The sequence below is a fragment of the Cannabis sativa genome, chromosome 7 (assembly GCF_029168945.1).
Source record: "Cannabis sativa cultivar Pink pepper isolate KNU-18-1 chromosome 7, ASM2916894v1, whole genome shotgun sequence".
In the NCBI taxonomy this organism is placed as follows: domain Eukaryota; kingdom Viridiplantae; phylum Streptophyta; class Magnoliopsida; order Rosales; family Cannabaceae; genus Cannabis; species Cannabis sativa.
The window spans coordinates 47,013,256-47,085,344 of NC_083607.1; the positions used below are offsets into that span (position 1 = coordinate 47,013,256).

General features: G+C 35.0%; 2 protein-coding genes across 6 annotated transcripts in view; both read left to right on the forward strand.

Annotated features, from left to right (window-relative positions):
- Positions 1-3,842, forward strand: part of LOC115697164 (probable LRR receptor-like serine/threonine-protein kinase At1g56140) — a 7,817-nt gene extending 3,975 nt beyond the window's left edge. For all 4 annotated transcript variants that reach the window (XM_030624073.2, XM_061118894.1, XM_061118893.1 and 1 more), the window contains 11 exons: positions 255-317; positions 403-447; positions 585-646; positions 979-1,364; positions 1,453-1,648; positions 1,735-1,875; positions 1,970-2,088; positions 2,221-2,431; positions 2,634-2,865; positions 3,034-3,181; positions 3,323-3,842. In XM_030624073.2, coding sequence (XP_030479933.1) covers positions 255-317; positions 403-447; positions 585-646; positions 979-1,364; positions 1,453-1,648; positions 1,735-1,875; positions 1,970-2,088; positions 2,221-2,431; positions 2,634-2,865; positions 3,034-3,181; positions 3,323-3,637 — 1,918 coding nt within the window. In that variant the 3' untranslated portion in view covers positions 3,638-3,842. The remainder of the gene's footprint in view (positions 1-254; positions 318-402; positions 448-584; positions 647-978; positions 1,365-1,452; positions 1,649-1,734; positions 1,876-1,969; positions 2,089-2,220; positions 2,432-2,633; positions 2,866-3,033; positions 3,182-3,322) is intronic.
- Positions 3,843-48,802: 44,960 nt separating this feature from the next.
- On the forward strand, positions 48,803-59,531 carry LOC115697165 (probable LRR receptor-like serine/threonine-protein kinase At1g56140). 2 transcript variants are annotated; one of them, XM_030624077.2, is made up of 24 exons: positions 48,803-49,053; positions 51,159-51,345; positions 52,579-52,650; positions 52,771-52,842; positions 53,364-53,435; positions 53,942-54,013; positions 54,260-54,331; positions 54,446-54,517; positions 54,647-54,718; positions 54,828-54,899; positions 54,995-55,066; positions 55,153-55,221; positions 55,363-55,428; positions 55,706-55,768; positions 55,894-55,938; positions 56,017-56,078; positions 56,342-56,724; positions 56,839-56,992; positions 57,121-57,276; positions 57,376-57,494; positions 57,580-57,790; positions 58,182-58,413; positions 58,693-58,843; positions 59,017-59,531. In XM_030624077.2, exons 1-24 carry the CDS (start codon positions 48,954-48,956, stop codon positions 59,311-59,313), a joined length of 2,943 nt encoding a protein of 980 aa, XP_030479937.1. In that variant the 5' UTR covers positions 48,803-48,953; the 3' UTR covers positions 59,314-59,531. The 2 variants fall into 2 exon arrangements, with proteins under 2 accessions (XP_030479937.1, XP_030479936.1); XM_030624076.2 differs by having other exon boundaries at positions 48,805-49,053; positions 56,839-57,034.
- The last annotated feature ends 12,558 nt before the right edge of the window (positions 59,532-72,089 follow it).

The following is a 72,089-nucleotide window of genomic DNA, read 5'->3' on the forward strand; positions in this document are numbered from 1 at the left end:
TGGGTCCAATCAAGTGTCAATTGGACATTTCGAAGAGGCTACAAGTGTTATACTTCTGGCACTTAATCTAGAGCAATCATTGTATCTTCCATTTGATTTATTCAAATATGTAGTTGCTAATTAATCAAGGAAAATAAAAGAAATATTTACAGTAGAATTATCTAAAAACTAAGCATTTTTTACTTTTGCCAATTCTGCATTTTTTGAGAATTATTTTTCAACTGATTATTATTTATATACTGCAATGTCTTCAGAGATCTGTCTTACAATTTCTTATCAGGGCGTTTACCGAGATGGTTAGGCTCAATATCACAACTGTATGTCTTCTTATGTTTTTTCTACATTTCTAATGTTTATATTATTAGTTACCGAATAGGATATGATTTAAACAACTTTGTACAGGAACTTGGTGGCTAACAATTTCATATTTGATGATTCAAACAAATCGTGAGTGAACTAACCTACACACGATCTAAAAACTTCTGCAGATTAATCACTTTTTCTATTTTCTGTTTCTTTCTAGTCTTTATTTAAAAGAAATAAATAAATAAGAAGAAGAATTATCTGTTCTTTATTTGTTGCAGAGTTTCCCCTGGGCTGTATTGTCTCCAGAGAAGTTTTCCCTGCAATAGAAATACCCCAATTCGTAAGCCCCTTCATTTGACTCTTCTTGTTCAATATCATATTATGGATACAAGATCTGTTTGTATAGCACTTTTTTTCTCAAAGAGAAGTTGAAAAATTATATGCAATAAAGAAAATTCATTAAAGTTCTGAAGTCTCTAGTGTTATGATTATATGCCTATGAGCATATATAAGAAAAAGATCCTTCCTTTTACATATCAACTAATAAAATAAGAGAACAACAATTTTTACAATTTGAAATAAAGGGTATTATTGCATTAAAGTGTAAGGAGATAATTCCTTTAAAACATTTTGTTAGCATCAGTAATGAAGTTCTTCTATTGAATCACACAGATACAAGCTTTGCAATCAAGTGTGGAGGACCACAGATGTTAGGAAATGATGGCATAGTGTATGAAGCTGAAGAGATAGTTCTTGGCCCTGCAAAGTTTCATGTTAGTGGCAAAGAGAATTGGGGAGTTAGTAAGGTTGGTTTATATGGTGATAAAACAGGTAAACTAGATATTGAAGGAACCCAGGAACAAGTCACATCAACCAATGAGAAGCCAGAGTTCTTCCATACTGCACGAATGTCCCCAGGATCACTAAGATACTATGGTCTCGGTCTTGTGAATGGGCCTTATACTGTCACGTTGCATTTTGCAGAAATTGGTTTTCCTAGTCAAAGCACAAACTTGTGGGCTAGTCTAGCGAAGCGTGTGTTCGATATTTATATTCAGGTTAGTTTCCAAAAGAAGAAGAAGAAATAATATTTTCCATATTTGTGATCAGCTCAAATAATTTAAAAATTCTTCATTTTCTTCTTAGGGACGTCGCTTAGAAAAGGACTTTGACATATCTAAGAAGGCAGGTGGAGTTTTGAAAGCAATTCAAATGAAGTACAATGTCAATGTGACAGAGAACTATATCGAAATTCACTTGTTCTGGGCTGGTAAAGGGACCTGTTGCATACCTAAAGAAGGTTACTATGGTCCATTGATAGCAGCTGTCCATGCTGAGGCAGGTAATGTGTATACCCTTAATCTCAGGTGGTTCAACCTACTTCAGTTCTCCTATTTGATACCCGAAAATGTTTTACATATTGATCAGATTTCAAAGTATCTAAAGGAGAAAACAAGAAGAAGACAGGGATAATCATCGGTACTGTAGTCCCTATTATGGTTGTCGGTCTAGCATTGCTACTATTAGTATTTTACAAGAGGAGAAAATATGATGAAGATGATAATGAAGGTATAAGTATATTGGTAGGATCAGATAGCAAAAGTCAAGTATATTTTATGTGCATATCAGTATTTACATGTCATATTCTTGCACCGATTTGCAGAACTTCTTGGTATAGGCCCCAAACCAGATACTTTTAGCTATGCAGAACTAAGAGCTGCCACAGGAGACTTCAGTTCTGCAAACAAGCTTGGGGAGGGAGGATTTGGTCACGTTTATAAGGTATTATATTTTCTTCTAGTTTTCAAACGATAAATTTTTATATTTAGGTGTGATTGAAGTAATTTTCAATTATTATAGATTATATTTAGTTCAGTTTAACATTTTATCAATAACATTGACATGTCTTTGTAGGGTACACTTTCAGATGGGAAGGAAGTAGCTGTTAAACAACTTTCAGTAGCTTCTAACCATGGAAAAGGTCAATTTATGGCTGAAATTGCCACAATATCAGTTGTACAACATCGAAATCTGGTGAAATTGTATGGATGTTGCATTCAAGGAAATAGACGCATCCTGGTTTATGAGTATCTTCATAACAGAAGTCTCGATCAAGCACTATTTGGTATGTAGCTATTCAGTTATCTTATACTTTACAATTCAATTCTGCAAGAACATATTGTGTATTGCAGTCTTCGTTGAACAATCGTTTCTTGACAGATATTTATTTCTGAGTCAGTAACTAATAATTCTTTATGATGTAGTTATTCTTATAATCATTTCATACCATTGGAAAAAAGAAATCACTAAATTGCTAACCATTGCAGGAAAGAATAATTTGCACTTGGACTGGCCTACACGATTCAATATATGCTTGGGGATAGCAAGGGGACTTGCTTATCTTCATGAAGAATCCAGTCCAAGGATTGTACATCGAGATGTCAAAGCTAGTAATATTTTACTCGACGATGCACTTTGTCCAAAAATATCAGATTTTGGATTGGCAAAGCTCTATGATGATAACAAAACACACATGAGTACGCGAGTTGCAGGGACAATGTAAGCTCTTAAACCAACTGTGGTGGAAATATATACTTTTGACTATTAGTTATGGAACTAATTAGATTATATCAAATTTTAAAACTCATAATCTAGAAAGAAATTGCCTTGAAGATTAGAATTGATGCAGATGACAACATCACTAAGACATGTTTTATGGTGTTGTAGAGGATATTTGGCTCCGGAATATGCAATGCGTGGCCACCTGACAGAAAAGGCAGATATTTTTGGTTTCGGTGTCGTTGCTTTGGAGATTGTTAGCGGCAAACCCAACTTTTATAACGAAGGCAACGAAAGTATTTATCTCCTTGAACGGGTATGAAAATTAAATTGCCATGCATTTTGTTCTTGTTACTCTGTCCAAAATGAGCTACAAGTAATATTAAGAGTTAATCACAGATGTCTTTCTTTAGAATACAATAATAGGAAAAATTTAATCTGTCCAATCTGTTTATAGGTATGGAATTTGCATGAAAATTACCAAAGTTTGGAGTTGGTGGATCCATCACTAGCCGAGTTTGACGAAAAAGAAGCCATTAGAATAATAAGAGTTGCTCTTTTGTGCACTCAAGGATCACCATTAATCCGCCCATCAATGTCTCGTGTCATCGGAATGCTTATAGGAGATAGTGAAATTGAAAATGCTAGATCGAAGCCAAGTTATCTTACTGATATGGATTATAAAGATACAACTACTATGAGTACTATGGGCTTCTCAAGTGAGACCTACACTCCTGGTTCATCAAATGATAATACTTACATTTTTAATTAATCTATGTGATGGATAATTTCAGCTTTGATCCTTATGAAAATGACTATACAGATTTATATAAATACCACGCCATGTTACTTGGAGAACTTTGGTCTTCAAGTATCCAGATTAAAGATCCATCCATTCATTATATCTGTATAGCTTATGTATCAATTTTTGTAAGTTCTTGTATGAAATGTAACAAGTACTTGATGTTAAAAGAAAATATTGTCAAATACTCCAATTCCAATACATCAAGTATGCAAAAGGAAGTAAAAACTATACATTGCTTTTAATAATATAATAAAAGTGGTGTAAAAGTAAATAATATTTTCCATATAATATATATATATATATATATATATATATATTATGGAAGCTACATTGCTTTTAATAATATAATAAAAGTGGTGTAAAAGTAAATAATAGAGTCGCTAATTAATTCTAATTCAAAGATACACGAGGCTATATTTTGTGTTAATTTTAGTAGGGAAATTTACATGGTTTATTAACTTTTTTTATTTTATTTCAAAAATACTGCTACACGTGTATTTTTACTTTTATACTGTGTATTAATTTTTTGTTTTATACGGAAGTATACTGATACTGCCTATGGTACAAAGTTCATTTATACTTTGTGGCTTACATGTGTCTTCACGGGGTTTTGTCACTTCAATTTTTTTAAAAATTTCCTTTAAAAAAGCTTTGATTTGACGAGGGATGTCACTGTTTGATAGTTTTCTTCTTTTTTGGGTTTTAATTTATTTCAAAATTATTTTTAAATGTTAAATAATCATTACTCAAATCTCACTCCCTCATGTTTCCCTGTTCATCATCTTCTTCTAATATCCCTTATTTTTCAGGCGGTTGTACAGTTGTGGATGGTTTATTTTTTTTTTCAAATTTTTTTCAGTTATTCCATCTTCATCTTAATTTTCCCTCTACATTCCCCCCCATTTTCGTTCTTATTCTTCTATAAATATTACTTCCCCTCACTCACAATGGCTGTTATCTGATCATCACCCTCCCTGTTGCTAAAAAGCCCCCAAAACAACCCCTGAAAAATAAATCTCGAGCAACAATGGGTAAGAAGAGTTTGAAAGATAATCCTCCTAGCCCTACTTCTCTAGTTCCTGCTAAAAGGAAACTAGGTGCTGGTACTTCGAAGAACACTAGAGCAAAACGCCATCGACCTGTGGTGGAGAACTCTGACTCTGATTTTGTATTGGAGCCAGAGTTTGTAAAGTCTCCCAAATCTGATAAGGTATTTTTGTATTGATCTTGTGTTGTTTTAGAGTTTTTTTGCAGTTTTATCATATTGTTCATTTCTCTGTATTTTTTTTTTCTTTGTGCATTTTCCTTTTTGTTGTTTCTTCTATTTTATGTTTTTCTGTTTGTTTGATGGTGTGTACTGTTGTTGTTTTGATTTTGTTTTGTTAAATTATAGGGAAAGGGTAAATCCTCAGTGAAGATTGTGCAATCAACAGATGTGGTTGAGGAAATAATTGGCGAAAGGGTTGTTTTTGATTGCGTAGTAGCTGAGGACATTCTTCTGTGTTTCCTTGTCCTTGTACGACTGACCTTTTTCTACTTTTGGGTGATGTTTTTCTATTATTAGCTTCGCGTTGTTGATGTCGATTTCTGGATCTAGTTTTTTACTGTTGTTTTCAAGTTTTTCTACCATTTCTTCAACAACTAGATTCACATAGTCAACTATGTTGAGTTTGTCGTTTTCAAATTCTCTTCTTTCTGACTCTCCTCCTTTTTCTGATTGGTGTTCAAGTGTGTATGATTCTGTTGTTGCTGTGTTGTTTTCAAGCATTGTTGTGTTGTTTTCGAGCATTGCCACGTTCTCTTGATATGGTGTTGTTATGGTTGTGATATTTGGAATTGCTGCAGGTGTTGTGTTATTGTTCTGTTGGTTGACACATAATGGATATGTGGTGAAATCTGTTTCTTTGATCTTCAATTGCAAGTAAAAGTAGAGGCTGACGTCGTTGAATATTTTTATCGGTGGTATTCCTTCTTTCGCTTGGTACTGTATTTGCAGTGTTGTTTGTGTTTTCGTACCCCAATGAAGTAAGTAATATTTGTAATAGCTCTTCATACTTGCAATCTTTTGGTATGAATTCTCCACTAGCCTCATACTTGACATAATTATGTTTTTCTTTCCATTTTCCATTGCTCTTTATCAGAATTGGTATAGATTCCATGAGCTGTCATTGTTCACAAAATTTCATTTACGTGGCCATTGTTCACAACCTTGATTTTGTATTGTACATTTTTAGTCGTCTCTTATGGATGATCTATATGAATATTTTTCTTATAAAATGCCATGTATTATTAAACAATTTCAGATTATACTGTTTTAAGTTTTTTTTTTTTTTTATTTTCAGATCTAAATATGGGTGTGTTTTTTGTAGTTTTTAAAAATACTGTGGGTTTAGGTGTGTTTACCTCTGTTGTTGGGAAAAAAATTTACTGTAAATGTTGTTTTTCGTTCTTAATTTGTCGTTGATTTAGTAATTTTTTCTCTTCACCGGATTTTATGGTTTTTTCCTGGTGTTTCTACGATTCTGGTGTTAATTTGTCAGTCCCCAACCAGGAAGGACGCGTCGTTTTTGCCTTGTTACTGTTCACAGTATAAAAGTAAACATATTGGGTCTGGACAGTATGAAAGAAAAAAAACGGGCCTGGGCAATAAAAAAGCCGTGTGGCAGTATTATTGTAAAGATAAGGAAAAAAGTCAGTATTTTTGTAAGTTTTCCTTTTAGTATGGGTTGATTTTGACTCGATTAAAATCACATTACTGTAGTAATATATATATATATATATATTATATTTTTAAATTGGAGTTTGTTATATTTTAACATTCATCAGTATATATGCATTTAAATTTGATATAATATTTTTCTTCACCAGGAAAAAAAATTTCATAATCAAACTAAGCAAATTGTCCCCAACTACAAAACAATCCCCACAACAGACACAAATACTGCTTCAAACTTACCAGCAACAACACCTACTTCAACTCAATCTGGCAAGCCTCTTCAAAAACCTGCATATTTGCAGGACTACAGCTACACTATGGCCATTCACTCCCCAAGCACTCATCACCCTCTTTCACACTACCTATCATACAACAAACTGTCAGCTTCTTTTTGAGCAGCTGTCCTTGCTACTGCACATTTCATCGAACCAACCACTTTTGCACAAGCATGCAAAACTAAAGTGTGGAACAATGCAATGGACAGTGAGATCGATGCTCTAAAAGCCAATGAAACTTGGATTGTTGTCCCATTGCCCCAAGGATAACATACCATTGGTAACAAATGGGTTTACAAGACTAAATATAACTTGGATGGGTCTGTTGAAAGGTACAAAGTTCGCTTGGTTGTAAAAGGTTACACTCAGCAACAAGGTATCGATTACTTTGACACCTATGCCCTTGTAGCAAAATTCAACACCCTCAAACTCCTATTTGCACTTGCTGCAATCAAAAAATGGCATCTCCACCATATGGATATAATCAATGCTTTCTTACATGGTGACTTAAATGAAAATATCTACATGAAGTTGCCTTAAGACTACACTCCTAAGGGTGTCATACCCCCTAATGATGTATGCAAATTAAAGAAAAGTTTGTACGGATTGAAACAAGCATCCAGACAATGGTATGCAAAACTCAGTAGCACACTTCTTCAACAAGGGTTCAAACAGTCAAAAAATGACAACTCACTCTTCCTCAAACACCAGGCAGGGACATTCATGGCCTTATTAATATATGTCGATGACATAATAGTTGCCACCAACAACACTGTGGCTCTAAAAGATTTTTTTGCAACTATTGATGCTCAATTCAAACTAAAAGACCTTGGAACCCTGCATTTCTTCCTTGGTCTTGAAATTTCACGTTGCAACAAGGGGATCTCAGTCTCTTAAAGACCTTTCACCATACAACTTTTAAAAGATACTGATCACCTTAGTACTAAACCAGTTTCCAGTCCCATGGAACCCAACATCTGTTGGATTTTATGCCCTAAATAAAACTCATTTCAATATAATCAGATTTACTTATTAATATAGATCAGAAATAACATTTAATGTTGCATGGTTCACATGATTTATTTCATGATTATATGTATATAATGTATGAATTCATCTGAAACCCTTTTCACATACTTGATCCTGTTTATTGTGCTGTCAACACATTGGAAAATAAACATGACTATGTGAATAAAGTTTCCTAGATTTATCAGACATAGGGTTTTACTAATATGATAATCTACAACAGAGTTTAGTTGCATTTTGAGAAGTGTTATGTTCTTTCCAGAGCATTGGTTAAAGTAAAGCTCAGGTTGGATGCATGGAGTATGCATCAGAAGGGACCGATATTGAACTTTCACTTAGATTTATTAAACTTACCGTAATATCTATTCAAGTCAATATCGCCTAGTTGATCCTAGATCAAATGATCTTAATCCTGTTATGATTAGGCTCAATCTCAAGAGGCTATTCTGTTGGAAATTATTTTACCAAGATCTTAGATCTACTCACAAGTATGTTGATTAACACCCTAAATATGAACTTTCTAAAACGATGAAATAAACACATATAAAGTTTAGGAAACCTTACTGTTGACTGAGATTTTCGGCAACTATTAAAATATGATTATAGTAGTGAGCTGTAAGAAAGCGAGATGAGGATTTTTACGTGGTTGGGGCGTTAATGAGCCTTAGTCCTCGAGTCTTTGTTATTAATGGATGTATTTAATACAGATTCCACACTTGAGAGAATGTTCTTCTCATAAATACAGAGAATGTTCTTGGTGAGTATTTTCTCTTCTTGCTCTTATGCAACCCAAGATTCTCGACCCCATTAAATGAGCTTTGAGGGGGTATTTATAGTGTTTTGGTGGGGTGATCCCTAGGATTGTTCTTACAAATGTATCTGTAAGTATCCATAAAGTTGGGTATTTCCAATGAATATACCATGGGTGATGCATGGTCAAATCCCTAGGTGCTGTAGGGTTTTTATGAGGAATGTCCTTTTTGCCTTGTGATTGACGTGACTCTTCGCAGAGTAGCCGTCGCTAGACTTAAATGATCATTACTGTAGCGCTGCTGTTTGGGGGTTGTGCCGTCAGACTTTATTGCGTGTTACAGTCCCAACACGCTTCCTCCCATGCGGCATTAAATGCGACTTGATTGCTCAGGAGAGGCCTGACACATCCCGGAGAGGCTTCATGCTATGCGAGCTTCCGGGAGTACCTTGTACTCCGGGTGCCTCCTCCAGGACCTATGCCCAGGGTGCTTCCTTGTGGCGTACAAAGACTTATCAAATATTTACAAGTTATCTGATCCACGTGTCCCTTTTCGACTGGTCCACGTATTTTGGGCGAATTCAGGGGTAACATTTACCCCCCAAGCCTTGTTTACTTGGAAAAATAAACCAAGGCTTGCTCAAGTGCCTCCGGTTGACTCCTCGTTTCCCTGGCTCAAGCCCAGGGCGCGTGGGGGCACATTTAATGATGACATTTAATGCAGCGATTCGCTTTTTGCAGGGATGTCTCCGGCCGCCTCCTCGGTTTCTTGACACGAGCTTGGGGCGCGTGAGGGTGCGTCTAATGATGGCATTAAATGCTGCGATTCGCTTTTTGCAGAGGTCGATTCGTTTCACGCCCTTTGATTGATGCGGCGCATTAATGGTGTCAGTCGGATACTCAAACGTTTCCACCGCCTTTATGGCAGCTTGATCTGATCCGTTGATTTTCGGGAATTCGAATCGTGCATCTCCCCCACCGTACGATTGGTAGGTGGTGACGCCTGTTCCTCATGCACTTTTGCCTATAAAAGCCACCATCTTTCCTTCATTTTGGTTACTTTCCATTCCTTGCCATTTTTGTTCGAATTTCCCAGAGAGAAAATTCTTCAAAACAGCACGAACTGTCTTAGCACTTAGACATTTCTTCCACTTTTCCAGTGTTTGCTTTCACCAGTTCTTCTCAACTTTTACTCGACCACATTCAGGACCCCCAGTTCGACGATTTACTGTAAGTTTCTTGCATCCTTAGATAATAACATGCTTTTACTTGCTTCGTTCGTTTTTCTGGGTTCGTACTTTGAGATTTCTGGGTGTGCGAGTGTTTAAGTTCTTCAAGTGTTCTGTTTTATGTCTACTGCTTTAGTTGTAGGATCGCCATTATCATGCCTTTGTTATAACGTGCATTTTTGTTGAAGAGAGCCATGTGTTCTTCGTTCAACAGTTGCTTAGGGCATAGAATGGTTTTTTTTTTTTTTTATTCTGTAAAACCACTTTCTGCGATTTCACTGCACCCGACACTTGTTCAGGGGATCTTTCTAGGGTTTCCCATGTGACACGTGTCCGGAGGGGGCCTCTTTCCAACGGTTAGGGGACCCCCACTCCCTTTTTCTTGACTTAGGGTTTGGTATGGGACCTAACTGCTGGAATTTTCTTTTTCCCTTTTTGTTTTTCACAGAACACAAAATGTCTGCTTCCGGTTCGAAATCTTCGAAGAAGAGTGGCAAAAGCATGGCCACGTTGGAGGAGGTTTCCCTGGGGCCTGTTGCCCAGGAGGGGTACAAATCCCGAGCGACCGGGTGGGAAGCGGCTGAGCTTCGATCCACCCTAACTTGCCCTCACCAGCTGGAGAATATTATAGAAGTTGCTGGGATCAAACCCTCCACTTCAGGGACCTATCACCGGCCTCCTCGCGACTCGGAGACGCCTAATCACAACTATGACGGCTTCGGGGCTTGGAGTCAGACTCATTTGATGGCCGGTGCCATGCTCCCGCTTCAAGATTATTTTGTTAATTTCCTTGTATTTGTCGGCCTTGCGCCATACTGTTGGAATTTATTTTACCAGGATCTTAGATCTACTCACAAGTATGTTTATTAACATCCTAAATATGAACTTTCTAAAACGATAAATTAAACACATATAAAGTTTAGGAAACCTTACATTGGGTGCAGCGGAATATAATGACTCCTTCCGTTCAGATATCTAGCCCTTGATTCCTTTCTGTAGCAGAGCATTATCAATATCTGAACCTGGATCTCTTTCTCTGAATCTTTGATGCTGAAACTCCTTTGCTGATGATCTTTCTTCACGATCTTCCTCACTATGATTGAGGTATCACTTGATGTGTGTGGGCACTACTCATACACTAAGGATTTCGAAATTATCAAGGAAGAAGAGAGAGAGTGGTCAGCTAAAGATAGGGAGAGAGAAGGCTCAGTTTTTCTGAATAGAAAAAGTCAGAAGAAAAGTGTAATTTTTCTGAAGCCTTCACTATCTATTTATAGCATTCCACTAGGGTTAGATTTGAATTATATGGCATTAAAATAATGAAAAAATCAATTTAAAAAAGCTACAAAGGTGGCTGGCCATACACTTAATGGATTGGGCCTTGGGCTTTGCAATTTTGCAATTTTAACACCTTTTGTATCTGATTTTCTCAAAAATGCCAATTTCCTAATTCAATCATTTAAATGCCAATTCTAACTATTTAATAACTATAAATAATTATTAAATAATATTGTCATTTATCATATTTATTAATTGAACCATACAAAGTATCATAATTAACAAATATGCCCCTATAAACTCTTTATTTACAATTTCGCCCTTACTTAGTGAAAATTTCACAAATAGACATAGTCTAACTTGTGAATTATAATTGATTAATCAAAACCAATTACATGAGTCTTACAAGCAATATTATCTCAACTAGTGGGGGGACCATGGGTCTATATAACCGAGCTTCCAATAAGTAGATCAAGAATTTAGCACTAAAATTCACTAACTTATTAATTCTTCGTTGAATCCACGCATAGAACTTAGAATTGCACTCTCAGTATATAGAATGCTCTATATGTTCCACCATATAGACACATCATTAGTTATCCATTGTTATAATCCTAATGTGATCAATGATCCTCTATATGAATGATCTACACTGTAAAGGGATTAAATTACCGTTACACCCTACAATGTATTTATTCCTTAAAACACTTGACCCCGTATAAATGATATTTCAGCTAATGTGAAATGAGTACTCCACCATTTATGTTCGTTTGGTCAAGCTCGAAGGAGATCATCCTTTGCTTACTATTCGCCAGATAGAAGCTATAGATTCCATGTTTATGCTAGCGCTCCCACTCAATTGCACTACCGTGTTCCCAAAATGTACGTATCACCCTGACCTAAAAGTAGGCTTAACTAACAAATCAAAGAACACGAATAGCCTTTCAAGATTGAGCCTAATCATATCAGGATTAAGATCATTTGATCTAGGATCAACTAGGCGATATTGACTTGAATAGATATTACGGTAAGTTTAATAAATCTAAGTCAAAGTTCAATATCGGTCCCTTCCGATGCATACTCCATGCATCCAACCCGAGCTTTACTTTAACCAATGCTCGGAAAGAACATAGTATTTCTCCAAATACAAGTAAACTCTTGTTGTAGATTATCATATCGCAAAAACCCTGTGTCTGATAAATCTAGGAAACTTTATTCACATAGTCATGTTTACTTTCCAATGAGTTGACGGCACAATAAACAGGATCAAGTATGTGAAAAGGGTTTCAGATGAATTTAGACATTATGTACATATAATCATGAAATAAATCATGTGAACCATGCAACATTAAATGTTATTTCGATCTATATTAATAAGTAAATACGATTATATTGAAATGAGTTTTATGTAGGGCATAAAACCCAACAAACTCCCACTTGCACTAATATAAAACAAAAAGTGCGTTTCAAATAATCTCAACACCTTGATATACAAATCAAGTGTAGTAGTAGTAAACTCCTCGTAATAGGATACCGAAAAGTTGAATTAACCACAACCTTTTCTCCACTATTACTCTTCCTTTAATCACAAAATCATTGATAATGTGAAATTCCTCTCTATATGTCTACTCTCTTGGGATACTGGATTCTATATCTTTGGCAACTACTTTTGGTTAATCCGGAAATTAACACTAGTAGTTTAAGGCAATTTGGAATGGTGCCAAAGATGTATAGAACTTTCCTTAGACTGAATAAGTACCTTTCCCGCAGCTTTAACATTCGCCTCCCTCCGGTAGACCTAGAGACTTCGGATAGGTTTTTACACTTCTCCAAAATCACTATTCCACCCCCGCAGTAACCACCATCTTATCGAAAGATTTACTAGCACAAAGGCAAATTTCGAAATGCGATATGGTGTAGTCTAAGAGTTTTAAACACACCCTTATAGACTAACATATAGTTCCTCTTCTTAATCTTAAAATTTACTTGATTGTCTTCCAATGTTCTTCTCCCGGATTAATCCGATACCTACTCATTACTCCCACTCAACACAGATGTCCGGTCTAAGGCATACAAAAGCATATCTAAGACCTCTCACCGTTGATATAAGAAATTCTTTCATGGCTTTATCTTTTCTGGAATAGTTAAGACTTTTCCTTAGATAAATAAAATCTATACCTAAGAAGTTGTGAAGCTTCTATAGATTGCCATTAGAAAGAAAATGCTTCAGCATTTTACTAAAGTAAGTTGCTTGCATTAGAGTAAGTAATTACCAAGTATACCACAAGCCATAGGTTTAGATAAACTCAAACTCGTAATACTAGGAACGGGAAGTTTTGTTAAGTCCATTGAATAGACTTATAAACGAAAATTTCCTTTTATGTCCTTGTAATAGAAAACTTTAGGTTATTCCATGTGAATGGATTAAACCATAGTTCTATAGGCTTTCTTCTTAGTTTCTTATCTTGACAATCCATTACTTGTTTAAACTCACAATGGATTTTAATCACTAGTGTCTCCCGAGTTCATAAGAAGGTGAGTTCCTAGAAACTCTCCCACTACGACAAGGTACCGCGAATTATGTCGAAGAAAACTAAATGGTATTAACCTCTTTGGTTGTGACAAGACAACGAGGCGGTGGGATCATCATATGTCATATAAGATGATAGAACACTTTTGGAATCAAGAATTAAATATCTCCTTTATTTGCTACTTGTTTTTCAGACTTAGTCATTTTCTTAGAAAAGTAGTATTTGTTTGAACAAACACTTTCTTATCTATTGACAATGGGATGGTCCACCCCTAATCACTTAGAATAGCTAAGAAACCATGGTTAACAGTTCTAGCTTTTCTTAAGATTTTGATTAGGTCATCCATGAATCTAGTAATGATTTACATTAAGTATACAACCATTACATCATTCGAAATTGTATTACCATAGAAGGATTTAGGCAACGACTAGTAACTAATCATCAATATGCAACTCGAAATTTACGGGGAGGTAAGTTTGGATATAATTCAAAAATCAATTTAATGATCTTTGAACCGCATATCTACTAACTATTTCTCCACCCCTATCAGTTCGCAAGATCTTTAACCACTTACCTTAATGGTTTTAACCATTGCTAGAAATTAATGAAATTTTTCAAACATTTCAAATTTCTTTGCATAAGGTATAATCTAGAGTTATCGTTTTAAGAATACAACGAAAAACTCATATCCACCCCTGAATGTACATCCATCTGCGAATGAGATGAACTACTTTCAGTGGATATAGGCATATTAACTCTTTGCAGAGATTGATCTTGTCAAAACCACTATGAACAAGATACAAATGCCACGATTAAAAAAAATGTGGTAGTGTCTATGATGACATAGGTTTAGTTACATCAAAGAGTTCTTAGAATACTTCAAGTGGATCCTGGTCACAGAATACCTAACTCACATTCCATACAGCTTTAATCCATTAATAAAAGATGGATATTAAACACTTGAGAAAGTGTAACCGTATTGTATTCGGAATTAGAAATTTAAGAAAATTTCTATTTGGAATCTAAAATTAAAGTCAAAGACTTAAATTTATACCAAATATAATGAGTAATTCTATCTTGGACCAAAGACTACTAATACAAACTCTAAGTCAGATTTGCCCATACAAGTAGGAAATTTCTAAGATTGAGGATTTATATCAATTGGGAATAGAATTTCGGGATTATAATCATATGCGTCATATAAAATGACATGAAATGATTTATAGACCATTCATCCAATGATATGTTATTGAGCTAATTCGAAATGAATAAGCTAAGAGAAATTAGGATAATTTCGTTTAAAATAAGAATCCAACGATGCTTCGATTAGCGAAAGTCAAAGTAATCTTATTTATATAATCTTCTTGTTTCATATCGTAAAAATACTAGTCTAAGGTGTCATCAATTGATGAACAGCTAGATGTCGCATGTACAATATTTATCTTTCGAAATCTAACACTATTATGTATGTCTAATGGTGAAAATCCACTAGGGATTTATCTCATTAGATAAACAAGCCAAGTTAGACCAACAATGAAGATTCGAAATTAAACTACAACTTAATAACAGAAAATAACATGGTTCAATATAAATTCATACACAATTCGTAAATTATAAACATATAGCAAGTAGGAATGACTAGTGAAAATACTAAAACATACAATCCTAAATAATTTCCAAGGTTTTCAACAACCGATACAAAGGTCCCGTAGGCGAGAGTCAAAGCATCATTTATTGAATAGAGTTGTCAGCTCATCTAAAATAGAAAACATTCTAGCAACCTTTTATTCGATCAAGATTGGAATCCAGCGTTGTCCCGTTTAGGCGAGAGTCAAGGTTATTCTCATTTCATGAGCCTCTACCATTGTTTCATGTTTCATAAGTTTATCTCTAAGTAGTCACCGTAGGGGAGAGTCTAATAGAGACGAAAACTTACAAAACACTTATCAAATGAAATCTTACGGTGTTAAATGCGTTCAACGAATAACCATCCATAGGGGGACGAAGTCTAGCGTCTCGAGGTTATATTGAAAACATTTAACTTTTGTAAGACCAACAATGGAGATCGAATATCTTAATAATAATCAAGCTCATTATTTAAAGTGAGTTGTATTTTCTTTGATTCTCCTTATTTATTCTATTTATTTTAAATATATATTTATTTAATTAAAATTTCCAATTTAGAATGAAAAATTCTAAATATAAATTTTAATTTAATATTTATAAATTTTACTTAGATGGATATGAAAATAACATGAATTATTTCCATCTTAGTAATAATTTCCAATAAATATTTAGAAAAATATTCAATTTAAGTTGTTACAAAATTAATTTAAATTAATTTACAACTCAAATTTAATTTTCTATAAATATATATTGCATTTCGAAAAATTAAAGTATATAAGAATACAATTTTCGAAAAATGCATATTAAAATAAAAAATAAATCCTGGAAAAATTATTCTAATTTAATGTTGGCCCAAAATTAATTAATAAAATTAATTTACAACAAAAAATATAATTTTCCTATTTAATTAAATATATAAGAAAAATTTAAATATTTAAGTATGATGATGAAAATCAACTTAAATATTAATTTTCTATTTAATTAAATACACTAGAAAAATACTTCAAGCAAAAATATCATCTATCTAGATTTTCCTTTGACTAATTAATTCAATTTCTAATAATATACTTTAATTCAATTTATTTTAAATTAATCAATAAATGAAAAAAAAACATTGATTTAAGTTGGTCCAAAATTAATTAAAATAAATAATTAATTTACAACTTAATCTATTTTTCAAGATAAAATTCGAAATTCTAGCATTTAAGAAATGCAATTTCGAAAAAAATTGATTAATAAAATAAAAAAAAATATATTTTGAAAATTATTTAAATTTAGTTGAAAAATTAAATTTCAACTAAAAATAATTTTCTATTTAATTAAATGTCATGAAAAAGAAATATTTAAGTATGATGATAAAAATCAACTTAGATATTTAATTTTCAAATTAATTAAATGTATTAAATTCAAGAAATAAATAATTAAGTGTAGAGAAGACTTAATTATTAATCTCTAGTTTAATACTAGGAAAAATATACTTAAAGTAAATTGTACCAAAATTAATTAATAAATAATTAATTTCACAATGTATAATATTTCCTATTTAATATTAGAAATAATAAGTAGTCTAGAAATAACTATCTAGAAAATATCTTATTTGACTAAGTATCTTTTCCACAAAATTTGAAAAAATATCTAATTTAAGTTGACTAGAAAAAAATCTAGAACTTAAATATTTTTCAAATTTAAATTTAATTAAATATCAAAAATTAAGTTGTAACCACTTAATTTGAAAATATTCCATTTTAAGTTAATATTCGAAAAGATATTAACTTAAAAAATATCTAAAGAATCTTAATAACCAATGCCTAAAATTCCTCAACTTAATTTTGAAATTTTGAATTCAAAAGATATTCAGATTTAAGTTGGTTAGTTGAAGATAACTAAATATCAACTTAAATAGGAATATTTAATGAAAAATTTAAATTAAGTTCCAAAGAATCTAGATGGTTATAATTCTATATTTAATTAAATACAAGAAAATACATATAGTTTAGCTTAGAATAAAAAATAATTCTTTAAACTATATTTTTCTTAAATTAATTTCAAAATAAATGAAATTAATTATGTTGCTAATCAATTTTAATTAGGTTAAACTAGTGTAATTAACCTAGTACAGTCATTCAAATCAGGCAAATGGGCCTTCACAATTGGGGTGGTTTGTGTGAGGGGGTGCTGGGTTCAGTATGTCGTACCCACTTCTATGGCTCCCAACTCTCACACAAGGCCCAAAAGAGAGGAATTTAACCTTAATAAGAACAACTGTTATTAATTGAATAAGCCCAAAACTAAATGGGCCTAAATAAAATCTATCAATGACTATGACATTTTATTTAGCAACATTAACCTATATGCATCTATAATAAAATTAAACACATAGGCTCACACAGGCACACTTTGGATGGGTCCTATCATGTTGCTAGGTCATACACAGATGAAGAAGATTGTAAATATACCTGTTACAAATTATTATCTTGACCAAGTGGAGCCATCGGATCATTAGATGCGGCAAAAAGTAACCATGGCTATTTGCAATCAAGTAATAATAGGTTTTAAAAACTTACACATAAGCTAAAACACATACTCCTGCAACAAGGTTAGTTGGATAGTTGGATGTAGGATTTATTTAATTTTAAATTAAATATTTAATTTCGAAAATAATTAATTAAATAAAAAAAATAATTTTTCGAAAAATTTAAAAAAAAATTTGAAAAATTCGAAATTTTTTAAAAAATTTAAATTTAAAATTAAACCTACAATTTTTGAAAAATTAGGTTTCAACCAACCTAAATATCATTTCAAAAAAAAATTTGCTAACTACTTTTAAATTTTAAATGTTATTTTATAAATAAAAATTAAATAAAAAATTAGAAAAGATAAATAAATATCTTTTTCAAATTTTAAATGTAATTTAAATAAATAAAATAACAAAATTTAAAAAAATTAGCAAAATATCTTATATCATTTAAAAATTACATGATTATAAATATCTTATTTTAAATTTAAATATGGTCAAAATATCTAAAAAGATTTAATTAAAAAATCTTAAAAGATAAGATATTTTTAAAATATCTTAAAAGATATTATAAATATCTTAAAATATCTGACCTTAAATTTAAAAAAAATATAATCAAATTTAAAAATAAGATAGATTTTTAAGCAAAAAGATAAATACTAATTCTATTCAAATTCAAATTACACTAATATCTTGAATTAAATTAAAAAAAATTTAAATTAATTCAAAATGATAATTAGAATTGAATTAGGAATAGTAATAGTATATATACAAAACCATACAAAAAATTGGAAGTTAATTCCATGAAAAAGTATGAAAAATTGAAGAAAATTGAAAAAATTCGAAACTGTACGGACAGTTCTGCGATCGCAGGAAACTATCAAGACAAAATTTCCGATTTTGTCAAATCTTCAAAAAATCATAACTAATTCAAATAAAATCCAAATTGAGTTCTGTAAAAGGCTAACTTGCTTAATTTTTTCCATACTATCCAATAAAAATAATGCCAGAACCGAAATAACAATTATTTTTCACGAAAATTTCACAATCATCAATCAATCATCAAATAACACTCAATACAACATGATACCATCCAAAGAACATACAAACAATCGTTTTAAAGTCCAAATTACATGTAAGTAAATCAATTACCATGGCTGCGAGGCCAGTTGTTGGAATTTATTTTACCAGGATCTTAGATCTACTCACAAGTATGTTTATTAACATCCTAAATATGAACTTTCTAAAACGATAAATTAAACACATATAAAGTTTAGGAAACCTTACATTGGGTGCAGCGGAATATAATGACTCCTTCCGTTCAGATATCTAGCCCTTGATTCCTTTCTGTAGCGAGCATTATCAATATCCGAACCCGGATCTCTTTCTACGAATCTTTGATGCCGAAACTCCTTTCCGATGATCTTTCTTCACGCTCTTCCTCACTATGATTGAGGTATCACTTGATGTGTGTGGGCACTACTCATACACTAAGGATTTCGAAATTATCAAGGAAGAAGAGAGAGAGTGGTCAGCTAAAGATAGGGAGAGAGAAGGCTCAGTTTTCTGAATAGAAAAAGTCAGAAGAAAAGTGTAATTTTTCTGAAGCCTTCACTATCTATTTATAGCATTCCACTAGGGTTAGATTTGAATTATATGGCATTAAAATAATGAAAAAATCAATTTAAAAAAGCTACAAAGGTGGCTGGCCATACACTTAATGGATTGGGCCTTGGGCTTTGCAATTTTGCAATTTTAACACCTTTTGTATCTGATTTTCTCAAAAATGCCAATTTCCTAATTCAATCATTTAAATGCCAATTCTAACTATTTAATAACTATAAATAATTATTAAATAATATTGTCATTTATCATATTTATTAATTGAACCATACAAAGTATCATAATTAACAAATATGCCCCTATAAACTCTTTCTTTACAATTTCGCCCTTACTTAGTGAAAATTTCACAAATAGACATAGTCTAACTTGTGAATTATAATTGATTAATCAAAACCAATTACATGAGTCTTACAAGCAATATTATCTCAACTAGTGGGGGGACCATGGGTCTATATAACCGAGCTTCCAATAAGTAGATCAAGAATTTAGCACTAAAATTCACTAACTTATTAATTCTTCGTTGAATCCACGCATAGAACTTAGAATTGCACTCTCAGTATATAGAATGCTCTATATGTTCCACCATATAGACACATCATTAGTTATCCATTGTTATAATCCTAATGTGATCAATGATCCTCTATATGAATGATCTACACTGTAAAGGGATTAAATTACCGTTACACCCTACAATGTATTTATTCCTTAAAACACTTGACCCCGTATAAATGATATTTCAGCTAATGTGAAATGAGTACTCCACCATTTATGTTCGTTTGGTCAAGCTCGAAGGAGATCATCCTTTGCTTACTATTCGCCAGATAGAAGCTATAGATTCCATGTTTATGCTAGCGCTCCCACTCAATTGCACTACCGTGTTCCCAAAATGTACGTATCACCCTGACCTAAAAGTAGGCTTAACTAACAAATCAAAGAACACGAATAGCCTTTCAAGATTGAGCCTAATCATATCAGGATTAAGATCATTTGATCTAGGATCAACTAGGCGATATTGACTTGAATAGATATTACGGTAAGTTTAATAAATCTAAGTCAAAGTTCAATATCGGTCCCTTCCGATGCATACTCCATGCATCCAACCTGAGCTTTACTTTAACCAATGCTCTGGAAAGAACATAGTATTTCTCCAAATAAAAGTAAACTCTTGTTGTAGATTATCATATCAGTAAAACCCTGTGTCTGATAAATCTAGGAAACTTTATTCACATAGTCATGTTTACTTTCCAATGAGTTGACGGCACAATAAACAGGATCAAGTATGTGAAAAGGGTTTCAGATGAATTTAGACATTATGTACATATAATCATGAAATAAATCATGTGAACCATGCAACATTAAATGTTATTTCTGATCTATATTAATAAGTAAATCTGATTATATTGAAATGAGTTTTATTTAGGGCATAAAACCCAACACATACCAACTCATTCCTCAAGCTTACCGCCTGCTTTCAGGCTTATTTATTTTTTATACCGCCCGCGGATGGGGATCTCCCAGCCCGGCGGAAATTTTATATTTTTATGAACTTGTATCCGTCCCCAAGAAAGGGGACAAACTTAAGGACGGTTTTTATGGGTTCCGGATCCATCCTGCTAACGAAGGGGTGGTTCCGTATAATAGGCAGACTCACGTTAAGGAGTATCGCCATCGCTTTTTCTTTTCCTCTGGGTTCAGGGCCGTGGACCACCCGGAGCTCCTCACGGAGTGGGTGCGGATCCCACCTTACCAGCGGACGCCCCCTACTCAGACTTTCCTCCGAAGGGCCCAAGCCTTTGCCTCCTACGACCGCGCCGATCTCGATGTCGGGGGCTTAGTCACCACGGAGAATTGTAGGAAGGCCAAACTTATCCTTCCTCACCAATCCGTGGAGGACTCCAACCTTTCGCGGGTCATTTGTCCCAACGTGAGGGCGCCGGTTGCGGAGAAGGCCTTCCGGGATGAGCTCATTGCCACGGCAGAGAAAAAATACCAAGATTATCTCTACCGGAAGGCCCAGGAGAAAGCATACTCTCAGGCCCAGGCTGCCTCTGGGAGAGGACTTCGCGTGGGGAGTCCGGTGGTGAGAAGGAGTCAAGCAATTGCTGGGAAGTCCGAGGCTAAATTTTTTGACAAGATTCTTCAAGAAGAGATTGGGGATCGTCCTGCCAGGAGGCCCCTTCGTATTGAAGATTCTTCCGAGAAGCAAACTTCCCGGCCACAGCCTTCGGTCCCCGAACCAAACTCGGGGGCTCCTGGTGCTAGCACCTCTGGTGCCGGCGGTAAGTCTCCCTTGATAATTTGTTATGTTCCTTCCGTTGATGAATACACCAGTCGTAGGCCGGTAGGGTTCTACGAGCGTCTTCGTAGATTTAGGATGCCATCGACCCGGTGGGGGGATCGTTTGAAGGAATTTTATTTTTCGAACTTAGGAGATTACCTAGGTCGGTCCCGGATGGGCTCTGGCCCTCCGGAACCTATTCCCTTAGGTCCTTCAGCTTACATAACGTCCAGCTGGTTCCGGCCCTCGGACAGTTATCTCGGAGATGACGCTGCCAGCATTAAAGTTCAGGACTTTGCTAGGGCCGAATTAGGAAGTTCGGGTAGGAGTAGCTTATTTGTTGTATCTTGTATAAGTGGTTCCTCACGGACTTCTAACACTTGCTTATTTTGTGAATCAGGTATCTCCATGGATGCCATTCTGGATCAGCTTGCCGGAGTTCATACTCCCGTGGCTCCTCTGGCCTTTACCTCTTCTCCCCCTGCCCCTTCCTTGAAGGTTTCTTCCAGCGCCCCCCCCCCCCCCGACACTATTGACTTAGTGGATGACGAGGAGGTGCTTCCGGGAGAAGGCCAAGGGAAGGGATGGGACTTCTCGGAGGAAGCCGCTGAGGGTGCGGGAGAGCCCCGAGCCCTTCCGGAGGAAGCTGAGGAGGGCGAAGAGGAGCCTGAGGTGGCTCTGATTCGTAAGCGCAAGGGCAAGATGATTGCCCAGGATGAGCCCAAGAAGCCTCGGAGGGCCGATACTCCTGCTCATGGTCTGGACGGCGGGGTCTCCCCCATGGAGGAAAATCCTGCTCCTCCCAACATCGTGCTTACCCCGATTCCGGGGGACGAGGTGAGGCAGGAGCTTCGAATAGCCAAGCATAACTATGCTATGGACGAGTACTCCCGGGGGTACGCCGAAGTGGAAGCCCTTAGGAGGATTCTGCGGGCGGAGGTTGAGGCGAGCATCAACCACCCGGATTACCAGGATCCGTGGGACCTTAATCTGGACCCCTTATCGGATTGGTTCCGTCGCTTCCTAGGGCCCACCTTGGCTCCTTTTGCCGCGGAGATGACCGGCGAGTTCGCTTCTCAGCTCACCCGATGCGCGCCTAAGCGATTCGCCACTTGCGCTTCCCTGAACTCCATCTTCCAGGTCCAGGACCTCAGTCATTCTCTCACGGTGGTAAGTACTTCGCAATTTTTGCTTTTCCTTTTATTGTTTGTATTTTATTTTTTCCTTTGAGAAACTTCTCCTTCTTATCCTTGCATTATGGTTCAGCTTGCTGCTGAGGCTGGCCGCCTCTCCAAGAACATCATAAACCATGGCTTCGTTCTGTCCGACTTTGGGGACATGAACGATGTCAGGAAGGTCCTTCAGGACCTCACAGCGGAGAGGCAGATCTACCAGGAGGCTGCCGAGCGCCAGGAGGCGGCGGCCAAGGCCAAGGAAGAGGAGGCCAGACGGAGGGAGGCTCAGGCGGAGGCCATGATCCGGGATGAGGCCCAGCGGAGGGACAGGATGGAGGCCCAACACCAAGAGGAACTAAGGGCTCAAACCGAGGCTGCTGACAAGGCCAGGCGAGACCTCCGGGAGGCCAGGGAGGCTTTGGATGAAATGGTCGCCAAGGTGAGATCTTTAGAGGAAACTCACCAGGCGAACATTGAGTCCAAGGCTGCTCTAGCTGCGGAGTTGAAGGAGCTTAGGGATTTCAAAGAACAATCCATCAGGAAGGCCAAGAGGGCCGAGCTCCTCTCTCCCGTTTCCTGCGCCCGGTGTCTGAAGCGCTTCGACGATGGTGTCTACATGGCTTGGTCCACCAATGATCAAAATATCAAGCTTACTTTTTATCCCAAACCCGAGGAAATGATTGCCAAATTTCGGGAAAAGAAGAAAAAGCTTGATGCCGTGCTAGAGGCACGTATTGGACCTCGCCTTCCTCCGCGGGCTGACTGAGCTGCCGTACAACTGACCCAGTATGACCAAGATTCCACCCGTTTCTTTTATAACTCTTTTCTTTTTTTATTTTTTGTACATATTTGCTGCTGCCTTAGAACAATATATATATAGGTAGCAGCTTTTATTTGAAGGGGAGACAATTATATTTTTAAGGCCTGTCCCCGGGCCCTTTATATGTATATGACCTGCCCTTTGGGCTAGGATATTTTTTATGCGATCTTTTTTGTCACACTTATGTTTTTTTTAACCTGTCCTTTGGATCAGGATTTTTATACTTATGCTTTTTATTTTTGTGCATACTTTCTGACCTGCCCTTTGGGTCAGGATATTTTACTTAGTTTGTTTTTCTGTTCATCCGTGCGGTATACCCTAGTACCCCCCTGAGTGGCCTAGAAACTTCGTTTTTAAGGCACTCAGTTTTATTTAATATAGAGGAGGTATACATTTGGACGGTACAAACCCTTTGAACAAAGTCTAAGTTTTATTTCGCTACTGGTAATATTTCCTGAGGTGATCGGCGTTCCAGGCTCTTGGGACGGTGGTTTCGTCCATTCTTTTCAGTTTATAAGTGCCGGAACCGATCTCGTCCTCGATCTCATATGGTCCTTCCCAATTTGGTCCAAGTACCCCCACTCCGGGTTCTTGGGTGGCTGGGAAAACCCTTCTTAGGACCATATCCCCAATAGCGAATTTTCTGTTTTTAACCTTGGAGTTAAAATACTTGGTCACCTTCTTTTGATAAGCAGCCATCCGTATTTGAGACTCATCCCGGAGTTCCTCGACTTGATCCAAAGCTTCTTGGAGCAGTGCCTGATTAGTGACAGGATCGTAAGTCGTCCTCATGTGGGATGGGAATAATGTTTCTACTGGGACCATTGCTTCACAACCGTACGCCATTGAGAAGGGCGAGTGGCCGGTTGTGGTTCTGGGGGTCGTCCGGTAGGCCCATAATACCCTTGGCAATTCTTCAGGCCAGTTATTTTTACAGGCCAGCAGCTTCTTTTTCAAGGTGACCTTTAGGATTTTATTGACCGCTTCCGCCTGACCGTTTGTTTGAGGCCTGGCTACCGCGGAGAAGCTTTTCACTACTCCGTGGTGGTTGCAGAAGTCGGTAAATTCCTCGCAATCAAATTGCTTTCCATTGTCTGAGACTATTTTGTGAGGCAAGCCGTATCGACACACTATGTTTTTGATAACAAAGTCCAACGCCTTCTTAGCAGTTATTGTCTTCATAGGCTCAGCCTCTGTCCATTTGGTGAAGTAGTCTACTGCTACTATTGCATACTTTACCCCTCCTTTCCCCGTAGGTAGAGACCCGATGAGATCTATTCCCCAGACCGCGAAGGGCCAGGGGCTGGTCATCAGGGTGATCTCGTTTGGAGGAGCTCTCGGTATGTTCGCGTACCTTTGGCACGAGTCACACTTTTGGACATAGTCTATACAATCTTTTTTCATTGTTGGCCAGAAGTACCCTTGCCTCAATATTTTCTTTGAGAGGTTGGGTCCTCCCGTATGATCTCCACAGAACCCTTCATGGACCTCTAGCATGATTTGTCTAGCTTCAGGGTCCGATACACACCTTAAATAAGGCATCCTGAGTCCTCTCCGGTAGAGAATTTGGTCCATCATTACATAACGATGAGCCTGATACTGAATCTTTCGAGACAGTGCCCTCTCTTAGGGCAACTCACCTTTGGTTATGTATTTTATGATGGGGACCATCCAGCTGGGTTCTTGCCCAACCGTTAGTGTGGTCTCTTTTATTTTGATGCTTGGCTCTGCCAAGCGTTCCACTGGTACTAACCCCAGCTCTTCAATTTCGCTGTCCGAGGCTAACTTAGCCAGACAGTCCGCGTGAGCGTTCTTTTCTCGGGGGATTCTTTCTATTTTATAGTCCGTGAATACGTGGAGCAGTTCTCGGACTATTGTTACGTACGCGGCCATCCTCTCGCCGCGAGTTTGGTATTCTCCGGATACCTGGTTTATGACCAGTTGAGAGTCACTGTAGACTTCCACTCTTTTGGCTCCTACAGCTTTTGCCAATTTCAGTCCTGCTATCAAGGCTTCGTATTCAGCTTCATTGTTTGAAGCTGTGAAGTTAAATCGGAGTGCTGCCTGGAGCCGCAGTCCAGTTGGTGATATCATAGCCACTCCGGCTCCCGAACCGTTCTCATTAGAAGCTCCGTCTACAAACACCCTCCAGGTGGGGATTGGTGGTACCAGTGTATTAGCTGTTGCCTCGGCTTCATTGCATTCGGTAATGAAGTCTGCCAAGGCTTGGCCTTTTATGGAAATCCGGGGTACGTAGTGTAAGTCGAATTGACTTAGCTCCATTGCCCACTTGAGGAGTCTTCCGGATGCTTCAGGCTTCTGGAGAACTTGCCGGAGCGGGTGATTGGTCAAGATTTTGATCGGATGGGCTTGGAAGTATGGCCTTAGCTTCCTTGATGCCATCAGGAGGCAGAATACTAATTTTTCAATGACCAGGTACCTTGTCTCGGCCCCTATCATGCGCTTACTGACATAGTACACGGGGTGCTGAATTTTTTCTTCCTCCCGGACTAGGGCAGCGCTAGCCGCGTGCTCAGAGACGGCCAAGTAAAGGAACAAGTCTTCTCCAAGGACGGGTTTTGATAGGATAGGAGGTTTGGCCATTTGGTCTTTTAACCTCTTGAATGCCTCCTCGCATTCGTCCGACCATTCGAACTTTTGGCATTTCTTCAGTACGTTAAAGAAGGGTATGCACTTGTCCGTGGATCGTGAGATAAAGCGGCTCAGTGCGGCTACCTTTCCGGTCAAGCTCTGCACGTCTTTATGCTTCTTGGGGGATGGCATGTCCAGGAGAGCTTGGATTTTCTCCGGGTTTGCTTCGATCCCCCTTTGGCTGACTATGAAGCCCAGGAATTTTCCTGACTTGACCCCAAAGGTGCACTTTTTCGGGTTGAGCTTCATACCGTATCTCCGGACGACTTCGAAACATTCTTCTAAGTTGCTTGCATGGCTGTTGCATGCTTTGGATTTGACGAGCATGTCGTCTACATATACCTCCATGTTTCGTCCCAGGAGGTTTTTAAACATCCGGTTAACCATTCTTTGATAGGTTGCTCCGGCGTTTTTCAGTCCGAAAGGCATGACTAGGTAGCAGTATACCCCCTTATCGGTCCTGAAGCTAGTGCACTCCTGGTCTGCCGTATGCATTTTTATTTGGTTGTACCCGGCATAGGCATCCATGAAAGACAGCAGTTTAAATCCGGACGTGGCGTCTACCATCTGGTCGATCCTGGGTAGCGGGAAGCAGTCCTTTGGGCAGGCTTTGTTTAGATCTGTGAAATCTATACAAACTCGCCAAGTCCCGTTCGGCTTGGGCACCAGGACCGGGTTGGCCAGCCATTCCGGATAGTACACGTCGCGGACCATGCCACTGGACAAAAGTTTGTCCACCTCTTTCTCTAAGGCCTCGGCTTTCACCGAGTCGAGCGGGCGTCTCTTTTGCTGTACAGAGGGCATGTCCGGGTTGACATTGAGTACATGGGTGATTACATGAGGGCTTATGCCGGTCATGTCTTCTTGGCGCCATGCAAAGATGTCGATGGCGCCCTTCAGTGTTTTTATTATTTTGTCTTTTTCCTCCGGATCCAGGCTCTTCCCTATCCGGAGTACTTTAGTGGAGTCGTCGTCGCACACTGGTATTTCTTCGACGTCCTCCATTGGTTCCACGACCCTTTCGGATCCTATGTGAGGATCCAACTCATCCTCTTCAGCCTTTTCTATCTCAGGAGGCCCCTGGACCATGAGTACAGGTAGGTGGGTGGCAACATTGTAACACTGCCTGGCTTCTCCTTGATTTCCCCTCACAGTTCCGACTCCGGCCTCCTGGGTAGGGAATTTTAGGCACAAGTGTCGGATTGAAGTAATTGCACCAAAGTCCACTAGGGCCGGCCGGCCAAGGATCGCGTTGTAAGCTGTCGGGCAGTCTACCACCACGAAGGTGCAATATTTAAATGTGCTTTGGGGGGTATCCGGGCATAGGGTAACCGGGAGCCTTACTTTTCCCATCGGGATAAGCGTCGTCCCGTTAAACCCCGTGAGCTGTGACCCACTAGGCGAGAGGTCCCGGTCGGTCAATCCTATCGCAGTGAAGGCTTCTTTGAAGAGCAGGTTCACGGAACTCCCATTGTCAATTAAGACCCTAGCCACTACTTTATTTGCGATGGGGGTCTCTATGACCAGCGGGTCGTGGTGAGGAAAACGCACCGTCTTGGCGTCTTCTTCCGTGAACGTTATGGGTTGGTCCATTAGCCGAGGCCTTTGAGCTGGGAGTTGAGTAACCTCCCACACCTCATCGTGTTTCGCGGCCTCGGCATATCGTTTTCGCTCCTTGCGAGTGTTTCCTCCGATATGGGGACCTCCAGAGATCATGGCTACCCGCCCATTAGGCCGGGGCGGTAGCCCGGGAATATGCTGGGTGTCACCTGCGGGAGCAGCTGGAGGCAATACTCCTGCTGTACCCCCTGGTGTTCCCGGAGGCATACCCCCGGCCACCTGCCCTGGATTGAGGTGGGGCAACCTATTTTTGATCCACTCATAGAGGTGGCCCAAGCGGATTAGATTTTCAATCTCGTCTTTGAGATTCTTACATTCATTGGTGCTATGACCAATGTCGTTGTGGTACTCGCATCTTTTACTCGGATCTCTCCGGGAGCTGTCTTTGTACAACGGCTGTGGTCTCCGGTATTGCGTATTTTGCCTAGTGGCAAAGTACACACTTTCCTGGGACTCCGTGAGCTCTGTGTACTGAGTATATTGGGGTGTGTACCCCTTCTTCTGGCGCTTCTCTCCCGTTCGGGTGCTACCCTTGGAGGATCTTTTGCTCCTCGACCCCTGGGTAGGGCCTGTTGTTGCTATATTTTTAAACACTACGCAAGTATACGCAATCAAGTAGTAAATCTCACACAGGTGAGGTCGATCCCACAGGGAATTGGATTAAGTACTACTAAATTATACTTATGATTCTATTCGGTAAATCAAAAGCAATTATGATTTAAAAACAGTAAAATATGAAAGAAATTCAGAAAACTTAATAACACAATTTAAAGTTAAGCAAGATGAGACAATAGGGAGGAGAATCCTGTTGTTGTTTACCCAAATCGTTAATGATTAATTACTATCCTATTCTTGAAGTGAATGACAGATTATGAAACAACCTAGCTCCTTTCAGATCTTCTAGATTCTAAATCACATGTTATCTAATTAATTCCTTAATTAAACTAACATGAAATCAGCATTAAGTAATAATCTACTCGTCACATAAGTCATGCGAATACTTTCGTTTCACATAGAACATCGATTATCTTAATTTTAGCATTCTCAATTCTCACTTTTCAGATTTTGAATTGAGATCATAAAGCATGCACAAGGTGATCAATCTTAAACATGAAATTAAGAACAAATTAAGATAATTTCACACACAAGAATGGAGGAATGGCAATTAAACATTAACTAGGCAAACATTAAACAACAATCATCATCCTCCCTAAATGGGAAATTTAGTTCAGAAATAAATCCATAACCATTCCTAAAGCAATATTCAACATAAATAAATTAAAGAGGAATAGAGAAAGAAACTGTTGGTGGATGAATCTGGATCTTCACTTTGATTTCCTTTGCTCTTCTTGCCTCTTTCTGCTGTGTTTTAGGGTTCCAAATCGCCTCCCTGACTTTCAATCGCAGTTTTCTATTTATAATTGAAATTTAGGGTTCGATGGACGAAAATGCCCCTGGTCCCAACGGGATCTCGCCGCGGCCAAGCTTCCTCTCGCCGCGGCGAGAAATTGCCAAATTTAGGCTCTCTCTGTATCTCGTAACTCGCCGCGGCGAGCCTCTTCATCGCCGCGGCGACTGATGCTTCTGAATTCTCGAGATCTAGCCGCGGCCAAGTTGTGTTTAGCCGCGGCCAGATATGCACAAAAACTCAAAAATTGAGTTTTCTTCGGCTCAGCACGTCTTTTAATGAATTTCTGCACTCGAGACCTCTTTTATTCCAAAGAACCTGAAAACATAGAAAACAAGCGTAATTCCGTCCCAACACAGCTAGAAATGCACATAAATTGGATCCAAAACATAGGCTAAAAATAGCCTAACAAACTCCCCCAAACTGAATCTTTACTCGCCCCCGAGTAAAGCTAAAACTCAACTAAACTAAAGAAAAAAAAAACAATGCAATAGATAACTAAACCTTCCAATGATTGAACTACCACTACCACCTGCACAACTTCAAGCAAATCAATAACCAGAATTTCAACTCAATAACTCTAAGAACTAACTTGGATGCACAATTCAGAAGTAAGCAATTCATACAGACACAAAACATCGCTTTTGACATTCATATCACAACCATTCTACACTTTCCGACATTCCGCTAACCCATGTTCAATAAGTTTGGATGACATACCTCTCTCCACTAATGTTGACAATTTTTGCTCAGAATCAAAAGGTCTTTTTCGGTTATAATAGCATGGCTTAGGCAAAACGGGTAGATGAGAAGTCATTTAGGTTACATTATACCATAAGCACAATTATACCAAACAAGTACCCACACTTATCCATTCTTTCATCCCAAAGAAGATAGTAAGAGATTGCATATTTTTTCCTATGTGCCTACCTCATTGTCACATTTGATTCTCAAGAAGAAATTATCACATGTCATTTTTCTCTTTTTTTTCTTCTTTCTCTTTTTTTCAATAGAGGCACAACACGTGACAACTATTTAATTTTTTTTTTTAATCTCTTACTGCAAAAATTATTCCCCCACTTACAATAATTTATCCCCCCCAAACTTGCTTAAAAGCTTATGGCATAATAAGGTATGTTGAGGGTAAAAGTAGTTAAAGATAACGAATTCAGCTTAGTTAAGTGGTGAATTTTTTTTTTAGAATAGGCTAAGGCTCAACTTTGGGTATACTAAGGATAAATTTTTTTTTAGGTAGGCTTGGAAGGCTCAGTCGATCCAAAGAAAATTTGCCTAAATCACTTTCCAAACAGAAAAAAAAAATCAAGGATTTCGCTTCAAGAGAGTATGTCAAACAAATTCTATTTCATGTACAATCAATCATTCCACAAACCAAATAGAACAGAAATGATATGCGAGAATAACAAATGTTTTAAGTCTAAATGAACAACCTTCTAATACACATCTAATTCAATTCAAAAAGTTATGACTCAAGCACACAGTTAAGATTTCAATCCATTGCACAAGTGAATAACAGTAAGTCAATCAATATTCCAGCTCAGTTATCAACACATGACACTAACAAAAACAAAAACTAAACTAAAAAAAACGAAAACATAAACTGAAAAACTGAAAAAAAAATTAAATCTCTCCCCCCAAACTAAAGATGCACATTGTCCCCAATGTGACATTAAAGAAAAAGGAAAGGAAACTTACCTGAGTGTCACATCAATAAGCGGTTGACGCCCGTAATAAGCGTCATGCAAGACAACTTGAAAATTGTTGTTGTACTTGCCTTCAAGCTTGGCAAGTGATGAGTTTGAACCAAAATCAGCACCAACAACATAAGACTTTGGATGATGAGCTTGGGGAGAAGCCTTTCGTAGCTCGTAGAGGATATGATATGATGTAGATGAAATATATGGATTCATTGGTGGTTTATCAGTCAATATCATTGATGAAGTCGAAACAATGATGCCATGTTCTTCTTCATCCTCCAATGTCACAGTTTCTACACTTTCATCTAACAACCCTTCTTCTTGTTGCTCACTCTCCACTTGGCTATCCATACCCTCACTTGTGATTTCATATTCAATGATTTCCTCTTCACAAGGATCTTGATCTTCAATTGTAGGCTCATTATCCTCCTTGTATTCAAATAATGACCCTTCTTCATTGTACCAACAACTCTCATAACTTTCATCATTGGAGTTATTACATTCTGAATCATGAGTCATTGAATTATCACATAAGGATCTCACCATGTCAGTTAAGCGGTTAATCTCTCCTGGAAGTGATTGTAGAAGTGATAGAAGTTGCTCCTCTTTTTCAGTTTGTTGGGATGAATTCGGGCAATAAGGTGGATATTGGTGACTCGAACCCTGAAGTGATGGATCCCAATGCCAGTCGTAATCAAAATCTGCCATATCATTCAACAGATTTATTACGTCATAACCTCTCATTAATAGAGGCGCTCCAGTGACCTCTGCTCCATAATCAACCCAGTTTCTTGTTTCATCATTAAGTCCGTTATAAAAGAGCCACGTAAAACATCCACTTGAGAAAGTGGGATAACATCTCTCTCCAAGCTCTTTAAATCTCCTCCAAGCAGAATAGAATGGTTCATTGTGTTGTTGGGCAAAATCCTCAAGATATAGCATCTGGATTTATCTTGCAGGTCAAACTCATAAGTAAAACATTAGTAAAATTAAAAGAAAAATAAAACTAAATTAGTACTAAAAAGAATAAACATTTAAAACAACAAAATTAATACTAAAATCAAAAAGAAAAACTAAATTAGAACAAAATTTAATTTTTAATAATATTACAAAATTTAATCTAAAAAAAACAGATTAGAAATAAGCAAAAAAAATTAACCAAAGTAGAAGTTAGTATAATTTTATGTAATATCAATCTTTATACAATTCCCCGGCAACGGCGCCAAAAACTTGTTGCTATATTTTTAAACACTACGCAAGTATACGCAATCAAGTAGTAAATCTCACACAGGTGAGGTCGATCCCACAGGGAATTGGATTAAGTACTACTAAATTATACTTATGATTCTATTCGGTAAATCAAAAGCAATTATGATTTAAAAACAGTAAAATATGAAAGAAATTCAGAAAACTTAATAACACAATTTAAAGTTAAGCAAGATGAGACAATAGGGAGGAGAATCCTGTTGTTGTTTACCCAAATCGTTAATGATTAATTACTATCCTATTCTTGAAGTGAATGACAGATTATGAAACAACCTAGCTCCTTTCAGATCTTCTAGATTCTAAATCACATGTTATCTAATTAATTCCTTAATTAAACTAACATGAAATCAGCATTAAGTAATAATCTACTCGTCACATAAGTCATGCGAATACTTTCGTTTCACATAGAACATCGATTATCTTAATTTTAGCATTCTCAATTCTCACTTTTCAGATTTTGAATTGAGATCATAAAGCATGCACAAGGTGATCAATCTTAAACATGAAATTAAGAACAAATTAAGATAATTTCACACACAAGAATGGAGGAATGGCAATTAAACATTAACTAGGCAAACATTAAACAACAATCATCATCCTCCCTAAATGGGAAATTTAGTTCAGAAATAAATCCATAACCATTCCTAAAGCAATATTCAACATAAATAAATTAAAGAGGAATAGAGAAAGAAACTGTTGGTGGATGAATCTGGATCTTCACTTTGATTTCCTTTGCTCTTCTTGCCTCTTTCTGCTGTGTTTTAGGGTTCCAAATCGCCTCCCTGACTTTCAATCGCAGTTTTCTATTTATAATTGAAATTTAGGGTTCGATGGACGAAAATGCCCCTGGTCCCAACGGGATCTCGCCGCGGCCAAGCTTCCTCTCGCCGCGGCGAGAAATTGCCAAATTTAGGCTCTCTCTGTATCTCGTAACTCGCCGCGGCGAGCCTCTTCATCGCCGCGGCGACTGATGCTTCTGAATTCTCGAGATCTAGCCGCGGCCAAGTTGTGTTTAGCCGCGGCCAGATATGCACAAAAACTCAAAAATTGAGTTTTCTTCGGCTCAGCACGTCTTTTAATGAATTTCTGCACTCGAGACCTCTTTTATTCCAAAGAACCTGAAAACATAGAAAACAAGCGTAATTCCGTCCCAACACAGCTAGAAATGCACATAAATTGGATCCAAAACATAGGCTAAAAATAGCCTAACACCTGTTAAGCTAGCAGTCGGGGCAGCCTGTGAAGGAGCTCGTCCAATCACTCCGAACGGGTTGCCGTAATGGGAAGATGACGATGCCAAAGCTTGGCCCTGGCTGTACCCGGGAGTAGCAGAGAACTGTATGCCACTCACTTGTGGAGTCGCGGTCGGGGCAGTACCCGAGGGCGACACTCCTGGCATGTATCCTGCTATCCCGGTGGGGTAATAGCCTCCGTAAGCCACGATCTGGGCTTCTTCGAGGTTAATATATTTTTGGACCCTCTTTTGGAAGTCCTGGAGGCTAGCAGCGCCTTCTTGCTGCAACTCATTCCAGAAGGGAGTCCCAGTGCGGATTCCTGCTTGGAGAAGTGCAAGCTGTTGTCCGTCATCAACCTTCTTGGTCTTCGAGGCTTCCTCTCGGAACCTCTTGATGTAATTCTTCAAGGTCTCGGTGGGCAGTTGCTTGATGTTGGTCAAGGCACTAACCTCCAAGTTAACCTTTCTGGCGGCGACAAACTGTCTCCGGAAGTTGGTTTGGAGTTTGTTCCAACAACCCACGGATCTTGGTTCCAGCTTTTTGAACCATTCCTCCGCTGATCCGCTCAGAGTGAGGGGGAAGCACAGGCATTTGGCGTCATTACTGACCCGCATGACTGTCATGACACGGTTGAACCGTGACAGGTGGTCACTGGGATCGGAGTTCCCGGTATATGCCGCCATTTCGGGCATCTTGAAGTTTTTAGGGAGCTCCGCCTCCAGGATATGCTTGGCACATGGCTCCCGATCCTCGCTGTCCGAGTCGGAGTCGTCTCCCTTCTGCCTCCGGGAGACTCGAGCAATGTCTTTTCGAAGTATGGCGAGTTCCGCCATAATCCCTTCGTTTAACGTACCCGAGGAAACCACGGGCCTGTATCTTTTTTGGTCAAGGTGATCCCGGAGGTCACCTTGATTCCCATTGATTTGATTTCTCAGATCAATGGGAGGACATCTCTGTCCTCTTCTTCCTCTAACCCCTGGTTCCTGGTGCACAGAAACGCTTTTCCGGTCCCCTCGATCCTGAGGGCCAAGACTCCCTCTTTGGGGCTTGCCCCTCTGCGGACCTTTCCCTTTAGGGAAATCTGAGCGGACCCTTCGCGGATCCTGCACCTTTTTCTTTCGCCCAGGGGTAGAAGTAGGGTTTTTTGTTTGATTTTCCTCAGCAGGGTGCCTTATAGGGCTAGGTTCCCTAGGTTTTTGCTGCTGGGAATTAGGCGAAGACGTCGCTGGCTCTCCGTCGAGCCCAGCGGCCATTGCCTTGGGGTGCACGTGAATACCAGCTGCCTCCATGGCTTTCTGCATGGCTAGCATCACTTCCTGCATTTTTTGGTTTTGCGCTTTCTGAGCTTCGATCTCGGCTTCATGATCGATAGCTTTTTGTCTGAGGAGCACCAGCTCTGAGTAACTTCCTCCGTCGTAGGCATACTCGTCGAGGTTTTCCTCGTAGTTCTCGTCGGGGACTATTTCTTCTTCTTCTTCCTCGGACTCCTCTGCCGCTCTTGAGGCCACATCTTCCTCATTTGGATCTTGAGCATCTTCCAGAGGGCGAGGATGACGTGTACTTCTTGTCTCCACCATTCTTGTGAAGTCAAATGCTTGTTACGTAGCAGCTTTCCTCAGCTCTCAATGAAAGCACCAAAATGTTGACCGAGATTTTCGGCAACTATTAAAATATGATTATAGTAGTGAGCTGTAAGAAAGCGAGATGAGGATTTTTACGTGGTTGGGGCGTTAATGAGCCTTAGTCCTCGAGTCTTTGTTATTAATGGATGTATTTAATACAGATTCCACACTTGAGAGAATGTTCTTCTCATAAATACAGAGAATGTTCTTGGTGAGTATTTTCTCTTCTTGCTCTTATGCAACCCAAGATTCTCGACCCCATTAAATGAGCTTTGAGGGGGTATTTATAGTGTTTTGGTGGGGTGATCCCTAGGAATGTTCTTACAAATGTATCTGTAAGTATCCATAAAGTTGGGTATTTCCAATGAATATACCATGGGTGATGCATGGTCAAATCCCTAGGTGCTGTAGGGTTTTTATGAGGAATGTCCTTTTTGCCTTGTGATTGACGTGACTCTTCGCAGAGTAGCCGTCGCTAGACTTAAATGATCATTATTGTAGCGCTGCTGTTTCGGGGTTGTGCCGTCAGACTTTATTGCGTGTTACAGTCCCAACACGCTTCCTCCCATGCGGCATTAAATGCGACTTGATTGCTCAGGAGAGGCCTGACACATCCCGGAGAGGCTTCATGCTATGCGAGCTTCCGGGAGTACCTTGTACTCCGGGTGCCTCCTCCAGGACCTATGCCCAGGGTGCTTCCTTGTGGCGTACAAAGACTTATCAAATATTTACAAGTTATCTGATCCACGTGTCCCTTTTCGACTGGTCCACGTATTTTGGGCGAATTCAGGGGCAACACTTACATTGGGTGCAGCGGAATAATATGACTCCTTCCGTTCAGATATCTAGCCCTTGATTCCTTTCTGTAGCAGAGCATTATCAATATCTGAACCTGGATCTCTTTCTCTGATTCTTTAGTGCTGAAACTCCTTCTTGCTGAAAGTCTTTCTTCACGATCTTCCTCACTATGGTTGAGGTATCACTTGCTGTGTGTGGGCACTATTCATACACTAAGAATTTCGAAATTTAAGAGGGAAGAAAGAGAGAGGGAGTGGTCGGCCAGATAGGGAGAGAGAAGGCTCAAGTTTTAAAGAATCAGAAGTGTCAGAAGAAAAGTGTAATTTTCCTGAAGCCTTCACTATCTATTTATAGCATTCCACTAGGGTTAGGTTTGAATTATTTGGCATTAAAATAATGAAAATATCAGTTTAAATTGCCTACAAAAGTGGCCGGCCATGCTTAGTGGATTTGGGCCTCACTTTTTGCAATTTTGCAGTTTTACCTTGTCTGCATATGATTTTCTCAAAAATGCCAATTTTCTAATTCAACCATTTAAATGCCAATTCTAACTATTTAATAACTATAAATAATTATTAAATAATATTGTCATTTATCATATTTATTAATTGAACCATACAAAGTATCATAATTAACAAATATGCCCCTAAAACTCTTTCTTTACAATTTCGCCCTTACTTAGTGAAAATTTCACAAATAGACATAGTCTAAATTGAGAATTATAATTGATTAATCAAAACCAATTATATGAGTCTTACAAGCAATATTATCTCAACTAGTGCGGGGACCATGGGTCTATATAACCGAGCTTCCAATAAGTAGATCAAGAATTTATCACTAAAATTCACTAACTTATTAATTCTTCGTTGAATCCACGCATAGAACTTAGAATTGCACTCTCAGTATATAGAATGCTCTATATGTTCCACCATATAGATGCATCATTAGTTATCCATTGTTATAATCCTAATTTGATCAATGATCCTCTATATGAATGATCTACACTGTAAAGGGATTAGATTACCGTTACACCCTACAATGTATTTTATCCTTAAAACACTTGACCCCGTATAAATGATATTTCAGCTTATGTGAAATGAGTACTCCACCATTTATGTTCGTTTGGTCAAGCTCGAAGGAGATCATCCTTTGCTTACTATTCGCCAGATAGAAGCTATAGATTCCATGTTTATGCTAGCGCTCCCACTCAATTGCACTACCGTGTTCCCAAAATGTACGTATCACCCTGACCTAAAGTAGGCTTAACTAACAAATCAAAGAACACGAATAGCCTTTCAAGATTGAGCCTAATCATAACAGTATTAAGAATATTTGATCTAGGATCAACTAGGCGATATTGACTTGAATAGATATTACGGTAAGTTTAATAAATCTAAGTCAAAGTTCAATATCGGTCCCTTCCGATGCATACTCCATGCATCCAACCTGAGCTTTACTTTAACCAATGCTCTGGAAAGAACATAGCATTTCTCCAAATGCAAGTAAACTCTGTTGTAGATTATCATATTAGTAAAACCCTATGTCTGATAAATCTAGGAAACTTTATTCACATAGTCATGTTTACTTTCCAATGTGTTGACGGCACAATAAACAGGATCAAGTATGTGAAAAGGGTTTCAGATGAATTCATACATTATATACATATAATCATGAAATAAATCATGTGAACCATGCAACATTAAATGTTATTTCTGATCTATATTAATAAGTAAATCTGATTATATTGAAATGAGTTTTATTTAGGGCATAAAACCCAACAAACTCCCACTTGCACTAATATAAAACAAAAAGTGCGTTTCAAATAATCTCAACACCTCAATATACAAATAAAGTGTAGTAGTAGTAAACTCCTCGTAATAGGATCTGAAAGGTTGAATTAACCACAACCTTTTCTCCACCATTACTCTTCCTTAATCATAAAATTATTGATAATGTGAAATTCCTCTCTATATGTCTACTCTCTTGGGATACTGGATTCTATACATACCTTTGGCAACTACTTTTGGTTAATCAAGAAATTAACACTAGTAGTTTAGGCAATTTGGAATGGTGCCAAAAATGTATAGAACTTTCCTTAGACTGAATAAGTACCTTTCCTGTAACTTTAACATTCAGTCCCTTCCTGGTAGACCTAGAGACTTCAGATAGATTTTTACACTTCTCCAAAATCACTATTCCACCCCCAGAGTAACCACCATCTTATCAGAAAGATTTTCTAGCACAAAGGCAAATTTCGAAATCTGATGTGGTGTAGTCTAAGAGTTTTAAACACACCCTTATAGACTAACATATAGTTCATCTTCTTAATCTTAGGATTTACTTGATTGTCTTCCAATGTTCTTCTCCTGGATTAATCTGATACCTACTCATTACTCTCACTCAACAGCAGGTGTCTGGTCTAAGGCATACAAAAGCATATCTAAGACCTCTCACTGTTGATTTAAGAAATTCTTTCATGGTTTTATCTTTTCTGGAATAGTTGAGACTTTTCCTTAGATAAATAAAATCTATGCCTAAGAAGTTGTGAAGCTTCTATAGATTGCCATTAGAAAGAAAATGCTTCAGCATCTTACTAAAGTAAGTTGCTTGCATTAGAGTAAGTAATTACCAGGTATACCACAAGCCATAGGTTTAGATAAACTCAAACCTATAATACTAGGAACATGAAGTTTGTTAAGTCCATAGAATAGACTTATTAACTAAAATTTCCTTTTATGTCCTTGTAATAGAAAACTTTAGGCTATTCCATGTTAATGGATTAAACCATAGTTCTATTGGCTTTTCTTCTTAGTTTCTTATCTTGACAATCCATTACTTGTTTAAACTCACAATAGATTTTAAATCACTAGTGTCTCCCAAGTCATAAGAAGGTGAGTTCCTAGAAACTCTCCCACTACGACAAGGTACCGTGAATTATGTCTAAGAAAACTAAACGGTATTGGTCTCTTCGGTTGTGACAAGACAACAGAGGCAGTGGGATCATCATATGTCAAATAAGATGATAGAACACTTTTGGAATCAAGAAATAAATATCTCCTTTATTTGCTACTTTATTTTCAGACTTAGTCATTGTCTTAGAAAAGTAGTATTTGTTTGAACAAACACTTTCTTATCTATTGACTATGGAATAGTCCACCCCTAATCACTTAGAATAGCTAACAAACCATGGTTAACAGTTCTAGCTTTTCTTAAGATTTTGATTAGGTCATCCATGAATCTAGTAATGATTTACATTAAGTATACAACCATTACATCATTCTGAAATAGTATTACCATAGAAGGAATTAGGCAACGACTAGTAACTAATCATCAACATGCAACTCGAAATTTCTGGGGAGGTAAGTTTGGATATAATTCAAAAATCAATTTAATGATCTTTGAACTGCATATCTACTAACTATTTCTCCACCCCTATCAGTTCGCAAGATCTTTAACCACTTACCTTAATGGTTTTAACCATTGCTAGAAATTAATGAAATTTTTCAAACATTTCAAATTTCTTGCTAAAAGATATAATCTAGAATTATCGTTTTAAGAATACAACGAAAAACTCATATCCACCCCTGAATGTACATCCATCTGCGAATGAGATGAAATACTTTCAGTGGATATAGGCATATTAATTCTTTGCAGAGATTGATCTTGTCAAATCCACTATGAACAAGATACAAATGCCATAGATTAAAAAAATGGTAGTGTCTTTTGATGACATAGGTGTAGTTACATCAAAGAGTTCTTAGAATACTGCAAGTGGATCCTGGTCACAGAATACCTAAGTCATATTCCATACAGTTTTAATCCATTAATAGAAGATGGATATTAAACACTTGAGAAAGTCTAACTGTATTGTATTATGGAATTAGAAATATAAGAAAATTTCTATTTGGAATCTAAAATTAAAGTCAAAGACTTAAATTTATACCAAATATAATGACTAATTCTATCTTGGACCACCACTACTAATTTAATTCTAAGTTTGATTTGCCCATACAAGCAGGAGATTTCTAAAATTGAGGAGTTATATCAATTGGGAATAGAATTTCGGGATTATAATCATATGCGTCATTTAATTTCTTAAGAGAAAATATAGAATGACATGAAATGATTTATAGACCATTCATCCAATGATATGTTATTGAGCTAATTCGAAATGAATAAGCTAAGAGGAATTAGGATGATTTCGTTTAAAATAAGAATCCAACGATGCTTCGATTAGCGAAAGTCAAAGTAATCTTATTAATACAATCTTCTTGTTTCATATCGTAAAAATACTAGTCTAAGGTGTCATCAATTGATGAACAGCTAGATGTCGCATATACACTATTTATCTTTCGAGATACTAACACTATTATGTATGTCTAATGGTGAAAATCCACTAGGGATTTATCTCATTAGAAAAACAAACATGTTAGACCAACAATGAAGATTCGAAATTAAACTACAATTTAATAACAGAAAATAACATGGTTCAATATAAATTCATACACAATTCAGAAATTATTAAACATATAGCAAGTAGGAATGACAAGTGAAAATACTAAAACATACAATCCTAAATAATTTCCAAGGTTTCCAATAAACTGATACAGTGTCCCGGTAGGCGAGAGTCAAAGTCTCATTCATTGAATAGAGTTGTCAGCTCATCTAAAATAGAAACCATTTTAGCAACCTTTTATTCGATCAAAATAAGAATCCAACGTTGTCCCGGTAGGCGAGAGTCAAGGTTATTCTCATTTTATGAGCTTTCACCATTGTTTCATGTTTTATAAGTTTATCTCTAAGTAGTCACCGTAGGGGAGAGTCTAATAGAGACGAAAACTTACAAAACACTTATCAAAGGAGATCTTACGGTGTTAAATGCGTTCAACGAATAACCATCCATAGGGGGACGAAGTCTAGCATCTTGAGGTTATATTGAAAACATTTAACTATTGTAAGACCAACAATGGACATCGAATATCATAATAATAATAAAGCTCATTATTTAAAGTGAGTTGTATTTTCTTTGATTCTCTTTATTTAATCTATTTATTTTAAATATATATTTATTTAATTAAAATTTTCAATTTAGAATGAAAAATTCTAAATATAAATTTTAATTTAATATTTATAAATTTTACTTATATGGATATGAAAAGAATATGAATTATTTCCATCTTAGTAATAATTTCCAATAAATATTTAGAAAAATATTCAATTTAAGTTGTTACAAAATTAATTTAAATTAATTTACAACTCTAATTTAATTTTCTATAAATATATATTGCATTTCTAAAAATTAAAGTATTTAAAAATACAATTTTCGAAAGTGCATATTAAAATAAAAAATAAATCCTGGAAAAATTATTCTAATTTAATGTTGGCCCAAAATTAATTAATAAAATTAATTTACAATAAAAAATATAATTTTCCTATTTAATTAAATATGTATAAGAAAAATTTCAAATATTTAAGTATAATGATGAAAATCAACTTAAATATTAATTTTCTATTTAATTAAATACACTAGAAAAATACTCCAAGCAAAAATATCACCTATCTAGATTTTCCTTTGACTAATTAATTAAATTTTTAATAAAATATATTTTACTTCATTTATTTTAATTTAATCAATAAATGAAAAAATCATTGATTTAAGTTGGTCCAAAATTAAAATAAATAATTTACAACTTTAATCTATTTTTCAAATAAAATTCGAAATTCCAGCATTTAAGAAATGCAATTTCGAAATTTGATTAATAAAATAAAGAAAAAATATATTTTGAAAATTATTTAAATTTAGTTGAAAAAATAAATTTCAACTAAAAATAATTTTCTATTTAATTAAGTGTCATGAAAAAGAAATATTTAAGTATGATGATGAAAATCAACTTAGATATTTAATTTTCAAATTAATTAAATGTATTAAATTCAAGAAATAAATAATTAAGTGTAGAGAAGGCTTAATTATTAATCTCTAATTTAATACTAGGAAAAATATACTTAAAATAAATTGTACCAAAATTAATTATATAAATAATTAATTTCACAATGTATAATATTTTCCTATTTAATATTAGAAATAATAAGTAGTCTAGAAATAACTATCTAGAAAATATTTTATTGGACTAAGTATCTTTTCCACAAAATTTAAAAAAATATCTAATTTAAGTTGTATTAGAAAAAAAATCTAGAACTTAAATATTTTCAAATTTAAATTAAATATCAAAAATAAAGTTGTAACCACTTAATTTGAAAATATTCCATTTTAAGTTAATATTCGTAAAGATATTAACTTAAAAAATATCTAAAATATTCCATTTTAAGTTAATATTCGAAAAGATATTAACTTAAAAAATATCTAAAGAATCTTAATAACCAATGCCTAAAATTCCTCAACTTAATTTTGAAATTTTAAATCCAAAAGATATTCAAAATTTTTGGTTAGTTGTAGATAACTAAATATCAACCTAAATAGGAATATTTAATGAAAAATTTAAATTAAGCTTCAGAAAGAATCTAGATGGTTATAATTCTATATTTAATTAAATATAAGAAAATACATATAGTTTAGCTTAGAATAAAAAATTCTTTAAACTATAATTTTCTTAAATTAATTTCAAAATAAATGAAATTAATTATGTTGCTAATCAATTTTATTAGGTTAAACTAGTTTAATTAACCTAGTACAGTCATTCAAATCAGGCAAATGAGTCTTCACAATTGGGGTGGTTCATGTGAGGGGGTGCTGGGTTCAGTATGTCGTACCCACTACTATGGCTCCCAACTCTCACACAAGGCCCAAAAGAGAAGAATTTAACCTTAAAATGAACAACTGTTATTAATTGAATAGGCCCAAAAACTAAATGGGCCTAAATAAAATCTATCAAGAACTATGATAATTTATTTAGCAACAACAACCTATATGCATCTATAATGAAATTAAACACATAGGCTCACACAGGCACACTTTGGATGGATCCTATCATGTTGCTAGGTCATACACAGATGAAAGAAGATTGTAAATATACCTGTTACAAATTATTTACTTGACCAAGGGAGCCATCAGATCATTAGATCTGGCAAAAAGTAACCATGACTATTTGCAATCAAGTAATAATAGGTTTTGAAAACTTACACACAAGCTAAAACACATACTCCTACAACAAGGTTAGTTGGATAGTTGGATGTAGGATTTATTTAATTTTAAATTAAATAATTAATTAAATAAAAATTATATTTTCGAAAATTTCAATAAAAAATTTGAAAAAATCGAAATTTAAAAAAAAAAAAATTTAAAATTAAACCTACAATTTTGAAAAATTAGGTTTCAACCAACCTAAATATCATTTCAAAATTTGTTAACTACTTTTAAAATTTAAATGTTATTTTATAAATAAAAATTAAATAAAAAATTAAAAAAAGATAAATGAATATCTTTTTCAGATTTTAAATGTAATTTAAATAAATAAAATAACAAAATTTAAAAAGTTAGCAAAATATCTAAATTCTATTTAAAATTACATGATTATAGATATCTTATTTTAAAATTTAAATAAGGTCAAATCATTTAAAAAAAAGATTTAATTTAAAAATTTAAAATCTAACCTTAAATTTAAAAATAAGATAAGATATAATCAAATTTAAAAATAAGATAGATACTAACTATTTTTAAATTCAAATTACACTAATATCATGAATTAAATTTAAAAAATATTAAATTAATTCATTATGATAATTAGAGTTGAATTAGGAATAGTAATAGTATAAATACAGAACTACACAAAAAATCGGAAGTTAATTCCATGAAAAAGCATGAAAAAACGAAGAAAAACGAAAAAATTGCAAGCTGTACGGACGGGATGCTGTGCATACCCGTCCGCGCGCGCATGGGGAGTGCATGGGCCTGAAATCTCGGGGCTGGTGGGTTCTGGCAGGATTTCCGCGCGCGCACGAGAGTTTCAGCTCAACCCCGATTTTTTTCGAAACTTCAAAAAATCATAACTAATTCAAATTAAATCGAAATTGAGTTCTGTAAAAAAGTAACTTGCTTAATTTTTTCCATACTATCCATTAAAAATAATTCCAGAAACAGATATTCAATTATTTTTCACAAAAATTCACAAACACCAATCAATCATCAAATAACACTCAATACAACATGATACCATCCAAAAACAAACAAACAATCGTTTTAAAGTCCAAATTTCTTGCAAGTAAATCACTTACCATGGTTCTGAGGCCAGTTGTTGGAAATTATTTTACCAGGATCTTAGATCTACTCACAAGTATGTTGATTAACACCCTAAATATGAACTTTCTAAAACGATGAAATAAACACATATAAAGTTTAGGAAACCTTACATTGGGTGCAGCGGAATAATATGACTCCTTCCGTTCAGATATCTAGCCCTTGATTCCTTTCTGTAGCAGAGCATTATCAATATCTGAACCTGGATCTCTTTCTCTGATTCTTTAGTGCTGAAACTCCTTCTTGCTGAAAGTCTTTCTTCACGATCTTCCTCACTATGGTTGAGGTATCACTTGCTGTGTGTGGGCACTATTCATACACTAAGAATTTCAAAATTTAAGAGGGAAGAAAGAGAGAGGGAGTGGTCGGCCAGATAGGGAGAGAGAAGGCTCAGGTTTTTCTGAATCAGAAGTGTCAGAAGAAAAGTGTAATTTTCCTGAAGCCTTCACTATCTATTTATAGCATTCCACTAGGGTTAGGTTTGAATTATTTGGCATTAAAATAATGAAAATATCAGTTTAAATTGCCTAAAAAAGTTGCCGGCCATGCTTAGTGAATTTGGGCCTCACTTTTTGCAATTTTGCAGTTTTACCTTTTCTGCATCTGATTTTCTCAAAAACACCAATTTTCTAATTCAACCATTTAAATGCCAATTCTAACTATTTAATAACTATAAATAATTATTAAATAATATTGTCATTTATCATATTTATTAATTGAACCATACAAAGTATCATAATTAACAAATATGCCCCTAAAACTCTTTCTTTACAATTTCGCCCTTACTTAGTGAAAATTTCACAAATAGACATAGTCTAAATTGAGAATTATAATTGATTAATCAAAACCAATTATATGAGTCTTACAAGCAATATTATCTCAACTAGTGCGGGGACCATGGGTCTATATAACCGAGCTTCCAATAAGTAGATCAAGAATTTATCACTAAAATTCACTAACTGATTAATTCTTCGTTGAATCCACGCATAGAACTTAGAATTGCACTCTCAGTATATAGAATGCTCTATATGTTCCACCATATAGATGCATCATTAGTTATCCATTGTTATAATCCTAATTTGATCAATGCAAGTAGGTATTGTGAAGAAAGTGATACCTCATTAGTTAGTTATCACTAAAATTCTTAGTGTTAGAGTAGTGCCCACACACAGCAAGTGATACCTCAACCATAGTGAGGAAGATCGTGAAGAAAGACTTTCAGCAAGAAGGAGTTTCAGCACCAAAGAATTAGAGAAAGAGATCCAGGTTCAGATATTGATAATGCTCTGCTACAGAAAAGAATCAAGGGCTAGATATCTGAACGGAAGGAGTCATATTATTCCGCTGCACCCAATGTAAGGTTTCCTAAACTTTATATGTGTTTATTTTATCGTTTTAGAAAGTTCATATTTAGGGTGTTAATCAACATACTTGTGAGTAGATCTAAGATCCTGGTAAAATTATTTCCAACAACATCAAGCTTAATAATGATACAAGAAAACAGCTTCAAAACCCCACTCAATACAGGAGTCTCATCGGGAAACTCATCTATTTAACCATCACCAGACTTGACATCTCATTTGCAGTCAACAATTTGAGCCAATATCTACACACACCTCGAGAACCCCACCTCCATGCAGTTAACAGAATCCTCCAGTACTTGAAAGGCACCCCTAGCCCGGGTTTATTCTTCCATGCCTCTGCACCAGTACCACTTCATCTCCAAGCCTTTGCAGACGTAGATTGGGGAGCCTATTTGGACACTTGGTGCTCCATCTCAGGATATTGCATCTTCCTTGGCAATTCTCTGATCTCTTGGAAATCAAAGAAGCAACACACTGTCTCACTTTCATCAGCTGAAGCCGAATACAGAGCAATGGCTAATGCCACTTGCGAACTAACATGGCTACACTCCATCATGCACGACTTCAACATCAACATAAAACTCCCTTCAACACTCTTCTGTGACAATAGTGCAACTCTTCATATTTTTGAAAATCTAGTTTATTACGAACATACCAAGCACGTGGAAATAAATTTTCATCTCATTCGTGAAAAGATCCACAATGGCAAGATCAAGACCAATCATGTCTTCTCCAAATCTAACATAGCTGACATCTTTACAAAATCTCTTTTCCCAGCACATTTTCATAATTTAGTCTCCAAGATGAGTGTCAAAAATTTTTACACTTCATCTTGAGGGGGCTATTAAAACAGTTAAAGGCTGTTAATTAATTCAGTTAGACAGTTAGGTTATTTTCTAGTCTTTCCTCGTGTACTCTATGTATATATAGTCCTATGCCATTGTATCCAATTCATTTAATCAATAATATTGTTACTCTGTTTTTCATTTCAATTTTTCTAATACACAATTCAGTATATGCTTTACAACCTTTGTACACAATCCATAATAGCTCGAGCATGCTTGGTGATTTTTTTTCACATTTACAATTTAAATTCTAGCATGATAATCAGCGATAGGTATTCTTACACCTTGGATAAGTGTTATGTCCTTTTCAGGACATTGGCAAAGTTTACCAGTATCGGATGTATGGAGTATACATCGTAAGGAACCGATATTGAACTTTGATTAGATATGTTAAAATTTACCGTAATATCTTTTCAATTAAATATCACCTAGTTGATCCTAGATCAAATGATCTTAATCCTGATATGGTTAGGTTCGATCTCAAGAGTATTATTCATGTTCTTTGATGTGTTAGTTAAGCCTACTTTTGGGTCTGGGTGATACGTACATTTTGGGAACATGATAGTATAATTGAGTGGGAGCGCTAAACATAGATATGGAATCTATAACTTCTATAGGTATTTAGAAGTGAAACGATGATTTCCTTCGAGCTTGGCTAAACAGAGATAAATGGTTGAGTACTCATTTCACTTCGCTGAAATATCATTTATACGGAGCTAAGTGTTTTAAGGATAAAATACATTGAAGGGTGTAACCATAATTTAATCCATATACAATGTAGATCATCTATTAGAGGATCATTGATCAAATTAGGATTATAACAATGGATAATTTATAGCGTATCTATATCGTGGAACATATAGAGCGTTTTATATGACTGAGAGTGCAATTCTAAGTTCTATGCGTAGATTCAACAAGGAATTAATAAGTTAGTGGATTTACTTGGTAAATTCTTGATCTGCTTATTGGAAGCTCGGTTATATAGGCTCATGGTCCCCATACTAGTTGAGACCATACTGCTTGTAAGACTCAGTTAATTGATTTTTTATTAATCAATTATAATTCTAAAGTTAGACTATGTCTAGTTCATGAATTTTCACTAAGCAAGGGCAAAATTGTGAAGAAAAGAGATTCTAGGTTTTATTTGTTAATTAAGAGACTTTATATGTCTAATTAATAAATATATTAAATGACAATATTATTTAATAATTAACTTTTAGTTATTAAATAATTAGAATTGGCATTTAAGTGGTTAAATTGGAAAATTTACGTTTTTGAGAAAATGGGATGGAAAAATGACAAAATGGCAAAATTATAAAGTGGGCCCAATAACTATCCTATGGCCGGCCACACTAGTAGAATTTTACTATTTATTTTTCTATTATTTTAATGCCAAATAAATCTAACCTAAACCTATGTGGTTACCTATAAATAGATAGTGATGGCTCACACTTAATAGTTTTGATGAAATTTCACTTTCAGAAAATTTTTCCTGAGCTTCTCTCTATTAGACCGAACCACTTCCCTTCTCTTTTCTTCTTCAATAATTTCGAACCTTGAGTGAATGAGTGAGTGCCCACACACATCAAGTGGTATCTCAATCATAGTGTGGAAGATTGTGAAGAATCCAATCAACAAGAAGGAGAATCAACATCAAGGAATGAGTGAAAGAGATCCAGGTTCAGATCTTGGTGATGCTCTGCTACAGAAAGGAATCAAGGGCTAAAGATCTGAACGGAAGGAGTCATTATATTCCGCTGCACCCAATGTAAGGTTTCCTAAACTTTATATGTGTTTATTTCATTGTTTTAGAATTCATATTAGGATGTTAATGAAACATACTTGTTAGTAAATTTAGATCCTGGTAAAATAATTTCCAACAAGAGCATCGTCAATGGAGGTGTAAATAAGTGGTGAAAAAATAAAATATAGCTCATTTAACAAAAAGTATGTTCTAATGGTGTGCAAAAAGATGATGTAAATTTGGCACATAGTAAATTTTGTGTCAAATTTGGCACAATATTTACTATGATGTAAAATTTACACCACAATAAATACACTATTTTTTCATTTACATTTATGTCATTTCTATTATTTTATTAGTACTATCACATTAAATTATGAAATATTTATATATTTTTTTATTATTTTACATATTAAAATAATAATAAAATTAATTATAAAGTTATTAAATTTTTTTTTTTAATAAAATATTAATTAGATATTAAGTTTTACATCAAAATTTTGCAATTGTACATTGGAGTATAAAATTAAAATTTAATGTAATTTACTGTAAAACTACTTTTTTTTGTGTGTGTTAAATATAACACAATTTTTATATCTATTGGTCTAACACTATAACATCCAACAGAATGCCAAACAACAACATTAATTCCTTTTAGTAATTCTCCTTGTTATAATTTTTATAAAATTTGGATAACCAATCGAGGTGTCACTTCTAGGCACGTGCGAATGCAAAATAGCATTGCTCTAGAATAAAAGAAAAGAAAAGAAGATAGCACTTCATTTTTATGAATGGACAACAGTCGCAATATATATAAGAAAGTTCTACAACTTCGTTTTGGTCGAAGTTAGAACTATCTCTGAAGTTTTAAACTACACCGTAATAGATCTTCTTCCTCTTTCATACATGTATAGCTGAAGATGAGGGGTACAAACTATGGTTGGTTAATCATCATCTTCTTCTTCTCATTATCACCTCAGAACTCCATAGCTCAAAACGCCACTACTGACCCTTCTGAAGGTGAGTTTCATTCATCTTTCCCAAAATCAGCATATTTCAAATCTGGGTTTGTATTTAATTCTCTTAATTTCTGTGCAAGTTATAAACCCATTACCAATGTTTTTAAGAAATTAGGTGAGAGAGTTTATCTTCGAGAACCCACTTTGCACAAATTTGTTTTGGTTTACTTCATTTGAAGTTGGATTCTGGGTCTGGGTCCTTAAAAATTAAATCTATTCTTGGACAAGTAAACAACTTTTTGTTTTAATTGATTATTTGTTTTGAATGTGTGTGGTAAGAATTAGAACTAGCTTTGTCGGATAGAAAGAGATGTATTAGATTATACGCATTGTTGAAGAGAAAGTGAAAGGTGAAAACATAAAATTAATATTTAATGTCTCAACCATGATTTATTTATTATAATAGTTCGTGCTCTGTATCTAATGTTAAGTCAAGAGAGAAAAAAAGTCGTAACAGTTAATAGTGATGGCCCCTACATTAATGTATGTAGGGTCCTCCACCCCAAATATTTAATTTTTCTTTGAAAGGACCTCACCAGATTTCCGAGTCCATAGTTCGTTTGGAAAGGAAATATAAAATTAACTGTTTTATGAGCATTCCTATTGGGCATGGTGCCTTTTAGCCATTCTCATATAAATATATTAAGCATATAGACCATGGTATATCCCGCATGCGCCCCAATAGCCGCCACCACATGGGCTGCTTAAGTTCTATTGTGTTATTTATTTAATTTTTGAGCATTGCTATTAGACACCAGTGGTGTCTAGCACTTTCTTAACATGGCGCGTTGCGATTGGCTAGCGATAATACTTAAAAGCTATTATATTAAATTATATGGGACCTGATACTTAATATTGACACATAAGAGGGCGCTAGGCACCACTAATGCCTTTTAGCATTTCTCTTAATTTTTTTTATGAAAAACAGGAAAAAAAAATGAGAATGGAAGTGTGAAAATAGGGAATTTTCAAACAGAAAAGTGAGACTTAGAAGATCTCACTATCATTAGTATGTCAAAGTTCAATGATAGATCATAGATGTATTTTATTTAGTGCAAATAGTTAAAATATGAATTTTATACCTAACTATGTCAAAGTTCAATGGTAGATCATAGATGTATTTTATTTAGTGCAAATAGTATATAACCAACTATGATTATAAAAATAATAAAAAAAAAACTATGATCATCTTTTTAATCCTTTTTTTCTTTTTGAAGAGTCCAATTATCTGTATACAGGATTAATTATTAATGTATAAGTTGGAACTTTGAAGTTGAAGTTAGAACGAGTTGAGATTGGACATATTTAGTCAGAATTAGCTGTCACAAAAGTTCTATTGCATATCAATTAGGTTGAATCTTGAATGCACGTGGGATTCAATGCTTTATTCAGTCCTATGTGTAATAAGAGGGCAATAGTAACATTGTTTGAAGATGTTAAAAATTTACAACATGCTAATGTAATTTACAACATGCTAATGTATAGCACTTTTAAAACTACAATAATTATGATTTGACACATTATTATTTGATATAAATCTTAATTTTTAGCTACAATAACTTTTTAACTTCAATTTTTTATTAAAAAAAAAAAATAAATAGCATCAATGCTACAATATAACATCTATGTAAATTTTTAAAGTGATATTCTTTTCTCTCTAATAGTATAGTATTTTAATATTTTGCCACATAATATATCCACCTCACCAAACATCTTATGATTAGAGATGCTCTAATGAGCCATCTGATCTGCAGAATTGTCTGAGCTACGGAAAGAATGAGTTTTTTTTTAGAAAAATATATATACCACAATATTATATACACTAACATGACAATGTGTAAAATAGCGTGTCGAAATTAGATAAATGTGATTGTTTTAAAATACTATCACTTCACTATGTATCATATTATTTCTCGGGTAAATTATGGGTTAACCTAGCTACAGATTTTTACTTTACTTTTATGCTGTTTCTTTCTTGTTACAAAATGAGCAAACACCAACTTAACTTGAGTGTTGGTTATAAAATTTGCTGTTTTGAATCTATATATAAATATATTAAGCATATAGACCCTGGTATATTCTAATTGAGTATATTAATTAATACAGTGATAGCCCTAAACACAATATTCCAAAAATGGAATGTAAAAGCAAACCCCATGTGGAACATGAGTGGGGAGCCATGCACTGGATCTGCTATCAATAACACAATAGATGTTGAGCAGGAAGGCAACAACCCCAGCATCAAATGCAACTGTACTTACAACAATAACACCACTTGCCACATTACCCACTTGTATGTCACTTTTATATATCCCTTTCTTCTTATTTATCATTTTTGTTTTAACATTAAATCATCTTCCAATTATATTAAAAGGTAAATAGCGGCATAAGTACCTAAAGTTTTATGTTTGTAAGCGGCATAAACCCAATATTTATTTTTAGCGGCATAAGTATCCAATGTTTGTAAAACTGTAATTTTCTTCTAATTTCGTCAGTACAGACTCTGTTTTGAATTTATTAAAAGAACATTTGGAAGTAACTGATACTACATATTTCTATCTAGACCCAATGATTAAGAATTTAAGCAACCTGTTTAAGATAATAACAGAGTCTGTACTGACAAAATTAAAAAAAAAATTACAATTTTACAAACATTGTGTACTTATGCCGCTAAAAATAAACATTAGGTTTATGCCGCTTACAAACATAAAACTTTGGGTACTTAGGCCACTATTTACCCTATATTAAAAGAAAAAGATGAGTGCATAATAATGAAACTTCATGAAAATATGATTATAATCATGTGGCACTAACTGTATTAATGGCACGTTTACTATACAGTAATCAGAATCGGAATAAATTAATGGAGAAATGTAACAGAATAAATGAAAAATAATCGAAATCAATATTTGTAATATGTTGTTCACTAAAATTTTTTAGAAATGGAATATTTGTGATTTATCTTGTTTACTTTATTAGGAAACGTAATCGGAATACTTAAATTGACTAAATTGCCCTTTTGAGTTAAACTATATGATATGGTAGTTATTTTGCAAGACATATTTTAAAGGACAAAATTGTCATTATATATTTAATATTAAAAAATAAAATAAAAATAATAAAAATCCATTACCCTTAATGGCATTCCTTACAAAATTGGTGGGGGAAGTTCCCCCTTTCTTTTCTCCCTTATTTAATCAACTTCTCCCTTTCCTAATTTTAATAATGCAAGTAAACAAATGTAAGAGAATGATTACCTTACTATTGATTCCCATTACTTATTAGTAAACATGCCATAAGAGTTCTAGGTACTCTTTTATGTTATCTAATTCAATTGAAATATTGTAAAGTTTTTGCTCAATTTTTCATAGGAAAAATAAAAAGCAAATACATAATAATATATGCATAAGGCTAAAGAGTAAACATTAATGCTTGACCATACTTAGTTTTTGTGGAAAAAAAAAAAACACATAGGAAAATGCATTGAAATTATTGTACATTCTAACTAATTATAATGTTTCTCCAGGAGAGTGCAATCTTTGGACGCACATGGAGTGATTCCTGAGGAAATCACAGCACTGCCATATCTATTGTATTTGTATGATTCAAATTTCAAGAACAATACTTCTATGTTATGATTATTAGTAGTAGTTTCAGTTGGTCAATGCTAACAGATAGCTTCATGAGTTGTTACTAATAATATTATACATGTTTGCAGCAAGATTGACTTAAATTACTTCAGTGGAACTCTGCCAACATTTCTGGGAAATTTATCTGCACTACAAATATTGTAAGTTCATATTGGAAACGATTTAAGGGACTTTAACTTATGATTCACTTTTATTTTGGTTTTCATACACTCCTATGTTAAATTTTGATTCAAACATGCTGATACCATAACTTAAGCCAAGATAAATTGGAGGAGGGCTTCCATTTTCTTTCTTTTTTCTTGTTTTGCTGCAAGTAAAACCATTTAGTGTAAGTTCCTCTTAACATAATGAAAAAGGAAAAAGTCTATAGTTTTAGACAAGCTGCTAAAATGTCTTTTTTTCTGGTTTTGTGAACTTATCCTTTGGGCACTTCTCCTATTTCAAAATGTCATACGCTCTCATTTAAACAACTGAAGAAATATACACATTATGTTGTCTTTATACAACTTAAAAATTATAAGCATATTTTTCACCAATGGGGTTAGACACTTAGTTTGCTTTTAAAAATATGTCAAAGAGCTTCACCCTTCTAAAGATAATAAGGTTTAGGGAGATGACTATTATCAAAATACTGACATATTTGTTTTTGGTTAAATTTCAGGTCTGTCTCCCACAATGCATTCAGTGGGCCAATTCCAAAGGAGCTTGGGAACCTCAAGGATTTATTTATGATGTAAGAATTGAACTATTCTGTTCTATATTTAAGTCCAAGTCTCTGTTGGAAATTATCAGTTCAATACTGTTTTGAGTTTGATAATGCTGTGGTTTGTGAAGAAATTTTTTGTTATATAATAGATGAAACAAAACAGTGTCATTAGAGGGGATAACTTAGTCTATGGTGTAATCTTTGTTTATGATTTAAAAGAGGCTAATGTGCTGAAGCTTGCATTTAAATTTCAGTGATACCAAAATTATTTGAACTAATTTCTATTTACTATGTGGAGTTCTATGTTCAACTGGAAAACATTATACTTGAAAAAGTTCATGGTTCAGTGATACTGATTTGGTAAAGTTTAGGGAGAGAACGATGTAGTTAGTTTAAAAACCAAGATGAACTTGTGTGAGGCCAAAACTTTAAGATATTTTATGTCTGACTTATTCGATTTGACAAGCTAATTTTTTTATCAGCATAATTGGTTATTTTGAGATTCTTATATGCTTTTCCAATGTGAACTGTAGTGCCTTGGGATCAAACAATTTCTCCGGAACACTGCCCCCAGAACTTGGTAACTTGCCCAACCTTCAGCTAGTGTAAGTCTCTTTTAGTAAGAAAAATTCTAAACCAGTTTATGGGTCTTTTTCTAACTTATTGTAGCTATGATCAAGAATTTAACTGTCTCACTAGTTTCTGCCAATGCTTGTCCTTGTTTAGTATTATTCTTCATGTTGTAAACCAAACATGATAATGTACTATAAGTTAGACCGCATTTATGAATTATAAGTCAAGATTGAAAGCATATGATATGAAAATGACAGAGCAGCTCTGATTTTCTGCAGTTACATAGACAGTTGTGGGCTCAGTGGTGAAATTCCTTCCACATTTGCTAAGCTTCAAAACATGAGAGTCTTGTAAGTATGAGATCTTGCAAATTATGTTTTTTAAGTAATTTTAGTCTCTTTTTTTCTTCGTATAGTTTACTCTTTCTGGCCTAAACTTACCATAAGTCGGTTGTTGAATGTCAGGTACGCAACAGATAGTCCTTTCTCAGGGAAGATACCAGAATTCATTGGAAGCTGGAAAAATCTTACTGAATTGTAAGTATTGAAAGTTTGCAAACTAATAATTTTCCATCAATTATGACCAGCATTATTCTTTCTGCTGACCTTATTGCAGTGTCTCTTGTGTAAACTTATAATGTTAAATCTCTGAGATGATTTTTGTAGGAGATTGGTAGGCAACTCTTTCGAAGGTCCAATACCAGCCAGTTTTTCTGAGTTGACCTCATTGCAGTCTCTGTGAGTATTATATATATATATAAATATTATATAATTTAAACTCTATATTTCTCTCTATCCTTACAGAGAAAAAATAAGTAGCTTAGTTATGTTTGTGTATGTAATGTAGGCGAATCAGTGATATATACAGTGGCAGTTCTTCTCTTGATTTTGTCAGAAATTTGACAAACTTGAATGAGTTGTAAGAGCGAAAACTCAATTCAGTTATACTTGTTGACCCTGACTTTAGTATGTAACTAACTTATTTATATAATGTTTTCTCTCTCTTTTTAACAGAATTCTCAGAAATGCTTTAATCAGTGGAAAAATTCCATCTTATATTGAAGGATTTCAGAGCCTAAAAACATTGTATGTTTCGATACCAAAGCAATCTGATCAACTGAAGTAGCTTTCACAATCATTATTTCTGACTTTTATTCATTAATCTTTTGTAGGGATCTGAGTTTCAACAACTTAACAGGCGAGATCCCAAGTTCATTGTTCACTATGAATATAACATCATTGTAATAAAGAAGCAGTGATTATCTATTTTTCTCAAGTTTATTTCCTTAAGCTTGATTTGTAAACTTCAAATAGAAAACCTTCAATACTAACTCTGACTGGTATCTATTCTTTTTATTTGTGGTGCTTCTCTTATTGGACAGATTTTTGGGAAACAACAGTCTGTCTGGAATCCTTCCAAGCCAATTGAATGACAATATTCAGAATATGTAAGTTCTTATAACATATGATTGTGTTATGTTGACTATGTATACAAATATCTCAAGGAAGTATAGTCATTATACAAAATTTAAAGGACTTCACAGGTGACAGAAACAGTTCAAGGATAGCCTGCTGAATGAATCTTAAAAATAATGCAATGAAATACTACTGTGTATTGCTGCCATTTTACTTTTCTTTTTTCTTTTCCTGAATTTAACATGCTGTTGATTTTTCATGTATATTACTTTCTCTGATCTATTCTAATATGTACAATAATCTGTGCAGAGATGCATCTTATAATCACCTATCAGGTAGTTTGCCACCATGGGTAATCACCATGTCCCAATTGTATGTCTCTTTATTTTCCTTCTTCAACTTTGTAATTGTTGTTCATGTAGTGCTGCTTTATCAAGTGTGGGTGTGGGTGAGCATATTATATTGCTACAGAATGTGATTATAGTAAATTTCTGCAGGAACTTAGTGGCCAACGATTTTGTATTCGACAGCTCAAATAAATCGTAAGTATGGTATTAACTGTATTTCTGTAGTTTCACAAACTTAGACACTTCTTTCTACTGATTTTTTTTTCTTTTAAGAGTTCTTGCTGGATTGGAATGCCTTCAGAGAGACTTTCCATGTAATAGAAATGCTGCACCTTGTAAGTGTCTTTCATTCAACTTATTTGCTCATTTATAGGGCACTGATATAGGCACTTCTCTTCAATCTGCCTTCATCATGAGCTTTAAATAATAGTCCATATGTTTCCCTGTGTTATCTCTGTGCAATGGAATGAAAGATCACAAGTTGAATGATTCAAGGTTGAATTAAAATACATAATGTGTTCTTAACTCACCCCAATAGATCAGAAAACCATTTTTTACTGTATGAATCATTGCCGTTTGAACCTATTGAATTTCACAGATACAAACTTCTCACTTAAATGTGGGGGACCAGAGGTGAGAGGAAATACAGGCATAGTTTATGAAGCTGAAAGATTATATCTTGGGCCAGCAAAATTTTATGTAATAGATGAGAGGTGGGCAGTTAGCAAGGTAGGCTTGTTTGCTGACAAACGAGGTAAACTAGACATTGAAGGTAACCTGGCACAAGTCACCGGCTCCACTGAGAACCCGGAGCTTTTCCATACTGCAAGAATGTCCCCAGGATCGCTAAGATACTATGGTCTTGGTCTTCAGAATGGACCTTACACTGTAACTTTGCATTTTGCTGAAATCGGTTTTCCAAATCGAAACTCTCAAAAGTGGGCAGGACTAGCACGGCGCATGTTTGATATTTATATTCAGGTAATACTTAGTGCAGTGTTAGAGAGGACACAATTTATTGCATCATGTGAAGATCAATCTCCGAGCAATATGCAGTCAATGCTTTAACTACAGATCTCATCATTTTCATTTCAGGGAAGTCTTAGACATAAGGACTTTGACATAGCAAAGGAAGCAGGTGGGGTAGAGAAAGCATTAGTTAAGAAATTCAAAGTTACTGTGTCAGAAAACTATCTTGAAATCCATTTGTTTTGGGCTGGAAAGGGTACATGTTGCATACCTAAACAAGGTTATTATGGTCCTTTGATAGCAGCTATTCATGCTACTTCAGGTTCTTAACATCAAATGACATCAAATATTTTAATATGATTTTTCTACTTATATTTTCTATTGACAAATTCCAACTATTTTTATCAGATTTCACACCTTCTGGGATGAGAAAATCTAGCCAAAGAGGCAAGAATAAGACAGTGTTGATCCTTGCAATTACCATCCCTGCCGTGGTAGTTTTCATTTTATTACTATTTGGAGTAGTTTACATTAGGAGAAAATCAAACAATGGTGATGACACAGGTAATTATTAACTGAATAGGAACATACCTTATAGTCTAGTCTAGTCTTGTTAATAGCCATATCAGTCTTTGATATCATATTCTTGTTTCAAATCTACAGCTGTTCTTGGTTCAAGCCATCATCTCAATACTTATAGCTACGCTGAACTAAGAGCTGCCACAGATGACTTCAATTTTTCGAATAAGCTAGGTGAAGGAGGATTTGGCCATGTTCACAAGGTAAACTGGATTCTTTTAGTTCAAACGATATTTTTCTATGGATTTTAGTTACCAATCATTGAATTATTTTGTGAATACTTTTCAGGGAACGCTTCCAGATGGGAAGGTAGTCGCTGTTAAGCAACTTTCTGTAGAATCTCACCATGGAAAGAGTCAATTTCTTGCAGAAATTGCAACCATTTCTGTTGTGCAACATCGCAATCTCGTAAAACTTCTTGGATGCTGTATGGAAGGAGACAAACGATTGCTGGTTTATGAGTATCTCAAAAACAGAAGCCTTGATCTAGCATTATTTGGTAAGAAGCCATTGGGTATCGGTAATGCTAAAGTGTTTCATTTTGTTTCTTCTGCAACAAAGTTAAACTCGTAAGAAAAACTAGATTTTTTGTTTTTTTTCATTTGTTTGACATTTGAGATTGCAAATTCAAAGCTTCTTGTCTAATATGGTTTTCTTGTAGACAAACACAATTTACAGCCTGAAAAAGCAATACTTGAATTGAAGTTGAATAATTGAATTCTCCAAAGCACACTTAGCCTTATAGGAATAAACTTTCCTTTACATGTTTTTCCCCTTCCTTTTTCAACTTAAAATGCATTGACTTGTTCCTGTGCTGCAAGTTTTTTTAAAGTGAAATAGAGAATGTTTTGAAGTTAATCATATGAAAATTTGTCTACATACTATTGCAGAAAAGAAAGAGTTCCACCTTGACTGGCCTACTCGCTTCAATATATGCTTGGGAACAGCAAGAGGACTTGCTTATCTTCATGAAGAATCCATGCCAAGAATTGTACATCGAGACGTCAAAGCTAGTAATATTTTGCTCGATGCAGCTCTTTGTCCTAAAATATCAGACTTTGGACTGGCAAAGCTATACGATGACAATAAAACACATGTTAGCACTAGAGTTGCAGGAACAATGTAAGATCTTTTAACACCATACCATTTCAAGTTTTTATATTTCTTACTTATCCTTTTAATGAACCCTACAATCATTAGACGCAGAAAATCTTAGTGAATTTCTTGGTAAGTTCCCACAAGGAATAAAATCCCAGAGAGCAAACTATGATACCTAATTCTCATGACTTAACACAAAACTGTTATAAAATATAGTCAGGCAAAGGAATAGAACTGCATATACATTGAACTAGTAATTTCAATATATGACATCTTACTTAATCTTATTCAATGATCTTGTAGAGGATATTTAGCACCAGAATATGCTTTGCGTGGGCACCTGACAGAAAAGGCTGATGTTTTTGCTTTTGGTGTTCTTGCTTTGGAGATCCTTAGTGGGAGACCAAACTTCTGCAATGGCCTGGAAAATGAGAAGATTTATCTCCTTGAATGGGTAGAGAAATTTTCCTTGCATAAGTTTCTTCCACTCTAACAAATTGGCATCACATAGTGAAAAATTAGAGAATGAATTTTTTTCAAAACTTGTTATTACATCATAGTTATGGTTGGTTCCCATATGTTACAATCTATGTGATCAAAGTTACAAGTCTTGATTAATATGTACAGGCATGGAACTTATACGAAATGAACCAATCTTTGGAGCTTGTGGATCCAACATTAACCGAATTCGATGAAAATGAAGCCACAAGATTGGTAAGAGTGGCTCTTTTGTGTACTCAAGCGTCATTGTGGTTGCGGCCACCAATGTCACGTGTCATTGGAATGCTTCTTGGAGATATGGAAATTGAGGCTATAACATCAAAACCAAGTTATCTTACAGATTTTGATTTTAAAGATACTAGCACTAGTGTCTTTTCAAGCGATGTTGATACTTCACGTGATTATTCATCCAAGTCTATGTGAGAACCAGCATGGTTTTGCTCCATCAAAATTGGGATATTATTCATGACTTTTCATGTGGTCATATTTTTTCTAATTCACATGGTTTCTTGGATATGTATAGATGTTTATTTTTAGGCTTTCATCGTATTTGTGGTAGTGATTATTATGCCTTGTAAAGTTGACCATTTGTAAAAAGGTTGTTTGGTTCTGGGTATACCCCAAGGTTTTTTTTTCATCAAGTTTGTCTTCAAGTCCTTGCCTATTGATTTTTAACCTGAATGGTCGTGCTATGGCACACTAACTACAAATCTGTGAGTTTCTTCTGAATAATAATAAAAAAAAAAAAATCAAAGACCAAAGAAGCTGAAATGTTCCTTCTGATAATCAAAATTGCAAAGTGTGTATTGAAAAACAAACATTTTCTTAACTTTTTAATTTTCTTTCTACTCTCTCATATGATGGCCCACCAAAGTAAGTTCGGATCTTCCACAGGAGCAAAGGTAAATTCCAAAGGGAAATTTAATTTTTCATGCTTACATGTGCTTAAATTTTTTCTCTAAACTCATAATAATTAATATTTGTAACATATGACAACTTTTATATTATCCCTAAAATATACATCTCAATTCTCCATTTACATCACCCCCCTCTCTCTTCTTCTCTCTTTTTCTCTTACTGGGGAGCTCCCCTACCACCACAAAGCAACACAAATGTTTCTTCTCTTCACTCATTCTCTTCTTTTCACTACACTACAACTAAAAGCTACAATATTTTCTCTCATTGGACGGAGCATCATATACGAAACATCAATGGGTAATTCTTTTTTTAAGAAATCTTTTTTGTTGTTGATGTATTTAGTTTAGAATGTTGTTTGGATGCTTGATCTGTGAGTTGTTGTTGTTATTTTGCTGTTTTGTGTGTTGAAATGCTTGCGGTATGTGAATACTGCATTTTTCTTGGAGTCTGCAATTTTTTTCATCTGGTCTGATGGAGTCCGATGTGGGCCCGATGGTGGTTCGATACATAACGTAAGTATCAAGATAGGGATGGAAGCCCAATTATGGCCAAATGGGGTGGTTCGATGGGTGGTTTGGGACATTATTTTATATGGGGTCCAATATGAGCCCGATGGGCCTGATGGGTGGTCCGATGGGTGTCCAATATGGGTTTGGGACATTATTTTTATATGAGGTCTGATATGAGCCCGATGGGCTCAATGGGTGTCCAATGTGGGTTTGGGACATTATTTTTATGGTGGGTCCGATATGAGCCCGATGGGTAGTCCGATAGCTGTCCAATATAAGTTTGGGGACATTATTTTTGATGGGGTCCGATATGGGCCCGATTGGGTTCGATGGTTTACAGTTTTACTGCATCTTCAAGAATTTGGATCACTTTTCGGTGAGATTTTTGTTCAAAATTGTAATTGTATTTTTTTTTAATGTAAGTGACAGGTTCAACTGTTAATGCATTTGTTGTGTATAATGGTGTTTGGGAGTTTGAGGGTAGAGATTGGGTTTATAACTGGGCCGAAAATTTAACATTTGACATTGATATGAATGTAAGCTACTCAGGTTTGGTTGATCTTTTGTATGAAGAACTGGATGTTGACAAAGTGCAGTATGACTTGAAATTGGAAGTAAATTACAAGTACATGAAAGACTTAATGTATCGCCCTAAAGTTATTAGAAATGATATGCGTGCAAGGTTCTATTTGTCTACACTTGCGAAGAAGCCAGATGAATTTATTCCCTTGTTTGTGACTTTGTTAAAGAAAAATATTTGTGTTGATCCTAGTCCCACACCAAGTTCTGTTAAGGACACTCATAGCGAGGTTGGGAGTTTTTTTCCAAAAACAAATCTAGAGGTGTTGGTTGTCGATGTGTTACCTGAATTAAACACTATGATGCCGAGTGTTGATATTGCAGCATAAATGTCCATCATTGATGGTTTTTTTTTTATGGTCCAGACCCTGAATGCTATGTTGAGGGCAATGATGATGTAAGAGACAACCAAGATATAGAGGTCCTTGCTGATGTAGCTTTGAACTTGACTCCACTATCGTACCAAAGACCACTCAGGCCACCGACACGGAAAAAAATGCCCCGTAGAAAAAATTGCTAAACACCTAGTACTAATAGTAGTCGTCCAGGCGAAACCAGTAATGCTAAAGGAACCATTGACTGTACAGGTCCTAATAATGCTAGAGAGACTAATGATGCTAGTGGTCCTAGTGATGCTCGAGGGACCAATGTAACCGGATTTAGCGATCCATTTTCTTCTTCGACAAGTTACGATACATTTAGATTGTACATATTATTGTAGTAATTACTCTTTAGATTGTACATATTATTTACATAAAAACCTTATAGTTATCACACATTTATCACCACAGGTATGTGTGAACTCAAAATAAGTATAACATCTTGTAGGTTGATCAATACTTACATGAAAAACACACACATAAACATCTAACATTCCTCATGAGCAATCTACACAAGAGAGGTTGTTTTGGCGACATCATATTTCAATCAATCCATTTAGAATGAGAGACAAACTTTAGACTTTGGTCTTAATTTTAATTAAACTAAATATACTCTACAAAATACATATAAATTTATGTGTATATATAATTCATTATATATTATGGATTCTATACATATGCACATATATATATATTTTGTAAATCACATATAATGCAATTTCTCTCATCTAAAAGCCTCAATATATAAATTTCAACAAGAAAAAAATAGTTATTTAATAATATCTATATAGGATTCAAACCAAAATTAACCACTTTTAATCAAATAGAATAAGAAGAATGGTCTGAGGGACCCTGCGCTGAGCAAAAGTGGTATGAACTGTTTACTATGACTGATCTATGAATTTTCATCGGCCTGATGGTCGTAGGCGCACAACAAAATGATGTAAAAAAATTGTATCTTTGACTAGCAATTTAGGGGTAACACAAGAAGAAGCTTGGGAAGAGAATGAAAAGGTAGTGATGTCACTTTGTGGGAAGAATCATATTGAAGAAAGATGTTAACGATAGGCTTTTTTCTACAATCTTTAGCCGAATGTGGAAAGGAATATCAGATTGGAATGTTAAGATTTTTGACGAGGAAGGACACAACTCTTATGTGGGGATCTCATTCAAATCAAAAGTTTATGCCAATTGTTTTAGGGAAACAACTCTGTGTGTTTAAGGAAGTTGTGCTGCTATTAGAAGAGTAGTCAGACTCTAGATAATGGAGTGATGCGAAGCTTGACAAAATTTATTGTTGGGTTAAAATGAAAGGTATACCACTGAAAGTTTTTCGTTTGAATAATGTCAAACAATTGGGTGAAATGGCAGAGAAGTTGAGGATCTTAGATGGTCGACTGAATAGTGTATGTTTCTTAATGGATATGCAAGGGTGAGAATTGATTTTCCATTGGACAAAAGAGTTTTTATGGGTCGATATATTCCTAGTGGGAAAATGAAATATTGGGTTCAATTTAAATTTGAGAGGCTATCAATGCTCTGTTTTGGGTGTGGGATTTGGGGTCATGAATAGAGAGATTATGCTAGTCAAATAAAAATGGAGAGAGATGAGAATGGGAAAGATGTTCCTAAATATGGGGCATGGTTAAAAGAAGAAGATCCAATACCAAACTATTTCAATGCTTTTCGACAATCCCAAATGCAAGCTCAGGAGCCAGCGGTGAATCAATTAAAGAAGAAAGGGAGGTTATACTAGGGCTAGGAGCAAATGGAGGAATTGAACTGGAGAAAGATGGTGGTCCGACGGAGATGAATGATGGTGTAGGCGGTGATATGACGGTGGATAAGGAAATCTCATCATTGATTATGCTGAGCAATTTAGGAATAATGGGAATCGTGGGGGATGAAGCGGGAAGTGGTATCCAAGAAGTTAGGTGAAGTGGGTTGACGATTAGGGTTTAATTGGGCCCAAACATGAGTGGACAAAATACCAATATGGGCCTAAAAGGGAATTTAATGAAGGATAATGGACTTGGGGGGTTAGAGATGCCACTTTTACAACAAACTAGTTAGAAAGGAGGCCCAATAACTAGAATGAATGGAGGACATCAAAATGGGGTTAGACCTCTGCCAGATGGATTTATTGACAGGGAAAGTGATTTAAAAAAGAGGAAGAACAATGACAGAGCTTATGTAGAGGAGACTGCGAGGGAACCTCGATCTGTTGACAAATGGAAGATGATTGTCTCGATATGTGAAGAGTTAGAGATCCTTGGAGGTTTTACACCGGGGTTAAGTGGAGATGGAAACAAAGAGATGAAGCCCCACAAGGGCAGAGAAGAAAGGTATCCACTAAAAATAAAGCACGTAAACAAGCTATGTCACAGTTGGCCTTGAGTACCGAAGGAGCTGGGGCAATGTTGCAAAAGGCTCAGGGAGAAGACATAGAAGGAGGAGAAGGGAGATGTAATTTATTTGAGAAAACTGGGTATGCTAAACTTTGGGAAGGTAACTGTAGATTCAACAACTGAGGTGAGTATTTCTAACACAATTGAATTATCATCTCAAAGTTCCTTAAGTGAAGCAACGAGCCTTGCAATGTAGGACCGCCGAGCACAATGAAACTCTTGAGTTGGAATGTCCAAGGAATTGGAAACTCTTGGACATTACGTGCTTTACAGTCCCATATTCGGATGAATAATCCGAGCATTGTGTTTTTTTGCAAAAAGTAAACTTACAAGGTATCAAGCAGAGTGATTGTGTACTACTCTTTAGTTTGGAGTAATTTTTGGACAGTAGACACGGTGGGATTGAGTGGGGGCCTATTATTAATGTGGAAAGATGACCTTCATGTAAGGGTGGATTCTAGTTCACCTTGCCATATTGCAGTTGTAATGGCCAGCAAAGGTTTTCTACCTTGGAATCTGACTTGCTTTTATGGTCATCTAGATGCTTCTCAACATAACTTTTCGTGGAAACTTCTTAGACATATCAACAGGGAGACGGAGGGAGCTTGGCTAAGTGTGGGCGACTTTAATGAAATAGTGAGTTTGGCAAAAAAGAGTAGGGGTATATTGAGAGAATCAGGTACTATCGAAGCTTTCAAAGAGGTTCTCGATGATTATCAATTGATTGATTTTAGTACTATTAAAGATGAATTCACGTGGTGTAATGACTATATCCCGTCAACTTATCAGGAAACACCTGCAAAAAGGCAGAACAAATATACTATATAATAATATAGTCCATAAGCAAGCTATAACATTAAAATTATGGTTTTACCCTTCTCGGGTCAAATTATAAAAATACCCTGGCTCACCAACGGGGTCTTAACATGTCATTTATCAGTATAATTCATATATATTAAATTATATAATAATATAATTCTACATTAATAAACATTTAACTAGTTAGGGTTTGTTAATCCGATTCATTAATCTTAGGGTGTCACAATTGCTTTGTCCAAAGCAATTTAAATATTCCAAGGGCCCCTTGGCTCATAATGGGTGATTTTAATGACTTTCTTAATTTGGAAGATAAAATTGGGGGAGATACATCTAGGAGCCCTTCAACACAATTTAGGAGTTTCCTTGATACTTTTATTCTTCATGCTCTTCCTGTTAAGGATAACATTTTGTTGGGTTTTATGCCCTAAATAAAACTCCATTTCAATGTAATCCATTTTATTCAACATCAATAAAGAAACAGAAGTATTTTTCATTCATTTGTGTATGTTTTGGTTCACCTTATCAATTGCTTGTCTATTTGATTTATAAATTCATTTGAAACCATTTTCACATACTTGATCCTGTTTATTGTGTTGTCAACATATTGGAAAGTAAACATGACTATGTGAATAAAGATTCCTAGATTTATCAGACATAGGGTTTTACTAATATGATAATCTACAATAGAGTTTACTTGCATTTGGAGAAATGCTATGTTCTTTCCAGAGCATTGGTTAAAGTAAAGCTCAGGTTGGATGCATGGAGTATGCATCGGAAGGGACCGATATTGAACTTTGACTTAGATTTATTAAACTTACCGTAATATCTATTCAAGTCAATATCGCCTAGTTGATCCTAGATCAAATGATCTTAATCCTGTTATGATTAGGCTCAATCTCAAGAGGTTATTCGTGTTCTTTGATTTGTTAGTTAAGCCTACTTTTGGGTCAGGGTGATATGTACATTTAGGGAACACGGTAGTGCAATTGAGTGGGAGCACTAACATAAACATGGAATCTATAGCTTCTATTTGGCGAATAGTAAGTAAAGGATGATCTCCTTCGAGCTTGACCAAACGTAAATAAATGGTGGAGTACTCATTTCACATAAGCTGAAATATCATTTATACGGGGTTAAGTGTTTTAAGGATAAAATACATTGTAGGGTGTAACGGTAATTTAATCCCTTTACAGTGTAGATCATTCATATAGAGGATCATTGATCAAATTAGGATTATAACAATGGATAACTAATGATGTGTCTATATGCTGGAACATATAGAGCATTCTATATACTGAAAGTGCAATTCTAAGTTCTATGCGTGGATTTAACAAAGAATTAATAAGTCAGTGAATTTAGGTTAATAAATTCTTGATCTGCTTATTGGAAGCTCGGTTATATAGACCCATGATCCCCCCACTAGTTGAGATAATATTGCTTGTAAGACTCATATAATTGGTTTTGATTAATCAATTATAATTCTCAAATTAGACTATGTCTATTTGTGAATTTTTCACTAAGTAAGGGCGAAATTGTAAAGAAAGAGTTTTTAGGGCATATTTGTTAATTATGATACTTTGTATGGTTCAATTAATAAATATGATAAATGACAATATTATTTAATAATTATTTATAGTTATTAAATAGTTAGAATTGGCATTTAAATGGTTGAATTTGAAAATTGGCGTTTTTCAAAAAAATGAGATACATAAATGATAAAACTGTAAAATTGCAAAAAGTGAGGCCCAAATCCATATTGCCTAGGCCGGCCACTTTTATAGGGTTTATCATCTGATATTTTCATTATTTCAATGCCAAATAATTCAAGCCTAACCCTAGTGGAATGCTATAAATAGATAGTGAAGGCTTCAGGAAATTTACACTTAACTTTCACACTTTTCCTTCAGAGAAAACCTGAGGCTTCTCTTTCTAAACCCTAGCAACAACTTCTTACTCTTCTTCTTCCTTCATAATTTCGAACCACTTAGTGATTAGAGTAGTGTCCACACACAGCAAGTGATACCTCAATCATAGTGAGGAAGATCGTGAAGAAAGACATTCAACAAGGAGGAGTTTCAGCACTAAAGGAGGAGAGAAAGAGATCCAGGTTCAGATCTTGATAATACTCTACGATAGAAAGGATACAAGGGTTAGAGATCTGAGCGGAAGGAGACATTTAATTCCGCTGCACCCAATGTAAGGTTTCTCGTACTTTATATGTGTTTATTTCATAATCGTTTTAGAAGTTCATATTTAAAGTGTTAATCAACATACTTGTGAGTAGACCTAAGATCTTGGTAAAATAATTTCCAATAACTGGCCTCAGAGCCATGGTAATTGATTTGCTTGCAAGAAATTTGGACTTAAAACGATTTGTTTGATGTTTTGGATGGTATCATGTTGTTTTGAGTGTTGTTTGATGAGTGATTGATGTTTGTGAATTTTCGTGAAAAATAATTAAATATCTGTTTCTGGAATTATTTTTATTGGATAGTTTGGGAAAAATTAAGCAACTTACTTCTTTACAGAACTCAATTTCGATTTAATTTGAATTAGTTATGATTTTTTGAAGTTTCGAAAAAATATCAGGAGTCGTGCATCATCACACGCGCGCGCGGACAAGGGGTAACCTTCGGACAACACGCGCTCAGACATGGTTTCCTGTCTGAAACCGAGGCTTCCGCGCGCGGAGAGGCTGCTAGCAGCCTCCTGCGCGAGGTTTCTCAGTCATGCATGCTGATGCGCGCGCGGATAGTATGCAATGCATACTGTCCGTACAGCTCGCAATTTTTTCGTTTTTCTTCGATTTTTCATGCTATTTCATGGATTTAACTTCCGATTTTTTGTGTAGTTTTGTATTTAGACATTTACTATTCCTAATTCAATTCTAAATATCATAATTAAATTAATTAATTTTTTTAAAATTAATTCATGATTTTAGTGTAATTTGAATTTGAAAATAGTAAATATCTATCTTTTTTGTTTAATTATCTATCTTATTTTTAAATTTGATTATATCTTATCTTATTTTTAAATTTAAGGTCAAATTTTAAATTTTAAATTAAATATTTTTTTTAAATAATTTGACCTTATTTAAATTTAAAATAAGATAACTATAATCATGTAATTTTAAATAGAAGTAAGATATTTTGCTAACTTTTAAATTTTGTTATTTTATTTATTTAAATTAAATCATAAAATCTGAATTAGGCAAGCTCGGTTGTCAAGGGAAAGGCTCCAGGTCCGAAGGGATCCATGATTGGTCTGATACGGTACAGTCCAATACGAGACGATGGAATGCAATGGGATGGATGGTAGAGTATTTATTTATCTTTTTTATTTTTATTGAATATTTAATTTATAAAATAACATTAAATTTTTAAAAGTAGTTAGCAAATTTTGAAATGATATTTAGGTTAGTTGAAACCTAATTTTTCAAAATTGTAGGTTTAATTTTAAATATTATTTTATTAATTTCGAAAATATATATATTTTATTATATTTTTTTTTTTCGAAAATAAATATTTTTTTATTTAATTATTTTTCGAAATTTAAATATTTAAATTAAATAAATCCTACATCCAACTATCCAGCTAACCTTGTTGCAGGAGTATGTGTTTTAGCTTGTTTGTAAGTTTTATAAAACCTATTATTGCTTGATTGCAAATAGCCATGGTTAACTTGTTGACAAATCCAATGATCTGATTTTAACTAATGGTTCTATTGGTCAAGTAAATAATTTGTAACATGTAATTTTTACAATCTTCTTTCATCTGTGTGTGACCTAGCAACATGATAGGATCCATCCAAAATTGTGTGTGTAAGCCTATATGTTTAATTTTGTTATAGATGCATATAAATTGTTGTTGCTAAATAAAATATCATAGTTTTTGATAGATTTTATTTAGGCCCATTTAATTTTTTGGGCCTATTCAATTAATAACAGTTGTTCATTTTAAGGTTAAATTCCTCTCTTTTGGGCCTTGTGTGAGAGTTGGGAGCCATAGTAGTGGCTACGACATACTGAACCCAGCACCCCCTCACATGAACTACCCCAATTGTGAAGGCCCATTTGCTTGATTTGAATAACTGTACTAGGTTAATTAAATTAGTTTAACCTAATAAAATTGATTAGCAACATAATTAATTTCATTTATTTTGAAATTAATTTAAGAAAACCATAGTTTAAAGAATTTTATTCTAAGCTAAACTATATGTATTTTCTTGTATTTAATTAAATATAGAATTATAACCATCTAGATTCTTTCTGAAACTTAATTTAAATTTTTCATTAAATATTCCTATTTAAGTTGATATTTAGTTATCTATAACTAATCAGCTTAAATCTGAATATCTTTTGGATTTAAAATTTTAAAATTAAGTTGAGTAATTTTAGGAATTGGTTATTAAGATTCTTTAGATGTTTTTTAAGTTGATATTTTTTCAAATATTAACTTAAAAGGAATATTTTCAAATTAAGTGGCTATAACTTAATTTTAAATTTAATTAAATCTAATTTGAAAGATATTTATGTTGATTTTTTAGATTCTTCTAAAACAACTTAAACAAGATATTTTTTCAAATTTATTCTATTTTAAATTTCAAATTTATTTTTCGAATTTTAATAATAATTGAAATTTAATTAAAGTTAATTTTTTATTTAAACCAACTTTAATTTGTAATTTTTTATTATTATAATACGGAATAAATGATTAAATAAAATACATATTTTAAAATAATGAGCTTTAATCAAGAGACATTCGATCTCCATTGTTGGTTTTACATAGCGTTTGTTTTAGTGTGTAATCCTCCCTAATGGAGGAACGTTCATTAGCAAGTTCGCACCGTTTAATCGCGAAAGATAAGTAGCTTTGTAAGTGTTTTATATGGTATGGATCACCCTAATGGTGGCGACCATATTTGACTTACAAAATATGAAACAATGGTGGAAGCTCATAAGATAGAATTACGTTGACTCTCGCCTAAACGGGACAACGCTGAATTCCAATCTTGATCGAATAAAAGATTGCTAGAACGATTATCATTTTAGATGAGTTGACAACTCTATTCAATGGATGATGCTTTGACTCTCGCCTAAACGGGACACTGTATCAGTTTGTTGAAAACCTTAGAAAATAAACTATGTTAGATTTAGTATTTTTATAACATATGTGATTATTTGTTATTTTCTGAATATGTGTATGAATTTATGAACCAAAAACCTTACTTCTATTTTATTGATGTGTTGTAGTGCCAATATGAATAACGCTCACCCCGATCCTCTCCTAGTTAATATCTTAGCAAAAGAACTCTATAGTGTGAAAATGCATCCTGGTAGTTGCATAAACTCGCACCTGTTGATGATGAATCTGAAGTTCCAAAAGGCAAATCTACTAGGGATTGATTTATCAAGAGAACAATGGGTCCAATTCATTTTTAATAGTCTTCCTCCGGAGTATAATGAATTTGTTGTTTCTTACATGATCAACAATTTCAACTCCTCCGACATGGACAAGCTCGAAGCAGAATTACGAGCCCATGAACAGAATCTGATTGCAATGGGTCCTCCTGGGTTTGCGAATCTTAATCAGAGGAAAAGGATTAAGCATGAAGGCTCTAGCAAAGCTGCTTCTTCAAGTACAATTATCAGACATAATCTTCTATGTTCGAATTGTAATGAAAAGAAACATCAAGAAGAACGATGTCCCCGACTTCTAAACAATTCCAACGAAGGTAATGCTTTTGTCTTTGAATCATGTGTTTTAGAGAACGACAAATCCGCTTGGATTGTTGATTCTGGGTCTACTAACCATGTATGTTCTTCACTGCAGCTGCTTGAAACTTGGGAAAATCTGCTTCCAGAAGAGTTAAAGCTTAAAGTTGGTAATGGCGAGTTAGTGTCGGTCAAAGCTAGAGGAAAAGCCCGCATCAAGTTTCAACAAAGATTTTTAATTTTAGAAAATGTTTTATTTATTCCAAACTTTAGTAGAAACTTGATTAGTGTCTCATGTTTGCAAACACAATCTTATATATTGAACTTTTCGAGTTCTTATTGTTCAATTTCTCGTAATGGATTTCAAATATGTGTTGCTACCATGGAACAAGGGCTTTATGTTTTAAGACCAAATACACAAATCTCCCTAAACAGTGAACTTTTCAATGTAGCTAAACCTAGAAACTGTTGGGTTTTATGCCCTAAATAAAACTCATTTCAATATAATCAAATTTACTTATTAATATAGATCAGAAACAACATTTAATGTTGCATGGTTCACATGATTTATTTCATGATTATATGTACATAATGTATGAATTCATCTAAAACCCTTTTCACATACTTAATCCTGTTTATTGTGCTGTCAACACATTGGAAAGTAAACATGACTATGTGAATAAAGTTTCCTAGATTTATCAGACATAGGGTTTTACTGATATGATAATCTACAACAGAGTTTACTTGCATTTGGAGAAATGCTATGTTCTTTCCAGAGCATTGGTTAAAGTAAAGCTCAGGTTGGATGCATGGAGTATGCATCGGAAGGGACCGATATTGAACTTTGACTTAGATTTATTAAACTTACCGTAATATCTATTCAAGTCAATATCGCCTAGTTGATCCTAGATCAAATGTTCTTAATCCTGTTATGATTAGGCTCAATCTTGAAAGGCTATTCGTGTTCTTTGATTTGTTAGTTAAGCCTACTTTTAGGTCAGGGTGATACGTACATTTTGGGAACACGGTAGTGCAATTGAGTGGGAGCGCTATCATAAACATGGAATCTATAGCTTCTATCTGGCGAATAGTAAGCAAAGGATGATCTCCTTCGAGCTTGACCAAACAAACATAAATGGTGGAGTACTCATTTCACATAAGCTGAAATATCATTTATACGGGGTCAAGTGTTTTAAGGAATAAATACATTGTAGGGTGTAACGGTAATTTAATCCCTTTACAGTGTAGATCATTCATATAGAGGATCATTGATCACATTAGGATTATAACAATGGATAACTAATGATGTGTCTATATGGTGGAACATATAGAGTATTTTATATACTGAGGGTGCAATTCTAAGTTCTATGCGTGGATTCAACGAAGAATTAATAAGTTAGTGAATTTTAGTGCTAAATTCTTGATCTACTTATTGGAAGCTCGGTTATATAGACCCATGGTCCCCCCACTAGTTGAGATAATATTGCTTGTAAGACTCATGTAATTGGTTTTGATTAATCAATTATAATTCTCAAATTAGACTATGTCTATTTGTGAATTTTTCACTAAGTAATGGCGAAATTGTAAAGAAAGAGTTTTAGGGGCATATTTGTTAATTATGATACTTTGTATGGTTCAATTAATAAATATGATAAATGACAATATTATTTAATAATTATTAATACTTATTAAATAATTAGAATTGACATTTAAATGGTTGAATTAGAAAATTGGCGTTTTTGAGAAAATCAGATGCAGAAAAGGTAAAACTGCAAAATTGCAAAAAGTGAGGCCCAAATCCACTAGTATAGGGCCAGCCACTTTCGTAGGCAATTTAAACTGATATTTTCATTATTTTAATGCCAAATAATTC

Excerpts from the sequence above, each read along its gene's own strand:
- LOC115697165 (XM_030624076.2), top strand. The coding sequence starts at position 48,954 with ATGAGGGGTACAAACTATGGTTGGTTAATCATCATCTTCTTCTTCTCA. Across the intron at positions 52,843-53,363 it reads TTATCTGCACTACAAATATT|GTCTGTCTCCCACAATGCAT; the intron begins GTAAGTTCATAT and ends GTTAAATTTCAG. Across the intron at positions 54,518-54,646 it reads TGGAAAAATCTTACTGAATT|GAGATTGGTAGGCAACTCTT; the intron begins GTAAGTATTGAA and ends TGATTTTTGTAG.